At 46.4% G+C, this 72089-nt stretch overlaps 1 protein-coding gene and 1 long non-coding RNA gene across 2 annotated transcripts in view; one reads left to right on the forward strand and one right to left on the reverse strand.

Annotated features, from left to right (window-relative positions):
- Positions 1 to 11105, forward strand: part of aplf (aprataxin and PNKP like factor) — a 143697-nt gene extending 132592 nt beyond the window's left edge. The window contains exons 8-11 of the mRNA XM_033026343.1: positions 686 to 811; positions 1902 to 1948; positions 6119 to 6160; positions 9087 to 11105. Coding sequence (XP_032882234.1) covers positions 686 to 811; positions 1902 to 1948; positions 6119 to 6160; positions 9087 to 9283 — 412 coding nt within the window. The 3' untranslated portion in view covers positions 9284 to 11105. The remainder of the gene's footprint in view (positions 1 to 685; positions 812 to 1901; positions 1949 to 6118; positions 6161 to 9086) is intronic.
- A 24854-nt stretch (positions 11106 to 35959) lies between these two features.
- LOC116975795 lies at positions 35960 to 56563 on the reverse strand. The gene is made up of 3 exons (XR_004412781.1): positions 55808 to 56563; positions 49383 to 49388; positions 35960 to 35971 (listed from the first exon to the last, which is right to left on the reverse strand). It is a non-coding gene; the product is annotated as an uncharacterized LOC116975795 (long non-coding RNA).
- Positions 56564 to 72089: the final 15526 nt, after the last annotated feature.

Here is a 72089-nt window from a genome sequence, read left to right on the forward strand (position 1 = left end):
TACGGAGAGTCGGTTTGTCAAGGAAGACTCTCTCTAACTTCTACAGGTGCACAGTCGAGAGCATACTGACCGGTTGCATCGTGGCTTGGTTCGGCAATTTGAGCGCCCTGGAGAGGAAAAGACTACAAAAAGTAGTAAACACTGCCCAGTCCATCATCGGCTCTGACCTTCCTTCCATCGAGGGGATTTATCACAGTCGCTGCCTCAAAAAGGCTGGCAGTATCATCAAAGACCCACACCATCCTGGCCACACACTCATCTCCCCGCTACCTTCAGGTAGAAGGTACAGGAGCCTGAAGACTGCAACAACCAGGTTCAGGAATAGCTACTTCCCCACAGCCATCAGGCTATTAAACCTGGCTCGGACAAAACTCTGATTATTAATAACCACTTTCTGTTATTTGCACTTTACCAGTTTATTTATTCATGTGTGTATATATTTATATCATGGTATATGGACACATTTATCTGTTTTGTAGTAAATGCCTACTATTTTCTGTGTGCTTAAGCAAAGCAAGAATTTCATTGTCCTATACAGGGACACATGACAATAAACTCACTTGAACTTGAACGGGTGATCGATGGTGTGGATTTGGTGAAATGAAGGGTCTGTTTCCATGCTGTATCTCTAAAACGCAAATGCAACATTAGAAAAATAAAATATATTTTTTGTGATCCTGCACAGGAAAAATCCGGTCCATTTTCAAGAGTTTAGTCATCCTGGAGATGTAGATTATGAAGACGCATCAGGTGGGGAAGAGGACGAGGACGATGACAAACCAGAGTGCCCCTTCGGCACTGCCTGTTACAGGTAGGTCATTTCTAGATCCATGTCTCACTGCTCATTTACCTGCTCCAGTTTAAAGCTTGTGTCATTTTAATTCATCAGGCTTGCCTGATTTTGTCTTGGGAATGTTTGATTTTGATTGGGATGACTCCGTAGTGCAGTGGTTGGTATAGCTGCCACTTCACAGTGCCAGACATCTGGGTTCGATCCTGACCTCGGGTGCTGTCTGTAGGGAGTTTGCACGTTCTCCCGGTGAACCCACCCTCTACGTCGGTTTCCTACCGGGTGCTCCAGTTTCCTCCCACATCACAAAGACGTGCGGGTTTGTAGGTTAATTAGTCCCCTGTAAATTGCTCCTAGTGAGGGGAGTGGATGAGAAAGTGGGATAACACAGAACTTGTGATCGATGGTCGGCATAGACTTGATGGGCCAAAGGACCGGTTTCCACGCTGTACTACTAATCGCTTACCTCTGGAAGACTACTCCGGACTGTCAAAGCTGCCACAGCCAGACATAAAAACAGCTTTTTTCCCACAAGTAGTAGCTCTACTCAATAATCAAAAATCTGTAGCTTTCTTTTGCTCTGGTATTATATTCACATGTTTAATCAATAATGTTTTATTATTAATGTTTAATGTTTTATGTGTCATTCCTAACTGTCACTGTATGTCATATCGTCACTTGTGGGCGGAACTGCAGATGTAGACAAAATCGAAGGTAGACAAAAATGCTGGAGAAACTCAGTAGGTGAGGCAGCATCTATGGAGCTAAGGAAGAGATGAAGGGTCTCGACCAGAAACGTCACCTATTCCTTCGCTCCATTGATGCTGCCTCACCCGCTGAGTTTCTCCAGCATTTTTGTCTACCACTGTATGTCATGTTGTCACTTGCGGGCGGAGCACCAAGGCAAATTCCTTGTATGTGAATACTTGGCCAATAAGCTTATTTATTCATTCATTCATTCATTCATTCTTAATAAAATATAAGCAGAGAAATGTCATTCATGAACTTTTTATTTAAACCATTGTTATTCTGAAAGATTAATTGGGTCGTTTTATAACATGTGTTACACAGTATTATTAATGGCATATTAAAATATGTTTTGTAACTGAAGGAAAAATCCACAGCACAAGAAAGAATACAAGCACACCCAGCCCCCAGGTAATGTTCTTCTGTATCCTACAACCTTGCAGTGTACAAATTGACTCTCATATTTGTCTCAAACAGTGACTACACCTAACAAATTATCTGATAAGTATCTTGATTTAGATATGATTTTCCTTTTACCGTGTCCAATGCCCTTCAGATACTGACAGATTGCAAAAATGTTTTTCTTTGAAATCTTTTTCGCACAATCATAATTGCGCCCATTGTTCAAAAGAAAAAAACTCTGATAACCCACGATCCAACTATCTGGAAATCTCCATGGTTGAACATTTGACTCACCGGTCATAGAGTGATACAGCGTGGAAACAGGCCCTTCAGCCCCACCGTCCAACATGTCCCAACTACACAAGTCCCACCAGCCTGCGTTTGGTCCATATCCCTCCAAACCTGTCCTATCCATGTACCTGTCCAACTGTTTCTGAAAAGTTGGGATGGTTCCTGCCTCAACTACTTCCTCTGGCAGCTGGTTTCATACTCCCACCACCTTTTGTGTGAAAACATTACCCCTCAGATTCCTATTAAATGTTTTCCCCTTTACCTAAAACCTACAGTATGTCCTCTGGTCCTCGAATCACCTACTGTGGGCAAGAGATTCTGTGCAAGAGCCATGCTTCTGTTCGACTCACCGGGACTCTGGTTCCCACCCTCCCAGTTGCACCCACCCTCCCCGTTCAGTGGAAATATAGTCAGATAGTGTAACAAAGAAGGGAAGAGATTGAACTCTTTTCACCTTCCATCACAGTGAGGAATGTGGAGGAGTCACTGTGGTGGATGTTTATGTTAAAATGTATTTTGTATTTATTGCTTTTTATTGGTATGAATGTACAACAAATCAAATTCCTCGTATGTTGCAAAACATACTTGGCTAATAAAGTATGATTGTGATGATTATGATGATGATATATAAAAATTGTGAATTAAGAGTAGTCAGAGAGTCAAGATACTTTATCTTGCACTAAACATTATGCCCTTATCCTTTATCTGTCAACTGTGGACGGCTTGATTTGCTGACTGGAGAGCAGACAACATAAAAGCTTTTCACTGTACCTCGGTACACGTGACAACAATAAACTAAACTAATAAACTAAACTAACCTAAAAGTCTTTAATTGTTATATATGCCGGAACAGAACAATGAAATTCTTACAATAGGTATCTAAACACAGCCTGTATTGACAAATTCCAATAGGAGTAGCGTTCAAACGTTTCAAACATCTACTGAGTGTGCGGGATTCTGAGAGTTTCACTGCCCCAATCACATTGATCAATCGTGTTCGATACCGGAACTTCATCTTTTTCTCATTTTACGAGTGACAAACTCGTATGTGTTGGAGAATACATATTTTTGAACAGAAGCACAACATAGTATGCATGTGGACATGTGGACAAACTTGTGGAGAACCATAGTATGCATGTGGACATGTGGACAAACTTACTCCACTCAAAACAAAGTCATTCATCTATTGTCATTGCTACAAAACACTGTGCAGGAAACCCATAAATGTTGCATAAAAATCAACCTTAATGACGTTTTATAACAATGCCGACATGCAGGTTTGATAGGAGCTGAAAAAATGTGAATTAAGTTTAAACACATAACTTTTCAGACTTTTAAAAATCATTTTACCAATTAATTTATATGCAAAAGTCTTTGAAATTTTAAGTTAGTTACTATCCCATAAAATAAAAATTGCACATCTACAAATCAGGAAAGATGCTGATTTATATAAACTGATACGATAAATGAACTAAATTAAATGAACTAAAAACTCAAATGTCATTAGTTAGAATATTTTACATCTTGCATTCAGTTTAATTTTTATAATTTAGTGCATTATGCTGTAACAGTTTATGAGACTCAGCATATTTTAGAAAAAATTGTAGATGAGCAATTTTTAATTTAAGGGAACAGAAACGAATTAAATGTTTCAGAGTTTTTTTGCAGGTAAATTAAAGTTAATGAGACCAAAAGGTGAAATGCGATGGAGAACAGCTGAGAGCTACTGCTAGGCATACTTGTGATCAGGATGTTAAAGGTTTATTGGATAATGGTGAACAGAGAAAGGAATGCAAGAGTGGGAGTTTTTTACTTAATCTCGGAATCATGCACTCCCCGGCCAAGTATATTACAGCCAGATGTAGAGTGTTTCTCCAACAAGGTAATTTAACCCATCCTCAGACAAGCAGTCTCTGCTGCATCAGTCAGAATATTTTTTCCATTTCTTGATGTTTTCCATCTTTACAACTCCAGAAGCTCCAGTAACTTCTAAATTAGGGCCAGTTTTGCTCCTTGTGCCCAAGGCCAACAGGAATTGAGCTAAGACTGTCTAAGCCTATTTCTTAGAGATGCCTAAAACCAGCAGAGAAAAGATTGTTAGCATCGGTGATTGATTCCAACGTGGCCACTTGAAAAGATGAGCAGCATTGGTCTGAACCCATTGCCCATTGCGTTGACAGGGTTTGTCAGTGACAGAAGTTAGACACAAAAAGCTGGAGTAACTCAGCGGGTCAGGCAGCATCTGTGGAGAACATGGATAGGTAACGTTTCGGGTCAGGACCCTCCTTCAGCACTTTGTCCTTTGCTGAAGATTCCAGCTTCCGCAGTTTCTTGTGAAGAAGGGTCCCGACCCAAAACGTCACCTCTCCATGTTCTCCGGAGATGCTGCCTGACCCGCTGAGTTACTCCAGCACTCTGTGAAACGTCACCTATCCTTGTTCTCCGGAGATGCTGCCTGACCCGCTGAGTTACTCCAGCACTCTGTGAAACGTCACCTCTCCATGTTCTCCGGAGATGCTGCCTGACCCGCTGAGCTACTCCAGCACTCTGTGAAACGTCACCTCTCCATGTTCTCCGGAGATGCTGCCTGACCCGCTGAGTTACTCCAGCACTCTGTGAAACGTCACCTATCCATGTTCTCCACAGATGCTGCCTGACCCGCTGAGTTACTCCAGCACTTTGTTTCCATGCTGCATCTTCCAATCAATCAAATATTCAAACAATCAAATTTACACTGGGACTTAGCTAGATTAAATTTGTGAGTAAATATGTAATATGGAGCTCATTGTGGGGAGATAGACACAAAAAGCTGGAGTAACTCAGCGTGACTGGCAGCATCTCTGGAGAAAAGGAATAGGTGATGTTTGTGAAGAAAGCGAATGGTATGTTAGCATTCATAGCAAAAGGATTTGAGTATAGGAGCAGGGAGGTTCTACTGCAGTTGTACAGGGTCTTGGTGAGACCACACCTGGAGTATTGCGTACAGTTTTGGTCTCCTAATCTGAGGAAAGACATTCTTGCCATAGAGGGAGCACAGAGAAGGTTCACCAGACTGATTCCTGGGATGTCAGGACTTTCATATGAAGAAAGACTGGATAGACTCGGCTTGTACTCGCTAGAATTTAGAAGATTGAGGGGGGATCTTATAGAAACTTACAAAATTCTTAAGGGGTTGGACAGGCTAGATGCAGGAAGATTGTTCCCGATGTTGGGGAAGTCCAGAACAAGGGGTCACAGTTTAAGGATAAGGGGGAAATCTTTTAGGACCAAGATGAGGAAAACCTTTTTCACACAGAGAGTGGTGAATCTCTGGAATTCTCTGCCGCAGAAGGTAGTTGAGGCCAGTTCATTGGCTATATTTAAGAGGGAGTTAGATGTGGCCCTTGTGGCTAAAGGGATCAGGGGGTATGGAGAGAAGGCAGGTACAGGATACTGTTGGATGATCAGCCATGATCATATTGAATGGCGGTGCAGGCTCGAAGGGCCGAATGGCCTCCTCCTGCACCTATTTTCTATGTTTGAGGTTGAGTGATAGAGAGATATAAAACAAATGAATGAATGCTATGGAAAAACCAACAATGATCATGGAATGGTGGAGCCCACAATGGATAGAGTTGTCCATGGTGGCCATTAATAAATGGAAGGACTTTCTGCATTAATTGATGATATAATTAATCAGCCATAAAATAATTAGCCATTTTGTAGTCCATACAGTACCAATGTGATTCATGGTATTTTGTGCTGAGATTCAGATGACTGCGTTTTAGGTCTTAATAAATTTGTTGAGGCTTATCTGGTAATATTTAAATTATAGATTTATTTAAGCCTATGTGGTAACATTTTAATGATAGATTTATTTGAGCTTATGTGGTAACACTTTAATTTTAGGAAGCCAATTAAGACGACAAAGGAGAAAAGTTGCCCAGAAAGGTATGGAATTTTTATTTCAATATTCCAAGATGAATATTACGTTAATTATTTAGCATCATCAAGAAATTGGGTTCTCATATCTCTTATTTGCATAATTTATTTACATCCCTGTATAATGTTCTGTTTCCACTGACTGACAAAACGAAGTGCGTGATTGTTGAATCGTGCCGTGCACAAATTGGCTGTTATATTTGTCTATGACAGTGGTTTGCTTTAACAAGTAAGCCATTGGCTTTGGTACATTGGCTGTGATAAATACAGCTAATTATTTTGTCATTTACACCTCTGTAAGCAGTATATATTGTCCAGATATGCTACCGAACTTAACTTTCCTCACAGCATGCAGAGTATCAGATTTACAAAGGAGCTATCATGTCTGATTTACAAATAAAAGCTCTACAGGTTTTAATTATTTTAAAAAAAACACTCTGAAGAAGGGTCTCGACCCGAAACGTCACCCTTCGCCCCAGAGATGCTGGCTGTCCCACTGAGTTACTTCAGCATTTTGTGTCTATCTTCGGTTTAAACCAGCATCTGCAGTTCCTTCCTGCACACAAAGTGTTTAGTTTAGTTTAGAGATACAGAGTGGAAACGGGCCCTTCGGCCCACCGAGTCCCCACCGACCAGCGATCCCCGCAGATTAACACTATCCTACACACACTAGTAATTTACACAAATTACACCTGTACGTCTTTGGAGTGTGGGAGGAAACCAAAGATCTCAGAGAAAACCCACATGGTCACAGGGAGAACATACAAACTCCATACAGACAGCATCCATAGTGGGGATGGAACCCGGGACTCTGGCGCTGCAAGCGCTGTAAGGCAGCAACTCTACCGCATTGGAGTAAGTCAGCGGGTCAGGCAGCATCTCTGGAGAACATGGAAAAGTGATGTTTCGGGTCAGGACCCTTCTTCACACTGAGAGTCAGGGGAAAGGGAAACGAGTGATTTAGACGGTGAACAAACAATTGAAAGATATGCAAAATGTAATGAGGATAAAGGAAACAGGCCATTATTAGCTGTTTATTAGGTGAAAACCAGTACAGACAATGTGGGGAGTGTTGGATCATTTTTTTGGGATCACAAAGAAAAATCAAAATATTTTCCATGGTGTTGAGACTAAGAAGCGTGGGAACACTGAGGCCTTTTGGACATTGCTTTGCTCATCAATAAAAGCTGATGTGCAAAAAAAGTAATCAAAAAGTTCAAAAGAAGGCTGCCTTTACTATCCAGGGGCTTGGCATGACGGCAATGTAACGTGTGTGTGGGGGGGGGGGGGGGGGTGCTTGGGTCAGCATCTCTCGTTGCACCTTTATATACAGCTGTAATATTGAATCATTGGAGTGATGTGTTGTTCTTGGATTGCGGCGTAGATTCACAAATGTTATGCCATGTTGTATTATTGCCACATTTGCGTTATAAAATTCTGTCTCTGAGCGTTGATTTAATTGGAACCTGTAAAATAATAAATGATTCGTCAACCTTTTGGGCGCCAAGAGATTTCTAAGAGAAGGGAGACAAATCTCAACGTTTTAGCGAAGTAATTTAGGATTGAATTCACAAAAAGACCTTGCCTTTCCCATAAAACTCTGAATGTTGGACTACAAGTGTAAAACTAATAGTTTTTTTGGATACCTTTATTGAGACAGGAGTCAAGTCTGATTCATCAGAAGTGGTCATGATGGAATATTGGAAAACCTCTGAGAGTCTGACTGAAAATATGTGATAATAATAATAAATTTTATTTATGGGCGCCTTTCAAGAGTCTCAAGGACACCTTACAAAAATTTAGCAGGTAGAGGAAAAACATGTAAGGGGAATGAAATAAATAGTAGAGACATGACTAGTACACAAAGTAAAGACAGAATTCAATTCAAAGGGAGTAGCACCTTTACATTAGAAACATATAACATTCTTAAGGGATTGGACAAGGCTAGATGCAGGATAAATGTTCCTGATGTTGGGGGAGTCCAAAACCAGGGGTCACAGCTTAAGAATAAGGGGTCAGCCATTTAGGACTGAGATGAGGAAAAACGTTTTCACCCAAAGAGTTGTGGATCTGTGGAATTCTCTGCCACAGAAGGCAGTGGAGGCCAATTCACTGGATGATTTTAAGAGAGAGTTAGATTTAACACTTAGGGCCAGCTGAATCAGGGGATATGGGGAGAAAGCAGGAACGGGGTACTGATTTTAGATGATCAGCCATGATCACATTGAATTGCAGTGCTGGCTCGAAGGGCTGAATGGCCTACTCCTGCACGTATTGTCTATTGTCTCACGACCATGCTCGATGTGCAAAGTATCGAAAAATATTGAAGTGGGGTCCTGACCCAAAACGCCACCTATCGACATTCTCCACAGATGCTGCCTCACCCGCTGAGTTACCCCAGCACTTTATGTCTACATTTGGTATAAACCAGCATCTGCAGTTCTTTGTTTCTCATTCAACATTCAGTTGTCTTAGCAGACAGTTTGTTTGCAAAATGTTTAAGAAGGAACTGCAGATGCTGGAAAAATCAAAGGTAGACAAAAATGCTGGAGAAACTCAGCGGGTGAGGCAGCATCTATGGAGCGAAGGAATAGGTAACGTTTTGGGTCGAGAACAAGGTGGACAAAATGCTGAAGAAACTCATCGGGTGAGGCAGCATCTATGGAGCGAAGGAATAGGTAACGTTCCGGGTCGAGACCCTTGGTATTGTTTGCAAAACCGCTCTTCACACCTCAAGCTGTTCACTGCTTCCAATGTACATTGGAACAGATATTCTGAAAACTGGCTCTTGTTGTGAAATAATAGCTGCTAGTTGCACATTATTTCACATCCCCCGAATAACAGGTTTACCCGAGATAAGACAAATATTCTGGGGGAAAAAAAAAAATGTAAATATGCCGTCAATAATGTGAATGCTTTCCATTGGTTTGCTTAGGTAAAGGTGCCCTGGCCAACAAGAGCGATGATGATGGTGAGCATAACCAGTATGACCTGGATGATAGTTTTATTGATGATGAAGAAGATGATCTGGATCCTACTGACGAAGATTCTGATTGGGAGCCGAGTTCAGACATCAACGAGGACATTGACACGTTAAGAAAAGAAGCTAACAGATTTGTAAACAAACACTAAAGTGAGACTTGTCTTTCCACTTTTGACCTTGAGCACCTATTTTTAGGTCTGTCCTGTTGCACTGAAAACAACACTTGCTGGCTGGATATTCTGTTACATCTACCTGCTTGCTTCGCCTTACTGTTGAGTTCAATTATCTTCAATAAGCAATGATTGTTAGTTCACTCATCCAATGAACCTGGGAGTGGAATTTGAGCAAGTGTGTGGACTGCTGTGGAGAATGACTAGGGGAAAGTTGACAATATTGTTGTACTGTAAATAAGCAGGTGAGACGTTCGGGTGTTTACAGCAGGCTGCCTCTGTATTGGAATAAATGAAGCATCAAGTTTTGTCACCGCATTACTCCTAGTTTAGTTTATTGTCACGTGTACCGTGGTGCAGTGAAAAGCGTTATCATTGTGTGTTATAGCACGTCAAAGGCACGCAACACAAAGGCTGTTCACTGTACCTCGGTACGTGTACTCGATAATAAACTAAACTAAACAAACCTAGCATGCAAGGAGCTGACATAACGCACTGTCCATAGTCTTTGGAAATGGATTAAATAAGATCAGCGCAAAGAAAACTCTTAACTGGCATGAAAAGAGAGGGGCGGAAATGGCTAAGAATTTTACTTTGTGGCCAGTGTTCAAACTTCTGACTGCTTGCGCATGCCCATTAGAAAACACCCTTGCTCTTTTACAAAGCAGTGCAATTTCAGAGTGGACGAATTTAACTATTTATTCCAAAGTGCGACTCCGAATTGTGGTTGGATGGGATTTGTGAATTTTGGCAGTGGGACTATTGCCCAAAAGGAGAGAGGGAAATGCAATGAAGCTTGCACAACAAGGAATGGCAGTCCATTGCTAATGGCTGATGCATGACTGAACAAGCTAACAGTACGAACTGCTTACTGAGGTTTCTACTCACCTACACCTGGGGACCACAAGGGTCTTTCTATCTATCACCAGCAGTCCTTGCTTTCATCTCATTAACATGCTATTATTGATGTTAGGGCTGTGGCTGGTGAACTGTTGTGTATCAATGGGATTACAAAATTGATACGGTAAACAGAATTTCTAATGCTCAGTTGAATTTGATTTCACAGTTGTGATTGGGCGATTTCTCACTGCAGTTAATGAAGTTAACTGGAAATTGAAGCTGGTTCCTGATTTTAAGGTCGTTTAGAGGGGTAATGTGGATTCAACTGAAATAATCCTTGTGGGTAGGAAGGAACTGCAGATGCTAGCTTACACCAAAGACAGACACAAAATGCTGGAGCAACTCGGCGGGACAGGCAGCATCTCTGGAGAGAATGAATGGGTGACGTTTCGGGTCGAGACCCTTCTTCAGACCCGAAGAATGGACTCGACCTGAAAAGTCACCCATTCCTTCTCTCCAGAGACACTGCATGTCCTGCCGAGTTGCTCCAGCATTTTGTGTCTTACCTTTTTGAAATAATCCTTTTGGCCCCCAAGCAAAATGCCCCCTTCCTGCCTTGGTAGCAGTCACAGCAACTTGATGTAAACTCTAAATAGCAACTTGTTATGTTGCACCAAACCCAGAGTGGATCAATTACTGATCAATTACCGATGCTCAGTTATTCAGGTGTAATGTGCAGCCTCATTTCCCTGTAGTGAATGATTTTTAAAGAGGTTTCCCTAAGCAATGCACCGTGAGGGGGCAATCCCAAAATGAACCTGCTTTCATTTTAACCCGACAACCTTGTCTTGTACACTGTATATCAGATATAATTCTTTACCTTTTATAATGTTTATATGACATGGGCTTGGAAAATAATGGGTGTGCAAATCTAACCATATAAACACTTTGTTCATGATGATTTTGATTGCTTTATTTATTTAATTGGATACATAGATACATAGAAAATAGGTGCAGGAGTAGGCCATTCGGCCCTTCGAGCCTGCACCGCCATTCAATATGATCATGGCTGATCTGTGGTGTTTGGTGTTTTTTGGAAAGCCACATGTATTGTTTAAGTCTGTGGGGGACCATTTATTAGTGCCAGTGATGACACATTAGACAACCACAGGGTTCCTAAAACGGACAAAAACCCTTGAATTTCTATAGCACCTTAATGTAGCCAGACACCCTAAAGAGCTTCACAGTGACGGACCCTCATAGGATAACTTGACTGAGGTACAGTGCTCACAACTGGACTGCATACCCTTGATGTGGACACAAGCAACTGTAGATGCTGGTTTACCAAATAAGACCCAAAGAGCTGGAGTAACTTTCTTCAGACTGAGAGTCAGGGGAGAGGGAAACAAGAGGAACCTGTTGCCAGGACTAGAGGGTCTGAGCTGTAGGGCAAGGTTAAGTCGGCTGGGACTCTGTTCCTTGAGCGCAGGAGGATGAGGGGTGATCTTATAGAGGTGTATAAAATCATGAGACAAATAGATTGGGTAGATGCACACAGTCTCTTGCTCAGAGTAGGTGAATCGAGGACCAGAGGACATAGGTTCAAGGTGAAGGGGCAAAGATTTAATAGGTTCAAGAAGGAACTGCAGATGCCGGAAAATCGAAGGTAGACAAAAATGCTGGAGAAACTCAGCGGGTGCGGCAGCATCTATACCCGTAGGAAATAGGCGACGTTTCGGGCCAAAACTCTTCTTCAGAATAGGAATCATAATAGGAATCACAATGGGAATCTGAGGGGTAACATTTTCACACAAAGGGTGGTGGGTGTATGGAACAAGCTGCCAGAGGAGGTAGTTGAGGCAGGGACTATCCCAACGTTTATGAAACATTTATACAGGTACAGGTTTGGAGGGATATGGGCCAAACGTGGGTGGGCAGGTGGCACTAGTGTAGCTGGCACATGGCAAGTTGGGTCGAAAGTTTCCACTCTATGATATGGAGATATGGAAGGGTACAAAGAGCAGGTAAGAAGTGAAAAGGACAGATCAGAGCAGACAAGGCTCAAGGAAATGTAGAATGGTTTTTCGTTGGCTGAGGGGAAGGTGACAACGAGTCTTACACACAGTAATTCACTGAACTCAAGTCAAGTCAAGTCAAGTTTATTCGTCACATACACATACGAGATGTGCAGTGAAATGAAAAGTGGCAATGCTCGCGGACTTTGTGCAAAAAGACAAACAAACAAACAAACTATAAACACAATCATAAACACACACATATTCTTTTACATATTAAATATTGGAAGGAATAACGTTCAGTAAAGTTAGTTCCTGGTGAGATAGGAGTTTACAGTCCGAATGGCCTCTGGGAAGAAACTCCTTCTCAATCTCTCCGTTCTCACTGCATGGCAACGGAGGCGTTTGCCTGACCGTAGCAGCTGGAACAGTCCGTTGAATGGGTGGAAGGGGTGGAAGGGGTCTCCCATGATTTTATCTGAAGCAGACATTGTCACTCGATTGACCAATACATGTCGATTAACAGTCACTGGATTCACTGGATTAGAGGATATTGGCTCTAAAAACAGGTTGGACAAGTTTCCTCCAGTTTCCTCCCACATCCCAAAGATGTGCAGGTTTGTAGGTTGATTGGCTTCTGTAAATTGCTCCCAGTGTGTAGGGACTGGATGTGAAACTGGGATAACATAGAACTAGTGTACGGGTTAGTGTTGGTTGTCGCGGGCTTGGTGTTTCCCACAGTATCACAAAACTAAACATGGAGGCACAGTGGTAGAGCTGCTGCCTTACATGTCAGAGACAAGGGTTCAATAGACAATGTGTGCAGGAGTAGGCCTTGGATTTCCCAGATGCTTCTGTTCTGTCAGCACGGTGGACTGTGAAGGACTCGGTTGGGCAGATTTCCTGATCCGGAATCAGCGAGGTCAGGCAGAGGATGTTGCAGTCCCTTATGTCCCGCTGGAATCTGACCCTCGCCCTGAGGTCATCCAGCTTGTTTTCCAGGGACTGGACATTCGCCAGAAGAATGCTGGGCAGAGGAGGACGAAAGGCTTGGGCTCTCAGCCTATTCAGAATCCCCCCACCCCCATGTGACAAATAATGTTGACTTGACTAATCCAAACATTGTCAGCCGGCTAACTACATACAAAAAACTGGAGTAATGAATGAATGAATAAGTTTATTGGCCAAGTATAATTATAAATAATAATACATTTTATTTATGTGCGCCTTTCAAGAGTCTCAAGGACACCTTACAAAATTTAGCAAATAGAGTAAAAACATGTAAGCGGAATAAAATAAATAGTAAAGACATCACCAGTACACAAATTAAAGACAGAATTCAATCCAAAGACAAAAATCACAAACACAATATACACATACAAGGAATTTGCCTTGGTGCTCCGCCCACAAGTAACAACACGACATACAGTAACAATTAAGAATGACACATAAAACATTAATAATAAGTCACCGGGCGGTCATGGTGGCGCAGCGGTAGAGTTGCTGCCTTACAGCAAAATGCAGCACCGGAGACCCGGGTTCTATCCCAACTACGGGCTCTGTCTGTACGGAGTTTGTATGTTCTCCCCGCGACCTGCATGGGTTTTCTCCGAGATCTTCGGTTCCTCCCACACTCCAAAGACGTACAGGTTTGTAGGTTAATTGGCTTGGTTAACTGACTTGATAAATAAAAATTATCCAGTATAAAATAGTCCAACTTCCAGTATGGAAGTTTACAATCCCTGGTGGACACTTCGGAAGGCACAAGGTACAATAATAAAACATTATAGTTTAAACATGTGAATGAAATAAAATACCAGAGCTGAAAAGACTGGACTCTTTCCCATCCACCCCTCTCCAATCACCACTTAACACCCAATTACCCACCCCCTCCCTGCTGCACAACATCACTTCTCCATCATCAACAATAAAAATAGAGGAGGTGGACAGGCTGTTCAGGAGACAGAAAAGCCAGAAATCTCCAGGACCGGACTATGTTTCCCCCTCTACTCTCAAGCTCTGTGCTGAACAACTGCCACCGATCTATACAGACATTTTCAATCGGTCCCTGCAAAACTGTCCCTGCCTGCTTCAAAGTCTCCACTATTGACCCTGTACCCAAAAAGGCAAGGATTACTGGTCTTAATGACTACAGGCTTGTTGCACAGACCTCTGTAGTCATGAAGACCCTTGAAAGGCTTGTGCTGGCCAAGCTGAAAAATATCACAAACCCCCTGCAGAATTCTCTGCAGTTTGCATATCGGGCCAATAGATCTGTGGGTGACGCAGTCAACCTGGGCCTGCACTTCATCCTACAGCACCTAGACCACCGGGGACCTATGCGAGGATTTTGTTTGTTGATTTTAGCTCTGCATTCAACACCATTGTGCCAGAGTTACTACACTCCAAACTTTCCGAGTTGACTGTGCCTGAACCCCTCTGTCAGTGGATCACCAACTTCCTGACAGACAGGAAGCAGCATGTGAGGCTGGGAAAGCACATCTCGGACCCGCAGACCCTTAGCATAGGAGCACCGGAAGGCTGCGTACTCTCCTCTACTCTCTCTACTCCAACGACTGCACCTCCACTGACTCCTCTGTCAAGCTTCTCAAGTTTGTGGACGACACAACCCTGATTAGACTGATCCAGGATGGGGAGGAATCTGCCTACAGACAGGAAGTGACACATCTGGCGACCTGGTGCCATCACAACAACCTGGAGCTCAATGCTCTTAAGACAGTGGAATTGATTGTAGACTTTAGGAGAGCACCCCCTCCCCTCACCCCACTCACCATCACTCATTATCAACAACAGCAAGGCTCGGTGGTGGGACCACAGTTATTTACAATATACATCAATGATTTAGATGAAGGGATTCAAAGTAACATTAGCAAATTTGCAGATGACACAAAGCTGGGTGGCAGTATGAACTGTGAGGAGGATGCTATGAGAATGCAGGGTGACTTGGACAGGTTGGGTGAGTGGGCAGATGCATGGCACATTAAGTTTAATGTGGATAAATGTGAGGTTATCCACTTTGGTAGCAAAAACAGGAAGGCAGATAACTATCTAAATGGTGTCAAGTTGGAATAAGGGGAAGTACAATGGGATCTGGGGGTCCTTGTTCATCATTTAATGAAAGTAAGCATGCAGGTTCAGCAGGCAGTGAAGAAAGCGAATGGCATGTTGGCCTTTATAACAAGAGGAGTTGAGTATATGAGCAAAGAGGTCCTGCAGTTGTATAGGGCCCTAGTGAGACCACACCTGGAGTCTTATAGAAACTTACAAAATCTTATAGAAACTTACAAAATTCTAAAGGGGTTGGACAGGCTAGATGCGGGCAGATTGTTCCTGATGTTGGGGAAGTCCAGAACAAGGGGTCACAGTTTAAGGATAAGGGGGAAATCTTTTAGGACCGAGATGAGGAAAACATTTTTCACACAGAGAGTGGTGAATCTCTGGAATTTTACTTCGGAGTCACGTGAGTGACTACGTGAAGACCCCGCCAGTACGCATGCGTGTCATATCGTCTATCGCATTGCGTTACGACTGGCAGGGTGGACGTGATTCTCCTGCCAGCAACAGACCTGAGGTAAGTTTTTAAAAAACTTTTCAGGCTTAAATCTTCTTGCAGGAACCTCTACTTAGAGGTCCTGCTAAAAGTCCGGGGCGAAGTCGGGACGGAGGGGAGATCCCAGTCACGAACTTCAGGGAACCTCGGTCACGTGGAATCCCGCCCACGGACCTAGGCGCTCGGAATGCGGGTAGCGAGCGACGGTGAATTCACCTTTGAGCCGCTGGCGGTAGAACCAGCGGCTTCATATTGGTGGAGACCCGCTCGGGAAACCGTGGAATACGGGGAGCGGATGGCGGTGGATTCGCCTTCGAGCCGCTGGCAGTAAAACCAGCGGCTTCATATACACCCCCCCCCCCCCCCCCGACTTTGTAAATCGCGGCTATCCCTTTTATAGGGACCGCGGGGATATCCCGGCTGCAGTTACTGCGGGGATACCCAGATCGGGGGGGGGGGGGGGGGAGGGGGGGGGGGGGGGGGAAGCCCTGACTGGAGAACATCACGGAGAAGCCCTGCTATAAGGGACCGCGGAGAAAAAGCTCGGGGGAGAAATAACCCGGAATGGAAGCCTTTCTACAAGGACCACAGAGGAACCCCAGCTGTAACAAACTACGACCACGAGACCAGGCTCGGGAGGAGCGTTGCCCCGCAGCAGAAGGTTTTAAAAAGGACATGCAGGTAAATTCCTTACTCGAAGGTCGTTTTGTGCTATTTTGTGAGAATATGTTACAGGAATGGACCGCATCCAGACTGACTGCGGAGGACCGCGGAATTGCGGGCAGTCAGGGCAGTCAGCAGCGGTAGACTGCACCTGGATCGCTATTGATCAGCAGTCTCCGACCTGGCACCTGTACAGTCGGAATCGACAACACAGACTGGTGGGAAGGCCAAGCAGAAGTCAGACAAGCCGAAGACTCGGGCGAGTCGGGCTGTGAAGACTCACCGCCGGCGGGAGCAACTGTGATCGCAGATCCCGTATGGAGCGGTTGATGGAGCAGAAGCTTCAATGAGGCATGCTCCGGTATATGGAGTCTAGTCACCATGGGGTCCCAGGACGCCCATGGCAGCACCTTATTGAGGGCTGCATAATGCATCTCCCTCGACAGAGAGGAGCATTAGGAGTCACTTCTGGGTTGACTCTGAAGACAGGGGTTTGGCTGAAGATACAACAAGTGTGCAGGGGGTGCAGGAACAACACTACCAGCAGCAGGAGCTCGACGAGTGGCCGTCGGGTTCAGGAAGGCCACTTCATCACGCAAGACCTCACATCTTCGACGGCAGCACCCCTACGCACGCACCAACAAACCACGATGAACTGAAGCTGGTGAAAGCTTGAAGGCCGTACAACCAGGACAAAGGTCTTTTCAGGCCATAGCCCAGAACGGCCTTCCTGGAAGATGCGCCAACCCTCTACCTCCCAGGAGCAGGTGCAAAATCATGCACACATGTTTGAGGCAGCTCCTGGGTCGGGTTGCATAAGTCCTCTCATTCGGATAAAGGTATGGAACCACATCGATGATGTCTCCTGTCACGGATACAAGTTGGTAATATTAAACTGGTTTGAATATTTACACTGGTTTGGGATAACATAAGATTAGTTTATACTGCACACAGGTATGGTTGGAGTTGCCTTTCAAGGCAGGCTCACAAGAATGGGATGGGGACTGATCATTGTCAACAGCCTCAACCCGCATGTGCAGTATAGACTTTTCTGAATAACTTCCATGTGATCATTTCCGCTCACAGGGTTGAAGATATTTGAAATTTAACTGGATGAGGCAACGATACACTCAGTAGCGTTACAATGGGCTAACTCCAGTTTCCAGATTATTTACCAAATCACTACTATGTGCTTCAACTGCACAGAGCTAACAAATAAGTAGCATGGCCAATCTGGATGATATTGAACATACTGTATTTTACTAAATTAGCCTTCTCAGCCACATAGCTATATTTGAGAAATTGGTTCTCACCCGTCCAGTTAAATTTAAATTAAGTTGATACCAACTGAAACTATTGATTGTTGGGACACAATCATCCATTTATTGGTCTGGGATCAGCTCTAAGACAAAAAATTAGACCTCTGCTATTTTTAGCTGAAACAATCAAAATCACAATGATGGACAGCTTTGCTCCACTAAACCTCTTATCCGTAAATCTTCAGTCATTTCCAAACTGATGCTATTGCCCAAAGATGGGTAATTTACTAATACCATCTCTAGTTACGGAGGCAGATGGGATTAGCATGAATTATCAAGTGTTCAGTCATGGTATCAACTGCCAATGGACACCAGGTGCATTCTGTGCATTAAAGGGTGTGTGGATATGCATATACGGCATGCACAAGTCCAAGGTGATACACTTTGGTGGTGGTATATGTTAATCACAAAGGTACAATCAAATCAAAGTATCCGGTGATAGTTTTACCAAACCGCATTTAGCACTGGTGTATTATCATGCAAAATTAATGACAACACAGAATGAATGTGTGATCACAAAGTATTTAATGACATTGTGGATCGATGGAACACGGACTATTGAGATGCTTGCATCCAGGCTCAATCAACAGTGAACGAGGCATATAGTGGCGAAGGGTGCATTCTCGCTACACTAGGGAGGAATGTTCTTTTATGTCTTCCTCCATTTGGCCTCAATAGACGGGTCTTGCAAAATTCAGCAAGATTCCCGCTTCCGGGTTTCATAGTGCCTGCCTGGATTATATACCCATGGTTCCCGCTGAGGCAAAGAATGAGCATAAAACCTTACATAGTTATTTCCGGATAAAAAATATGCTGGTTCAGTTGTGATGTTTAAACCATCCTCTGCATGATATAATCAATTCATAGACTTACAGACTCTGAGAGATCGTTCCTGTGGCTCGGGTTGTAAAACCATAAGCATTAGGAGTGCTCACTACAGATTGCAGGGATAGCACCAAATAGCAGCTATCTGCATAGGAGATGGGAAGTATTGTTGATGACTGACACATTAAAATTCAGTTTAATGGGATTATAACATTAAGTTACTATTCCATTACTGTGCTTGAAGTACCTCCTCATCATTTGGCTGATGAGAACATAAACCACTCTGTCCGGTCTCACCCTCTGACATCTAGAACATGAAGGTATCGCCAACTTAAAACTTCCCAGGCTTAGGGACGCAGAGATATGGGTTGTTAACATTGTACTACGTCACTTCACCGATGGGCACCAGCAACATCCCTGTCCATGGTCATACTCACATACTAGTGATTATGCCATGGCGCTGAGTACAGCGCAACGGGTCTAGGCATTGCAACACTGGATAGGATGACCATATCTGCGGGCTATAATAACATGTTTTGTTTATGATTAATCAAGCAGATTAGACAGGGACACAAGACCAAACTAGATGTTGCATATCCCATGGACCTTGGGTTGCGTGTGATCATGCATCTACACCAGTATGTCAAGGTTCCCAAGAGCCTTATAGACTCTGACAGCAATATTGTTAGTTACATAAAATCTTGTTAGAAGGAATCACTATGAACCTTCTCCAGATGGTTATATGGGTCTGGCATATACAGGAGTGTACATTGACATTGAGTCTCATTCCACCAGGACCGCTATACCTCAGCAGCAGGGATGGATCACATCCTAGCGGTTGCAGGATGGTCAAACTAGTGATCTGTCCAAATATTCAGAATAAACCTATTGCCAGATCAGGGGTATTGCCAACTCTATGTTAGGTATGGTTCATGCTTCCTCCAGGTTGAGGGAGGTTAATAGTGCCACTATTATTCATTAATAGCATCAACATGTCTATATCTATATCATGTCTGAATGCATTCTTAATGTTCACTCATCATTGGCCTACTGATGCAGTGTATGACGCCTGGACTCGTTTCCACGGCATGAAATCACAGAGCTTTAAAATCTTCACGTAGTCACTCACGTGACTCCGAAGTAAAATAGTAAGATTAAACGAGAACTTACCAGTTTGAAGTTTGATCTTTATTTTATGAGTAACGTTGAGGGATTACGTGCCCTCCACGCCCACCCTCGATCATAAAGTTCAACTGGTATCCTATTTCTCTCAAGATGGCGGCGCTGGCTTAACAGCTGCGGCCCACCTGCAGTCCGTCTGTTTTTTTTCTTTCGTTTTGTTCCTTGTCATGTTTTAGTTAATTTTGTTTTATTAAGTTGTGTGGGTGGAGTGGGAGAAACATGCTTTGGTCTCTTCCTTCGGGGGATGCGACTTTTTCTTTGGTCGTATTCCCCGTCTCCGTCTGCGCCGAGGCCTAATGGCGGAGCTGGCAGCATCGGAGCTGTAGCAGCGGCAGCAACGGCGGAGACCCGACTCGGCACCGAAGCTGTGGCGGCAGCAGCAGCGGCAGCGGAGACCCGACTCGGCCCCGAAGCTATGGCAGCAGCGGCAGCGGAGACCCGACTCGGCCCCGAAGCTGTAGCGGCGGCAGCAGCAGCGGAGACCCGACTCAGTCCTGGAGCTGTGGCGGCGGCAGCAGCAGCGGCAGCGGAGACCCGACTCGGCCCCGAAGCTGTAGCGGCGGCAGCAGCAGCGGAGACCCGACTCGGCCCTGGAGCTGTGGCGGCGGCAGTGGCTGCAGCAGCGGTAGCGGAGACCCGACTCGGCCCCGAAGCTGTGGCGGAGGTAGCGGCAGCGGCAGCGACCACCCGCGGAGTTTGAACCGTCACCTCGGCGCAGAGGGAGAACAAAGAGGGAAGAGACAGAGACTTTAAGATTTTGCCTTCCACCACAGTGAGGAGGTGTTTGGTGAACTCACTGTGGTGGATGTTAAATTTGTGTTGATTGTGTGTTTTTGTCATTTTTTAAATTATATGTATGACTGCAGGGAAACAAAATTTCGTTCAGACCGAAAGGTCTGAATGACAATAAACAAATCTAATCTAATCTAATCTAATCTTACTATGTTCAGTTCATTTACTGTTGTCTGTGATTTCACACCGCTGCTTTGAAGATTGACACGCATGCGTCCTGGCGGGTTCTTCACGTAATCCCTCAACGTTACTCCTCATAAAATAAAGATCAAACTTCAAACTGGTAAGTTCTCGTTTAATCTTACTATTCTCTGCCACAGAAGGTAGTTGAGGCCAGTTCAGTGGCTATATTTAAGAGGGAGTTAGATGTGGCCCTTGTGGCTAAAGGGATCAGGGGGTATGGAGAGAAGGCAGGTACAGGATACTGAGTTGGATGATCATATTGAATGGCGGTGCAGGCTCGAAGGGCCGAAAGGTCTACTCCTGCAACTATTTTCTATGTTTCTATTGTGTGCAGTTTTGGTCCCCTAATTTGAGGAAGGACATTCTTGCTATTAAGGGAATGCAGCGTAGGTTTACAAGGTTAATTCCCGGGATGGCGGGACTGTCACATGCTGAGAGAATGGAGCAGCTGGGCTTGTACACTCTGGGGTTTAGAAGGATGAGAGGATATCTTATTGAAACATGTAAGATTATTAAGGGTTTGGACACGCTAGAGGCTGGAAACACGTTCCCGATGTTGGGTGAGTCCAGACCCAGGGGCCACAGTTTAAGAATAAGGGGTAAGCCATTTAGAACGGAGACGAGGAAAAACCTTTTCACACAGAGAATTGTGAGTCTGTGGAATTCTCTGCCTTAGAGGGCGGTGGAGGCCGGTTCTCTGGATGCTTTCAAGGGAGAGCTGGATAGGGCTCTTAAAGATAGCGGAGTCAGGGGATATGGGGAGAAGGCAGGAACGGGGTACTGACCCGCTGAGTTCCTCCAGCACTTTGTTCCTATCTTTGGTATTAAGCGGCACCTGCAGTTCCATCTTATTATATTTGTAAGTTAATTGTTTAGTTTATCATTGTCACCCGTACCAGGGTACAGAGAAGTTTTTGTTTGCCTGCTATCCAGTCAAAGACAATACTGTACAAGATGATTGCAATGGGTGATAGCAGATCCTCTGCTGGGAACCAGCAGGCCAAGAACCGCCACACTCTGGCACCGTCAAATATTGCAGACCTGAACTGAAGGTGCCGCACCTCTCTGGCCTTTTTGTTTGTAAGAAAGACCCCGAGGACCTCAACATTAAAGGACATTCCTTGAGGAAGGAGATGAGGAGGAATTTCTTTAGTCAGAGGGTGGTGAATCTGTGGGATTCATTGCCACAGAAGACTGTGGAGACCAAGTCAGTGGTTATTTTTAAGGCGGGGATGAATAGATTCTTGATTAGTGCGGGTGTCAGAGGTTATGGGGAGAAGGCAGGAGAATGGGGTTAGGAGGGAGAGATAGATCAGCCATGATTGAATGGCGGAGTAGACTTGATGGGCCGAATGGCCTAATTCTGCTCCTGTCACTTATGAAACTATGAAGATCCTTTACAAGTAGTGAGTAAGCATCGGTCCGACCAGACAGAGAAAGGGGAATGTCCACCTAATGGAATGGAAGATCTTAAGATGTCTTTAGATAGGCCCATTCTGCTGCCTTCTCCCCTTAACCCTTGACTCCCGTTCAAATCAAGAATTTGTCTATCTCTGCCTTAGAACACTATCCTACACACACTAGGGACAATTTACAATTTCACAAGTTATAGTAGTAGAATTAAACCATTCAGCCCATCGAGTCCACTCCGCCAGTCATGCCTGATCTCTGCCTCCTAATCCCATTCTCCTGCCTTCTTATCCTGCCTTGTCTAATTGTAGTCCTGTAGGTCTGTGTCCAAGATGGCTGCTGTGAAGGGAGAGTGGACGCTGGCACGCTTTGGCTGCCGCTGCTCTCTCTTCACACTGTGTTTTTGATTTTCTGTTTTTGGATTGAATTCTGTTTTTAATTTGTGTCTCTGTGATGTCTTTTTTACCTGTTCTATTCCAATTATATGTTTTTATTCCGATTACTATGTAAGGTGTCCTTGAGATGTCTGAAAGGCGCCCATTAAATAAAATTTATTATTATTATTATTATTCTTCCCGTAACCCTTACCACCCGTTCTAATCAAGAATCTGCCTATCTCTGCCTTAAAAATATCCACTGACTTGGCCTCCACAGCCCTCTGTGGCAATGAGTTCCACAGACTAACCACCCTCTGACTAAATAAGTTCCTCCTCACCTCCTTTCTAAAAGAGCGCTCTTTAATTCTGAGTCTATGACCTCTGGTCATCTCTCTCTCTGTCTCTTTTTTTTCTCTCTTTCTCTCTTTCTTTCTCTCTCTCTCCCTGAAGATGAGGCTCATGCTCTCATGTTTAAGAAGGAACTGCAGATGCTGGAAAATCGAAGGTAGACAAAAGTGCTGGAGAAACTCAGCGGGTGCAGCAGCATCTATGGAGCGAAGGAAATAGGCAACGTTTTGGCCCGAAACCCTTCTACAGACCCATGCTCTCATGATATAAGCATGTAGTTATATAATAATGTCTATGTCAGGTGGATCTGTGTCAAACCAGCGATCCGCCTTGATCCCATAACATGTGTCTGATCAGACCCTGAGCTAGACTCGGATATCTCTGGGAAAGCAGAGCTTATCTTGGAGACCTCGCAAGTGTCCACATAATCTACTGGTCCCTTGGAATTAGCCCAAGCATTCTTCGAAAACATCTCCTTGTGTTTCTAAGCATGGGTTGAAATGTGGTGCTGCTAACTGAGCTGACTACTGCATTTTTGCCGACATGTAGTCTGTTTAACCCTTACATTACACCCTGTCTATACTCTCCAGAATATGGGCGGCACGGTGGTGCAGCGGTAGGGTTGCTGCCTCACAGCGCTGGAGACCCGGGTTCGATCCCGACTACGGATGCTGTCTGTACGGAGTTCGCACGTTCTCCCCCTGACCTGCATTGGTTTTCTCCGAGATCTTCGGTTTCCTTCCACACTCCAAAGACGTACGGGTGTGCAGGATTAATTGGCTTGGTATGAGTGTACAGTTGCCCCTAGTGTATGTGTATAGGATATCGTTAAGGGCCTGTCCCACCTGGGCGTAATTTGCGCATCATTTACGCGACATCAATAATGCGTCACGACGCGCGGATCATGACGCGCTCATGATGGGGGCATGGTGCGCATTACGCACGCATGGTGCCGTGGTGACGTAGGCAGGGACCCGCGGTCACACACGGCGCCCCAGGATTTTGGGATTCACAAAATCTTCGCGCGCCACCTGCGTGACGCGCAAATGACACCCACGTGGGACAGACCCTTTAAGGTGCGGGGATCGCTGGTCGGCGCGGATTCGGTGGGCCAACGGGTTTAATTGCGCGCTGTATCACTAAACTAAACGAAACATATTCTCAAGGTATATTTAAGGAGATCAGGAAATAAAGTTTGATCACATCCTTCAATGCTAATTAGATGCAGACCTGCAGGTTAACAATATTACGTTAACGAATGTAAACCCAGATGCCTGTGACAGCCTAGTTGCAAACCAGACAGGATGTACAGAGAAATAATGACCACATCCTATCCTAATAGTAGGACAATGAATCGACTGCTCTGTGTAAAATTGAGCAGTTCCGCTTTTCACAATTAAAAAGGGGTTAACATAATGAGCGTTTGTTTTTCTGGATTATTTACTGTTTGAACTTCAGGGGGAAAAAAGGCTTGACTTAACGAACACCATTTAGAAGCCTACCGATCTTTCTGTTTCCAACTCACACTGACGTCCTTTCAAACTAGTTGAAGCAATTAAATGGAAGCGATGGAACTGAATGTACAATCCAGCCTCCAATTCGTGTTGATCTCAGCAAAAAAATAAAACATTTGAAGAACTGGTTGAAGAAATGAAAGATTCCCTCCAAGAACACCTTGTCCTGGGTAGAATGGAAAATATTTCCTTTCTGATAGGGATCAGTTATCATTTCAGCAGCTCGGTGATGGCTTTATGGACCTTGTGATATTCATTTTCCTAAACTACGCGGACCCCAGGCAGAAAATTACTTTAAAAGTAGAGAAAACGGTCTCAACACGAAACGTCACCTATCCATGTTAAGGTAGACAAAAATGCTGGAGAAACTCGGCGGGTGAGGCAGCAATTTTTCCAGCATCTGCAGTTCTTTCTTAAACAACCTATCCATGTTTAGTTTAGTTTAGAGGTACAGTGTGGAAACAGGCACCTCGGTCCACCGAGTCTGTGTCAACCAGCGATCCCCGCACATTAAAACCCCTGTCCCACGGTACGAGTTCATTCCAAGAGTTCTCCCGAGTTTGCTCTGATTCGAACTCGGAGATTTACGGTAATGGCCACTCGGGGCTCTCGTGGACATTTCTCAAGATGTTGAAAAATCTTCACGTGTCTTCCCGAGCTTACCTGCCGTTAGCGAGTCTTCCCGAGTACCTGCCGTTAGCGTTACGAGCCGCTAAGAGACGTCCCCGAGCTCCGACGTACCCGCTACGTTCATTCTCCGTGCTTACCACGAGTTTGATTTTATTTTAACTAGGGAGAGCTCTTGGAATGAACTTGTACAGTGGGACAGGGCTTTAACACTATCCTACACACACTAGGGACAATTTAGATTTATACCAAGCCAATTAACCTACAAACCTGTACGTCTTTGGCGTGTAGGAGGAAGCCGGAGAAAACCCACGCAGGTCACGGGGAGAACGTACAATCTCCGTACAGACAACACCCGTAGTCAGGATGGAACCCGGGTCCCTGGTGCTGTGAGGCAGCAACTCTACCGCTGCACCACTGTGCCACCATAGATGGTGGCGTTCCTGCAACTGATCGACCCGCTGAAACTGGATCAGCCGTTCCAGGGCTACCATTGCCAAAGATCAGGCTTTGAAAACAAAAATTCAGATTGCTCGCTTATGTCTATGATATTAAGTTCTCAGGTTTCAAACTTGCGTCTTAAGATTAACGATGTAGAATTCTTCCAGTCCATTAACTCAACATCTGCTTTCCTCTATCGCTCATAGAACAGTCCAGCACAGGAACAGGCCCTTCGGCCCACGATGTCCCTGCCCAACATGATGCCTTTAAACTGTCTCCTCTGCCTGCATGATCCATATCCCTCCATATCTACGTACCCTATTTAGAAGCCTCTTAAATGCATCTGCCTCCTCTATCCCTGGCCTCAGATTCCTGGCAACCACCACCCGCTTCTCCCGTCTCCCGTTACGCAGGAGGTACAGATTGTGTGAGAGTGCACCCCTTCTGGCGATGTGAGGCAGCAACTCTACCGCTGCGCCACTGTGCCACATGGTTATTTGGAACTTGGCAAAAGTCCCCGGTATCACCGTTCCCAGTACGTGTGGTGCTGAAACATGACACGATGCCAGCGTCTTGGCTAAAGAAACAAATCACGTGGAAAGCTGCAGAAGGAACTTAGTTTGCGATTGATCATAGACTCTGTGATGCTTCTGCCTTGTTACCTGATGGGGCGAGCGGAGCCAAGCTCAGATCTACACCTCACGCTGCCTCGACAAGGCCAGCAGCATCATCAAGGACCAGTCTCACCCCGGCCACTCCCTCTTCTCCCCTCTCTCATCGGGCAAAATGAAAACGCACACCTCCAGATTCAGGGACAGTTTCTTCCCGGCTGCTTTCAGGCCTCCCCGTGGGATTGCAACCTTGTCGTGGTCGGGGAGCTTGTGTGTCTCAGTGACCCCTAGAGCTACATCCAGCGGGAGATTTGTCTCATGTTAGGGTCTCCCCGTGCTGGACAGGTGAGACGAAGAGCGATCGATCCACTGGTCCTCCAGGTAGGTGGTTGAGCACAGGGGCTAACAACCCTGTCTGGTAAAGCACATGTGTTACACAAACAGCAACTGAAGGCATCAACACTACTGGGTGTGATGGACTCCCAGGGCTATCGACAGATGCTAGGATGAATGTCAATGATGAAAGAGAAGCAGACAGCATCCCAAGAATAGCCCGGCACTGGACACCGGAAGGGAAAAGGAAAAGAGGAAGAACCAAAACCACCTGGCGTGGAACTGTAGAGGAGGAAATGACAAGAATGGAGCTGACCTGGGGTAGTGTCCAGAGGCTGGCCCAGAACACACAGGGGTGGAGGACCTTCCTTGCTGCCCTACATGCCAGGAGGCTGAATAGGCAGGAAGTAGGTTAGTGTTATCAGGCAACTGAACCATCCGACCACCAACTACAGAGTGGTCCTGACCTCCCATCCACCTCAGACTATCTTTAACCGGTCTTTATCTTGCACTGAAGGTTATTCGCTTTATCCTGTATCTGTACACTGTGGACGGCATTATTGTAATGTGTGAGAAGGAACTGCAGATACATTCTTGATTAGTACGGGTATCAGGGGTTATGGGGAGAAAGCAGGAGAATGGGGTTGAGAAGGAGAGATAGATCAGCCATGATTGAATGGCGGAGTAGACTTGATGGGCCGAATGGCCTCATTCTGCTCCTAGAACTTATGAACATGAGCGAGCATCTCGTACCCTAAGCAATGGGGCAGTCCTGCAGGGCCAATCTAATGGGTGATCGAGTATCTCACCCATTCCAAGTTCCATTGGGCCTTTTAGAACGGGAGTTGCAAGTACATGTTTTTTTCTGGGCTTCTTTGAAGACTAAAGTTTCAAATATTAGGATAATATTTAAGCATCTGATGGTTGTAGCCTGTCCAGTGAAGCCTGTCCTTGAATTATATTGAGCTAGGAGACATGCATCTAATCTTTATGGGATAATTTTAAGGACATTTTGAAGGTCAGAAAACATTTGTGTTATTCTTGGAAAAGATAATTAGAGAGAACGCCAAGCCAAAGACCAAACTGATGAAGGGATCAAGGATAGATACGAATTAAATGTCTTTTTATGTATTTAAAGAAGATGTGAAATGGAAACACAAAGAATTGCAAATGTTGGAATCTTGCACAGAACACAGAGTGCTGGAGTAACTCAGCGGGTCAGGCAGCATCTGTGGAGAACATGGATAGGTGACGTTTCACAGAGTGCTGGAGTAACTCAGCGGGTCAGGCAGCATCTGTGGAGAACATGGATAGGTGACGTTTCACAGAGTGCTGGAGTAACTCAGCGGGTCAGGCAGCATCTGTGGAGAACATGGATAGGTGACGTTTCACAGAGTGCTGGAGTAACTCAGCGGGTGCAGCAGCATCTATGGAGCTAAGGAAATAGGCAACGTTTCGGGCCGAACCCCTTCCGGGTTTCGGCCCGAAACGTTGCCTATTTCCAGAAGGGTTTCGGCCCGAAACGTTGCCTATTTCCTTAGCTCCACAGATGCTGCTGCACCATAACTCAGCGGGTCAGGCAGCATCTGTGGAGAACATGGATAGGTGACATTTCACAGAGTGCTGGAGTAACTCAGCGGGTCAGGCAGCATCTGTGGAGAACATGGATAGGTGACGTTTCAGGTCGGGACCCTTCTTCAGGCATAATTAAATGTAACATTATTGGTGAAACTGGATTATTCTTTCATTACGATGGAATCCATCGTTCATTCACCCAGAAGCCATATTGTTTCTGCATTTAATGTCGGTATAACCGTTGTATTTATCTTTTTGTTACATTACCTACAATAAACTTATTGGATTTGGTACTGGACTTCTCCTAATCCAAATGTTATAGCGTGCCTCTAAAATAAAATAGTTGCAAGGATGAATCTAGAGCAAGTATAGTTGAATTTTGCAGTAACTCAGTGGGTCAGGCAGCATCCCTGGAGAACATGGGTGGGTGATGTTTGTATCAGTTTGAAGAAGATTCAAGATTCAATTGAATTGTCACATGCATCAATTAAGGTACAGTGATATTTGAGTTACCATACAGCCAAAAGCAAAACCACACACAGCCACATGAAATAAAATGTAACATAAGCATCCACCGCAGTGGAATCCACATTCCTCACTGTGATGGAAGGCAATAAAGTTCAGACATCTTCCTCGTTTGTTCACCCGTGGCCGGGGCTGAACCCGCCGCAGTCGCCGGTCCGATGTCCGAGGCCCTCGTGTTGGGATGATGGAAACTCCGGCGTCTGGACGGATCGGAACATGGAGCTCCCGAGCCGGCCTCTTCTTACCGGAGACCGCGGGCTTCACGGTGTTAGAGTCCACAGGCCCCGCGGTCGTAGCTCCTTCACTGGCGATCCTCAGCAAAGGATCGCAGGCTCCGCGATGTTAAAGTCGGCACCGTGCCCGTGGCTTGAAGCTCCGGGCCGGTCTCCAGGAAAGGGCGCACCACTCCACGTTGTTAGACCGCAGGGAGGGAGAACGATACGGAGAAAAATCGCATCCCCATCGAGGTAGCGACTGGAACAAGTTTCCCCTGATCCCCCCCCCCCCCCCCCAACCCCCACATAAAACATACCAAGAAACTTTTAAAACAAACTTTCAAGACATACTTAAAAATAATAAAAACAGCAAAGGGACAAGACAGACTGCTGACGAGGCAGCCATTACGGGGGGCCACCCAGTGGTCCCGACCTGTAATGGTACCTATCCCTATTCAGAGATGCTGCCTGACCCACTGAGTTACTCCAGCATGTTGTGTCTTTCCTTGGTAAACTAGCATCTGCAGCTGCTTGTAGCCACATGGTTGACTATTTCATGCATAGACAGCCTCCAATATGACATCATCATCGATCTCTAAAATAACCTCTGCACGGTGGCGCAGCGGTAGATTTGCTGCCTCACAGCGCTGGAGACCCGGGTTCTATCCTGACCACGGGTGCTGTCTGTACGGAGTTTGCACGTTCTCCCCGTGACCTGTGTGGGTTTTCTCCGGGTGCTCCGGTTTCCTCCCACGTTTGTAGGTTATTTGGCTTGGTATAAATGTAAACATTGTCCCTAGTCTGTGTAGGATAGTGTTAGTGTGCGGGGATCACTGGTCAGCGTGGACTCGGTGGACTGAAGGGCCTGTTTCTGCGCTGTATCTCTAAACTAAATTTCACTGGGAGCGACAGATATTCCAACAGAACTCCTTGGGTAGACAGTAATGACATGGAAGCCTGACTCTGGCCATCACATGGTCAATCATCACTTGTCTTGCAACCAACTGTCCACTGGAAGTTTTCTATCTTGGTCAATACAAGTTTACAAGCTTAATTCCCGGGATGGCGGGACTGTCATATGCTGAGAGAATGCGGAGCCGCTGGGCCTCTGGAGGTTAGAAGGATGAGAGGGCATCTTATTGAAACATATAAGATTATTAAGGGTTTGGACACGCTAGAGGCAGGAAACATGTTCCCGATGTTGGGGGAGTCCAGAACCAGGGGCCACAGTTTAAGAATAAGGAGTAAGCCATTTAGAACGCAGATGAGTAAACACTTTTTCACACAGAGAGTTGTGAGTCTGTGAAATTCTCTGCCTCAGAGGCCGGTTCTCTGGATGCTTTCAAGAGAGAGCTAGATAGGGCTCTTAAAGATAACGGAGTCAGGGGATATGGGGAGAAGGCAGGAACAGGGTACTGATTGTGGATGATCAGCCATGATCACATTGAATGGCGGTGCTGGCTCGAAGGGCTGAATGGCCTACTCCTGCACCTATTGTCCATTGTCTATTGTGATTCCCTCCACAGATGCTGCCCGACCCGTTGAGTTCCTCCAGCACTTTGTGTGTTGCTCAAGATTCCATCATTTGTAATTCTTTGGTTTAGTTTAGTTTCGAAATACAGCATGGAAACAGACCCTTCAGCCCACCGCGTCCATGCCGACCATCAATCATCTGTTCACACTAGTTCACAAGTTATAGGAGTAGAATCAGGCCATTCGGCCCATCGAGTCCACTCCGCCATTCAGTCATGGCTGATCTCTGCCTCCTAATTTTCCTGCCTTCTCCCCATAACCCTTCATACCCGTTCTAATCAAGAATTTGTCTATCTCTGCCTTAAAAACATCCACTGACTTGGCCTCCACAGCCTCTGTGGCAATGAGTTCCACAGATTAACTACCCTCTGACTAAAGGAGTTCCTCCTTATCTCCTTTCTAAAGGAGCGTCCCTTAATTCTAAGGCGATGACCTCTGGTCCTAGACTCTCCCACTAGTGGAAACATCCTCTCCACATCCACTCTATCCAGGCCTTTCATTATTCTGTAAGTGTCAATGAGGTCCTCCCTCAACCTTCTAAACTCCAGCGAGTACAGGCCCAGTGCTGTCAAACGCTCATCATATGTTAACCCACTCACTCCTGGGATCATTCTTGTAAACCTCCTCTGGACCCTCTCCAGAGCCAGCACATCCTTCCTCAGATATGGGGCCTAAATTTGCTCACAATATTCCAAATGCGGCCTGACCAGCGCCTTATAGAGCCTCAGCATTACATCCCTGTTTTTGTATTCCAGTCCTCTTGATATAAATGCTAGCATTGAATTTGCTGCCCTTACTACCGATTCCACTTGCAGATTAACATTTTGGGAATCCTGCACCATCATTCCCAAGTCCCTTTGCACCTCTGATTTCTGGATTCTCTCTCCATTTAGAACATAATCTACGCCTTTATTCCTATTACCAAAATGCACGACTCCACACATTGCTACACTGAATCTGCCACTTCTCTGTCCACTCTCCTAACCTGTCCAAGTCCTTCTGGAGAGTCCCTGCTTCCCATACACTGCCTGCCCCTCCACCTATTTTAGCATCATCTGTAAACTTGGCCACAAAGCCTTCAATCCCCTCGTCCAAATCATTAATATACAATGTGAAGAGTAACGGCCCCAGCACCGACCCCTGCGGAACTCCACTAGTCACTGGCAGCCAACCCGCCATCCATGCTAGTATCTGTCCTTTAATACATTGGGCTCTTATCTTCCCTAGCAGCCTGACGTGCGGCACCTTATCAAAGGCCTTCTGAAAATTTGAAAAGATTTCTGTTATCCCCATTTCTCATCCACTCCTTACACACCAGGGACAATTTACAGAGGACCAATACCAACTGAGGCAACATGTCTGGAGAAAAGGAATAGGTGACGTTTCGGGTCGAGACCCTTCTTCAGACCGAGAGTCAGGGGAAAGGGAAACGAGAGATATAGATGGTGATGTAGAGTGATATAGAACAAACATGGATACATGGTGCATGAATACGACAGGTTTGGAGGGATATGGACCAAACGCGGACATGTGGGACTAGTGTAGCTGGGGCATGTTGGCCGGTGTGGGCAGGTTGGGTGGAAGGGCCTGTTTCCACACTGTATCACTGTGACTAAATGAATGAAATAAATGCAAAAAAGTAACGATGATAAATGAAACTGGCCATTGTTAGCTGTAGGTCTTTGGTTTAAACCAGCATCTGCAGTTCCTCCCTACACAATATGCAGAAAGGCTGGCTGACAGATAATCTTTAGATCAACAGGACAAGACAAAGCACATGAGACACTTGGACTTATCGAGATGGGGATCAAAGTCGAACGCAAGGACGGCGCGTCGGACTTTCGCCAAGATAGCGTTTCTGTTCAGCTCCAAGAACCACACCAGGAAGGACGTCAAAGCCTTAAGAAGGGCTTAACACAAGAGCTCGGCGCTTGAGTTATGTGGCGAGAACTGAGAAGCCACGATTGTTCGTGGCAGCCAAGCCTCAGAGGAGGCCTGCCGCAAAACACTGAACATTTTGGCAGATTTTGATAGACTGAAAAAGGAGAAACTGTTTCCAGATGGAAGTGGGGGAGACAGTGATTTAAGGTAATTGCCAAAAGAACCAGAGGCAATTGGAGGGAACTTTTCCCTTTCAACGGCCCGAGTTGTTCTGGTCCGGAATGTGGAGCCCAAAAGGCTCAGGGAAGCACATTCAATGGGTGACATTTAAAACGCAATTGGATGAATATTTGAAAGGAAAATAATAATTGAGGGAGTGCTTCAGAAAGAACTTAGGGGGGGGGGGGGGGGAGTGGATGGGTGGGGGTGAAAGTTCTATATAGATTGACGAGGCTCGAATTAAAGGAACAAAGTTACAGTGTAGCTGAGTAAATATTTGAAAAGAAAGATGTATTGCTGGGTTGTGGACAAAGAGCTGGAGCGAGGTTTACAGAATACATCCAAAGAACCAGAGCAACAGGAAGGGCCATTTGTGTACAAAGATCGTGCGCGGAATAAATCGGGTACTAGAAATGACTTATCAGGAGAGGAATAGATCGGGCAGGCGCACAGAGTATGGGAATCGAGGACCAGAGGACATGGGTTTAAGGTGAGGGGGGGGGGGGGGGACGATTTAATAGGCACCCGAAAGGGCGCTGGGAGTCTGGAACAAACTGCCGGAGGATGTACAGTAGTTGAGGCAGGTGCGATCCCAACTTTTAAGAGACATTTAGACAGGTATACGGATAGCATCTATAGAGCGAAGGAATAGGTGACATTTTGGGCCGAAACTCTTCTACAGTCTGATGTAGGGGGGGGGGGGGGGGAAGAAGAATGGAAGAGGAGGAGCCCGAGGGCTGAGGGAGAGCTGAGAAGGGGAGGAGACAGCAAAGGCTACCCGGAAATTGGAGAAGTCAATGTTCAGGCCACCGGGATGCAGACCGTCCAAGCGGAATATGAGAGATAGATAGATTCTTGATTAGTACGGGTGTCAGAGGTTATGGGGAGAAGGCAGGAGAATGGGGTGAGGAGGGAGGGATAGATCAGCCATGATTGAATGGCGGAGTAAACTTATGACCTTATCTCATGCTGTTGCTAGTTTACTCCAGAGATAGATACAGAATGCTGGAGTAATTCCGCGGGACAGGCAGCATTTCTGGAGAGAAGGAATGGGTGAGGTTTCAGGTCGAGGCTCTTCTTCAGACCTCCTTTCGGCTCCTTTCTATGCTCTATGCCTCTAAGTGTTCGGCTGGCAACCGGAAGGTAGCCAGTTCGAATCCCGCTTGGAATGCATTCTGTCGTTGTGTCCTTGGGCAAGACACTTCACCCACCTTTGCCTGTGTGTGAATGTGTGTGAGTGATTGGCGGTGGTCGGAGGGGCCGTAGGCGCAGATTGGCAGCCACGCTTCCGTCAGTCTGCCCCAGGGCAGCTGTGGCTACAGAAGTAGCTTACCACCACCGAGTGTGACTGAGGAGTGAATGAATAATGCGATGTAAAGCGCCTTGAGTATTAGAAAGGCGCTATATAAATCCCATCCATTATTATTATTATTAATATTGTGAATGTTGCCCAAAGTGAAGCCAACTCTTGGTTTACAAAATAAAGACACAAAATGTTGGAGTCCCTTTGGAACGCCCGTCAGGTGAAGGGTCCCAACCCAAAACATCCCCCATCACTTTTATCCAGAGATGCTGCCTGAGCCGCTGAGTTATCGCAGCACTTTGTGTCTGTCTTTGGTATAAACCAGCATCTGCAGTTCTTGTTTCTAAAATTTGTATCCACTTGGGTAAGAGAAAAACCCATTTGGGTCTTGACCCAAAGCATCGCCCGTTCATTCTCTCCAGAGATGCTGCCTGTCCCGCTGAGTTACTCCAGCTTTTTGTGTCTACCTTCCATTTTCAGATTGACCTGTTTTCAACACATGTACGAGGGAACTGCAGATGCTGGTTTAAACCGAAGGTAGACACAAAATGCTGGAGTCACTCAGTGGGACAGGCAGCATCTCTGGAGAGAAGGGATCACGATGGATTGACTGAACTTTAGTTACATTTAACATACATTCACCGCATTAATTTATTGGAACAGAGTTTAGGTGAGTCATCAAAATATTAGGTTATATTGCTAGTGATACAAGTCAATAAAATTCAACATCTGGTTAAGTGGAGATAATCTGAGCAGAGTTTTTTACCATTACTGTTGATTCAGACTAAAAAATGTCACAACATATTGTACAAATCGGCACGGTGGCGCAGCGGTATAATCGCTGCCTCACAGCGCCGGAGACCCGGGTTTGATCCCGACTACGGGTGCTGTCTGTACGGAGTTTGCACGTTCTCCCTGTGACCTGCGTGGGTTTTCTCCCAGATCTTCGGTTTCCTCCCACACTCCAAAGACGTACAGGTTTGTAGGTTAATTGGCTTTGTATGAATGTAAAACTGTCCCCTAGTGTGTGTAGGGTAATGTTAGTGCGCGGGGATCGCTGGTCGGTGCGGACTCGGTGGTCCATAGGGCCTGTTTCCGTGCTGTATCTCTAAACTAAACTAAACTAAAAACAGTTAAAAACAACGTGAAATAAAGTGAAATCGAGCTGGCAAGCACTTACTTCAGTGGGAAACAAGAGTTAGCCTTTCAGCTAGGTGGGGGTAAAAAACAAGATGTGGAGTAACTCAGCGGGTCAGGCAGCATCTGTGGAGAACATGGATAGGTGACGTTTCACAGAGTGCTGGAGTAACTCAGTGGGCCAGGCAGCATCTGTGGAGAACATGGATAGGTGACGTTTCACAGAGTGCTGGAGTAACTCAGCGGGTCAGGCAGCATCTGTGAAGAGAGGGCGAGTGTCGATGTATCGAGTTGAGACATTGTCTCAGGATTGAGAGCGTAGAAGGAAGATACCTACTTGCCACCAGAGAAAGAGTGATAGTCATACAATGTAGAAACAGGCCCTTCGGCCCAACTTGCCCATGCCGACCAACGTGCCCCATCTACGCTAGTCCCAGCTGCCTGCATTTGGCCGATATCCTTCCAAACCTGTCCAATCCATGTACCTGTCAAAATGTTTCTTAAACATTAGGATAGTCTTTTGCCAAAACCCCTGCAGAGGTTGAATGAGGAGCAACTGAAGATTAGTCCTGGACATTCCCCTCAAGGAAGGACGCACTCTATAAGATGTTTAAACATGCATTTTGTTTCCTTTGGCCGCCTGTGAGAATTTGTCACTCATTTTCTACTCGGCTGATCTACAGACATCACTATGGATGAACGGCCAGGATTCCCTTCAATTACCAACCAACGTCACAATGGCGCAGCGGTAGAGCCCCTGCCTCACAGCTTCTGAGACCCTGGTTCGATCCTGACCTCGGGTGCTGTGTGTGTGGAGTTTGCACGTTCTCCCCATAACCGCATAGGTTTCCTCTGGTTTCCCTGGGAAACGTTGGGATAGTCCCAGCCTCAACTACCTCCTCTGGCAGCTCGTTCCATACACCCACTACCCTTTATGTGAAACAGATACCCCTCAGATTCCTATTAAATCTTTTCCCCTTCACCTTGAACCTCTGTCATCTGCTTCTCGATTCCCCTACTACCGGCAAGAGACTCTGTGGGGTTACCGATCTATTATCTGGAGCTCCGGAGCAAGCAAGTGTTAGAAGGCACTTCCTGGCACATTCCCAGTTGGGTAGCTGGGAGAATCTCTGGAAATTCCTGGCCTCAGTTTCCCATTACCCAGCCTGACTAAACTTTCCCTGCTACCCATCTCCAATCTCCAACCCCCTCCCATTCCCAATCTGACCTTTCTGTCCTGGGCCTCCTCCATGGCCAGAGTGAGTCCCACCGCAAATCGGAGGAGCAGCACCTCATGTTTTGCTTGGGTAGTTTACACCCCAACGGTATGAACATTGACTTCGCCAATTTCAGGTAGTCCCTGCTTCCTCCCTCCTTCCCCTCCCCTTCCCAGCTCTACCGCAGCCCAATGTCTCCGCCTCTTCCTTACATCTTCCCGCCCCCTCACCCCCACATCAGTCTGAAGAAGGGTCTCGACCCGAAACGTCACCTATTCCTTCTCTCCATAGATGCTGCCTCACCCACTGAGTTCCTCCAGCATTTTTGTTTACCCATCACCAAATCTTGTTTCAGTTGGTTTCCAACCAATTTAAAATTTCAATTGTCGGTTTGAGCCAAGCGACTGGACTCAATTTCCAGGGCTTAACTGTGAACTGAAAAATACAGCTTCAAAGCCATTTGTGTCACATACTTCATTTTTTAAAATATTGTAGCCATTGGTTCTGAACCAGTAGCAGAGATGGACAGATCCTTGATTAGTACGGGTGTCAAGGGTTACGGGGAGAATTGAATTGAATTGAATTGAATTGAATCCCTTTATTGTCATTCAGACCTTACGGTCTGAACGAAATTTCGTGCCTGCAGTCATACATACATCATACAATAATAAACAACAGTAAACACAAATTAACATCCACCACAGTGTATCCACCAAGCACCTCCTCACTGTGGTGGAGGCAAAAATCTTAGGGTTACTGTCTCTTCCCTCCTCTTCTCCCTCTGCGCTGAGGCGATTCCCCACCGGACGATGGCACAACAGTCCCGCGGCTCACCGAACCCCACAAACGGGCCGGCTCAAACACCGCGGCCCGGGGTGGTCGAAGCTGCCGTCCTCCAGTCCAGCACACGCAGCCGCTGGCCCGCGGCTGAACCCAGGACTCAGGTCACCGCCGCCAGAACGCTGTCCCAGCCACCGGAGCACCGTTCCAGCCCCGAGCCGGATCGCCCTCACGTGAGTGCCGTTCCTCCCTCGGGCTGGGCCACTCTGACGGGAGTGCCGTTCCACCCTCGGGCTGGGCCACTCCGACGGGAGTGCTGTTCCACCCTCGGGCTGGGCCACTCCGACGGGAGTGCCGTTCCACCCTCGGGCTGGGCCACTCCGACGGGAGTGCCACAGCCCCTCGCGGGAGAGTCTCGGCCCCTCGACAGGCCGTCCTCACGGGAACGCAGTTCCAGCCCCGAGCTGGGCCGCCCTCACGGGAGCGAGCCCAGGGCAAGTCCTGACAGGCTGCCTCCGGAGTCCCGAGGTCGCCAGCTCCGCCATTAGGCCTCAGCGCAGACGGAGGCAGAGAAGGGGGATACGATAAAAAAGTCGTATTCCCCCCAAGGGAGAGACAGCAAACCCCGTTTCAACCCCCCCCCCCCCCCCCCCACATAAACACAACCTAAAAACCAAAAACGCAACTACACAAAACGAAAAAAAACAACACAAAAAAGTAAAGACAAACGGATTGCAGGCGAGCCGCAGCCGTTCCCAGCGCCGCCACTTCCGGAGGTAGGAGAATGGGGTTGAGAGGGAAAGATAGGTCAGCCATGATTTAATGGCAGAGTGGACTTGATGGGCCAAATGGCCTAATTCTGCTCCAAATACTTATGAACATGAACTATTCCTCTCATGATTTTGTACACCCCTATTAGATCAGCCCTCATCCTCCTGCACTCCAAGGTATAGAGTCCCAGCCTGCTCAACCTCTCTCCCTTTTGCTCAGACCATTCTTCTTTCCGTGGTCATCTTGTTACAAATGTTGGCCTCCCTGTCATCGTCCGTCCTGAAAAGGACGCAAGCTTCCGGCGACAATCAGTGGGAGCCATCACTTGTCGCAATAGATGATTTAAGAGAGAGTTCGATAGAGTTCTAGGTGCTGGTGGAATCAAGGGATATGGGGAGAAGGCAGGCACGGGTTATTGATTGGGACGATCAGCCATGATCACAATGAATGGCGGTGCTGGATCGAAGGGCCGAATGGCCTCCTCATGCACCTATTTTCTATGTATCTATGTTTCTATGATGGTGGTAGCAGAATTAGCTCAGGATACTTCCAGTTCCCAGCCCTGCAACCTGGCCGCTTCAGCTATGGGGCCGCTCAAGACCATTAAGTCCTGGCAACATCTTCATATATGTTGTCTGTACCCTTTCCAGCTTGACAACTTCTTTCCTGTAACACGGTGCCCAGAAATGAACACAATACTTTAAATGTGGCCTCACCAACATCTTATATAACTGCAATATGCCTCCCAGCTTGTAGACTCAATACTCTGACTGACAATAGACAATAGACAATAGGTGCAGGAGTAGGCCATTCGTCCCTTCGAGCCAGCACCACCATTCAATGTGATCATGGCTGATCATCCCGAATCAGTACCCCGTTCCTGCCTTCTCCCCATATCCCCTGACTCCGCTATCTTTAAGAGCCCTATCTAGCTCTCTCTTGAAAGTATCCAGAGAATCGGCCTCCACCGCCCTCTGAGGCAGAGAATTCCACAGACTCACAACTCTCTGTGTGGAAAAAGTGTTTCATCGTCTCCGTTCTAAATGGCTTACCCCTTATTCTTAAACTGTGGCCCCTGGTTCTGGACTCCCCCAACATCGGGAACATGTTTCTTGCCTCTAGCGTGTCCAAGCCCTTAACAATCTTATATGTTTCAATGAGATATCCTCTCATCCTTCTAAACTCCAGAGTGTACAAGCCCAACCGCTCCATTCCCTCAGCGTATGACAGCCCCGCCATCCCGGGAATTAACCTTGTAAACCTATGCTGCACTCCCTCAATAGCAAGAATGTCCTTCCTCAGATTAGGGGATCGAACATTGGGAAAAAATAATAATAACACTTGATTCATTTAGGGTTTAATCTTTACTGATGAGGATTATGTGAAAGCTTTACATCGTCTAGATGTGCTGGGACACAGCCTCAGTGATGTGATCTGTGGTCATCGGGTGTTTCAGGTCTCACAACATCAGACATCCTCGCCCAGGCGACCCAGCCGGGGTTGATCAGGCCCCGACTTGTGTCCCAGCAGCAACCGCCCACAGATCAGCCATCTTAGTAACCACTCTGCAGGGGTTGGGAGACTCGAGTGCGTGGAGGGACTGGACTCTGTGGGGTGAGTCCAGGACGGGCTCCTCGTGCGTCTCACCAGGTTCAAGGCCTGTGCCTGCACTGCACCTCTTTCTCCTTCTCCGAGCATTGCAATCTCAAAAGACCCAGACTGGGAACGGCTCATTTGAGATGATAAGGCGTCTGGGAACGACCATTTTAAAATTAAAGTTGATCTAAGTCTGTCTTGCGCTCTTGCCTAACTTCATATTAGTCTGGTTTAATTTAGAGATGCAGCACGGAAACAGGCCCTTCGGCCCACCGAGTCCATGCCGACCAGCAATCACCCGTTCACACTAGATCTCTGTCATCCTGCTTTCTCATCCGCTCCCTACACACTAGGGGACAATTTACAGAGGGGCCGATTAACCGACACACCCGCACGTCTTTGGGATGTGGGAGGAATCCGGAGCACCCGGAGGAAATGTATGTGGTCACAGGGAGATCGTGCAAACTCCACGCAGACAGCACTCGAGGTCGGGGTCGAACCCACTACCAGCTGCGCCACTATGCAAACTCTGACCTCCTTTCCAATAGTTCCCAATTCACAGCCGATAAAAGGTAGTGGAGCCAAATATGATTACATGCTATAGGCCAGTGAGTTTAATGTCTATAGTCGGAAAGTTACTGGAGAGAATTCTGAGGGATAGGATACAGGCATTTAGACAGACATGGGCTGATCTGGGATAGTCAGCATGGGTTTGTACGCTGGAGGTCGTGTCTCAAAAATCTGATTGAGTTTTTGGAAGATGTGACCAAAAAGGTCAACGAGGGCAGAGCTGTAGATGTTGGATACATGGACTTCAGTAAAGCATTCGACAAGGTTCCACATGACAGGCTGCTCTGGAAGGTTAGATCGCATGGGATCCAAGGAGAGATAGCTGAATGGATAGAAAATTGGCTTCATGGAAGGAAGCAGAGGGTGATGATGGAAGGTTGCTTCTCAGACTGGAGGCCTGTGACTAGTGGTGTGCCTCAGTGTTCAATGCTGGGCCCGTTACTGTTTGTCATCTACATCAATGATTTGGATGAGAACATACAGGGCAAGATTAGCACGTTTGCTGATGATACAAAAGTGAGTGGTTTTGCAGATAGTGAAGATGGTTGTGAACAATTGCAGCAGGATCGGGATCGATTGGCCAGGTGGGCGGAGGAATGGTTGATGGAATTTAATACAGAGAAGTGTGAGGTGTTGCATTAAGTGACGTCGAACAAGGGCAGGACCTACACAGTGAATGGTCGGCTTCTGGGTAGTGTTGTAGAGCAGAGGGATCTAGGAGTACAGGTGCATGGTTCCATGAAGGTCGAGTCGCAGGTAGATAAGGTGATCAAAAAGGCTTTTGGCACTTTGGCCTTCATCAGTCAGAGTATTGAGTATAGAAGTTGGGAGGTCATGTTGCAGTTGTATAAGACGTTGGTGAGACCGCATTTAGAATATTGTGTTCAGTTCTGTTAGAGAAAAGATGTTGTCAAGCTGGAAAGGGTACAGAGAAGATTTACGAGGATGTTGCCAGGATTTGAGGGTGTGAGCTATAGGGAGAGGTTGTGTAGGCTGGGTCTCTATTCCATGGAGCACAGGAAGATAAGGGGTGATCTTATAGAGGTGTATAAAATCATGAGAGGAATAGATCGGGTAGATCCAGACTCTTGCCCAGAGTAGGTGAATCGAGGACCGGAGGATATAGGTTCAAGGTGAAGGGGAAAAGATTTAACAGGAATCTGAGGGGTATCTGTTTCACACAAAGGGTGGTGAGTGTATGGAACGAGCTGCCAGAGGAGGTAGTTGAGGCTGGGACTATCCCAACGTTTCCCAGGGAAACCAGAGGAAACCCATGCGGTTATGGGGAGAACGTGCAAACTCCACACACACAGCACCCGAGGTCAGGATCGAACCAGGGTCTCAGAAGCTGTGAGGCAGGGGCTCTACCGCTGCGCCACTGTAACATTGGTTGGTAATTGAAGGGAATCCTGGCTGTTCATCCATAGTGATGTATGTAGATCAGCTGAGTAGAAAATGAGTGACAAATTCTCACCGGCGGCCCAAGGAAACAAAATGCATGTTTAAACATCTTGAGGGGAATGTCCAGGACTAATCTTCAGTTGCTCCTCATTCAACCTCTGCAGGGGTTTTGGCAACCTGACTGGTTGATAAATTTAGTATGGTTTAGTTTAGAGATACAGCGCGCAAACAGGCCCTTCGGCCCACCGAGTCCGTCCGCACCGACCAGCGATCCCCGCACACTAACACTACCCTACACACACTGGGGATAATTCACATTTATACCAAGCCAATTAGTCTACAAACCTGCACGTATTTGGAGTGTGGGAGGAAACCGAAGATCTCGGAGAAAACCCACGCAGGTCACGGGGAGAACGTGCAAACTCCGTACAGACAGCACCCGTGGTCACGATTTTTTAGGTGACTAAGCTGTCACCACATGGTTGCCGGGGTGTCGCCTGTATGGTCATGAGTCGTCTCCTCAGTCGCGCAAAGAGTTGTAGCGTCATTCTGGTCGCCGCTGGATTGTCAACATGTTGAAACATTTTGGGCGACAGTTGGCTTGACGCCAATGAGCGTATCTGACCTCTCCTGACGTAGGTGCTATGGTAGGTTGTTGCTGGTGCTGACTTCGGTGAATTCCATTGGCGACTACCTACGTCAACCTACGTCAACCTACGTCAACCGGCGACTGTATTGTCGTACCTTGTCGTAGCTTGTTGCAGGTGGACGTAGGTTGTCGTAGGTGTGGTCGTAGGTGGACATCCTAATAGGTCGCCGGTTGTCGGTAGCTTGACGTAGCTTGACGTCGGATAGGTGGTAGGTTGTTGTGGACATTGTCGTAGGGGGGGAGTCCAGTCGCCGAATAAATTGCCTAAGTGGGACAGGCCCTTTACTCTCTCTTGAAAACATCCAGTGAATTGGCCTCCACTGCCATCTGTGGCAGAGAATTCCACAGATTCACAACTCTCTGGGTGAAAAAGTTTTTCCTCATCTCAGTCCTAAAGACAATTTATTCTTATGCCCCTGTCCCACTTAGGAAACCTGAACGGAAACCTCTGGAGACTTCGCGCCCCACCCAAGGTTTCCGTGCGGTTCCCGGAGGTTTTTGTCAGTCTCCCTAATGGTCGAAAGTGGTTTCCGCTTCTTCTATGTTCCGGCGATTATTTCAAAAAATTCAAAACCGACCGCGACTAAAAATAGGTTGCCGTTTAAAAAATCGGTCATTTTTTAGTCGGTTGCGATGCTAGTTGAAGGTGGTTGCCGGAGGTTGCAGGTAATACCTTCCACCACCTGCAACCTCCGGCAACCACCTTCAACTAGCATTGCAACCAGCTTCGACTAAAAAAATAGCCATATTCAAAACGGCAACCTATTTTTAGTCCATTTCTCCCAAGATGCTGCCTGTCCCGCTGAGTTTTATTGTGTGTATCTTCGGTGTAAACCAGCATCTGCAGTTCCTCCTACACATTTTAACCACAGAACAATTTTAATATACATTTGGACTGTTAAGTATTTTGTTGGTAGGCTCATAAGTATTTTGAAAATATTCCATAGAAATATTATAAATTTACATTAGGTTAGAAGGCCCCGCTCCTTAAGTAAGATGCTGCAGATGTTCCATCAATCGGTGGTAGCCAGTGCCATCATCTGTGTTGCCGTGTGCCGGGGCAGCAGGGCGAAGGTAGCGGACGCCAACAGGATTAGCGAGCTCATCAGGAACGCTGGCTCCGCCCTGGGTCCGGAGTTGGAGTTGGATTCACGGGAGGTTGGTCTTGGAGGGGAGGATGTTCCTCAAACTGTGGAGCATCCTGGACAACACAGCTCACCCCCTCCACGATACACTGGTCAACCGGAGGAGCACCTTCAGCAACAGACTGGTTCCACCAAGATGCAGCACAGAACGCCACAGGAGATCCTTCTTCCCTGTGGCTATCAAACTGTACAACTCCTCCCCCTTCTGTCGTGGGGTAGACTGAGACTGAGACTGAGACTGACTTCCCCCTCCCCCCAGTCTCTGCACATAGATAGATAGATAGATATAATTTAATTGCCACACAACCAAGGTCGGTGGTATTTGGGTTGCCAGCAGCGGTACAATAATAAAGAACACAACCACAATAAAAATTTTACACAAACATCCACCACAGCATTCATCACTGTGGTGGAAGGCACAGAGCTTGGCCAGTCCTCCTCCATTTTCCCCCGTGGTCGGGACCACCACCCTCCACAGCCATTGCTGCGGGCGTCCAGATGGTAAGGGACAAAGTCAAAGTCAAGGTGAGTCCAGGATCGGTTCTTCCCAACCAGAGACCGCGGCTTCAGGCTGGTGAAGGCCGCAGGCCGGCGGTCAAAGTTTTAAAGTACCTGCCGTGCCGCAGCCGGAAGCACCGCAGTCTGCAGGGCCGGCGGTCGAAGCTCCCCTCCAGGGGAGATGATGTCCATACCGCACCCGCGGTAGAAGACGGCGGTGCCGGCGGTGGAAGCTTCTTCTTCCCCCCGGGTCCTCCACAAGGGATCCCGGGCTGTAGACGCCGCACCAGCTGGAGTTCTGCAGACCGCGGCTTCAGGCTGCGGCTTCAGGCTGCCGGCTGCCGCGGGCCAACGTTGGTGACCCTCGGACTATCCTTGATCGGCATTTGCTACCTTTACCTTGAACCAAACGTTATTCCCTTATCATGTATCTACACTGTAAATGGCTCGATTGTAATCATGTATTGTCTTTCCACTGACTGGTTAGCACGCAACAAAAGCTTTTCACTGTACCTCGGTACAAATGACAATAATCTAAAACTGAAACTGAGGTAAGGCTTTGATTTAATGTTTCAGCTAAAAACAAGGCACGTGTGTCACAGCAGTTAGTTCCTCAGCCTACATTTTATTGTTGGGTCTCTATATGTGAAATCCCATATTTTACGTTCGGTTTTACTTTAGTTCAGTTTAGAGTTGCAGCGCTGAAACAGGCCCTTCGGCCCACCGAGTCCGTGCCGACCAGCGATCCCCGCACACTAACACTATCCTACACACACTAGGGACAATTTACAATTTTATCAAGTCAATTAAATATAGAAAATAGGTGCAGGAGGAGGCCAGTCGGCCCTTCGAATTAACCTACAACCTTGAACGTCTTTGTAGTGTGGATGGAACCGGAGCACCCGGAGAAATCCCATGCAGGTCACGGGGAGTTAGTCACAAAATGCTGGAGAATCTCAGCGGGTGGGGCAGCATCTATGGAGAGAAGAAATTGGCAACATTTGGCGTCGAGACCCTTCTTCAGACCCGAAACGTCGCCAATTCTTTCTCTCCATAGGTGCTGCCCCACCCGCTGAGTTTCTCCAGCATTTTGTGTCTACCTTCGATTTTACCAGCATCTGCAGTTCTTTCTTAAACAGGTCACAGAGTGAACATACAGACTCCGTACAGACAGCAGCCGTAGTCAGGATGGAACCCGGGTCCCTGGCGCTGTGAGGCAGCAACTCTACCCTCTGCGCCACCGTGCCACCTTTGGTTATAGTGGACTATGGGCACTAATGGACACCATTCCCCTCCGCCCATTATGGGCACTAATGGACACCGTTCCCATGGTCTGTTATAATGAGGGATTACTGTACTACTTTTTGCTACCAGCAGGGGGCGACCAATGCCAGTGCAGTATATAGACCACAACTAATTAATACATTTGTGAATTTAAATCTCTTTAATTTAGTTCAAACTCTTGGCAGATCAGTTAGACTTTCCACCGAAGAACATTAAGACCCTATTAAAATTCTCTATTTTAAATATGTTTCTGTTTGCAAAGGTGTGTTTAATATTGAATCTGAAGCCTGAAGAAGGTTCTTGACCCGAAACATCACCTGGCCCTTTTCTCCAGAGATGCTGCCTGACCCGCTGAGTTACTCCAGCATTTTGTGTCTGTCTTCGGGGTAAACCAGCATCTGCAGTTCCTTCCTACACCTTTAATAGTTATTAATTGATTGAAAGATACAGCACGTAAACAGGCCCTTCGGCCCACCGAGTCCACGCCGACCATCGATCGCCCATTCATACTAGCTCTATATTATCCCACTTTCTCATCCACTCCCTACACACCAGGGGCAATTTACAGATGGCCGATTAACCCGCAAACTCGCACATCTTTGGGGGGGAAGCGATGGCACAGCGGTAGAGTTACAGTTGCAGGGAACCGCGGTCGATCCTGGCCACGGGCGCTAAAGTCATAGCCCCACATTCTACTCATTTTTTTAAACCCAACTCTGCAATTTAGACTCGACGGCGGGTTTAAATTCCTGATATTCAGACTAAAGTCTACGTTGTCTTTCTACTAATCGCCAAAGCTTAGACTGACCTTAGACTAGAGTCTAACTTGCTGCATAATTTAGACTCAGCAGGGGGCAGGTTTAAGGAAGGTTTAAGGTCGCTGCGGAGAGAACAAATGGCCGTCAAGCTGGAAGCATTGCGGAGACCACTCTACCTTCACTTGCAACCTCATTCTCTTCCATCGCTCACGAAGGTCAGGAAGATCTCTGCGACTGCCAAACCGCGACTGGAATTGCGAATAAATCGCATCCCATGCCTTGTTTGTTTCAATAGGTGCCTGGAAATTGCACCTTTTTTTCTCAATAATTGTAATTTTATCAGCTAGTAACGTCAGGAGAAATTCTTTCTCGCTGGTGTCCAAGTTTCTTTTTGTCAGCCATGTTGAAGTTGTCGTCTGCTCGTGTTCCTGCTATTGCATTGCACATGTGCAGTACAAGCAGACATCATTACCATGTAACTAACTTTAGACTCAGCTTAAACCAAAGTCTAATGTTAAACTCGCCGTAGACTTTAGTCTAACTAAACCTCACTACCACAATACCACATTTTTCTTAAACCGAGCGTCGGGTTTAGTTAGACCGAGCGGCAGGTTGAATGTGAGTTTAAGGAAAGTCTAACTTTGCAATTAGTAGAATACGGGCCTTAGAGTCATAGTGATACAGTGTAGAAACAGGCCCTTCGGCCCAACTCGCCCACACTGCCCAACATGTCCCAGCTACACTAGTCCCACTTGCCTGCTCTTGGTCCATATCACTCCAAACCTGTCCTACTGATTGGGGATGATCAGCCAATGATCACATTGAATGGCAGTGCAGGCTCAAAGGGCCGAATGGCCTACTCCTGCACCTATTGTCTATTGTCTATTGTCTATGCATGTACCTGTCCAACTGTTTCTTAAATGATGGGATAGTCCCAGCCTCAACTGCCTCCTCTGGAAGCTTGTTCCATACACCCACCACACACTGTGTGAAAAAGTTACCCCTCGGATTCCTATTAAATCTTCACCTTGAACATATGCTCTCTGGTCCTCGATTCCCCTACTCTCGGTAAAAGACTCTGTGCATCTACCTGATCTATTCCTCTCATGATTTTATACACCTCTATAAGATCACCCCTCATCCTCCTGCGCTCCATGGAATAGAGGCCCAGCCTACTCAACCTCTCCCTATAGCTCACACCCTCCAGTCCTGGCAACTTCCTTGTAAATCTTTTCTGAACCCTTTCAAGCTTGACAATATATTTCCTATAACACGGTTCCCAGAACTGAACACAATATTCTAAATGCGGTCTCAAAAGACAGCGGGTGCTGCCTGTACAGAGTTTGTACGTTCTCCCCGTGACCTGCGTGGGTTTTCTCTGAGATCTCCGGTTTCATCCCACACTCCAAAGACGTGCAGGTTTGTAAGCTAATTGGCTTAGGTAACATTGTAAATTGTCCCTGGTGTGTGTAGGATAGTGTGGGGATCGCTGGTCAGCTTGGCCTCAGTCAGTGGCGGACTGGGTCTAAAAATATTGGTTGCCAGGAGACAAAGGGGGCCCACCCACAACTACAATGCTAACATTTAACAGGGGCCCACTTGCCATCGGGCAAGCTGACACCCTGGCCAGTCCGCCACTGGCCTCGGTGGGCCGATGGGCCTGTTTCCATGCTGTATCCAGTAAAGAAACTGGAACGCCCTGAGGAATTCATGCGGTCGCAGGGAGAACGTGCAAACTCCATACAGACTGCGCCCGAGGCCATCTTTGCTGTAAGGCAGCAACTTTATCACGTTGACAGGATACCATTGGATTTGTGGGAGAGACAGAACCAATGAGAATAAAGGACGTTCCTTTAGGAAGATGAGGAGGAATGTCTTCAGCCAGAGGGTGTCTATCTAATGTTGGAAGCAAGATTCTGCCATTTAATGAAGTGGCCAAGTCACCGTAGAAATCTCTCTTCCAAACCTTTTAGTTTGTGCAGTTTAACGGATGAGCTGATACATTGCTCCCACGGCATTGCCAGGACTGGCCCCTAATGCGATTATCCAAATCTTGTTCTAAATGTTCCTCTCTACACGTCTAAGATATTAGTGATGGGACTTGCAGGAACCTTGCTCCTGGAAGCAGTTCAGTTTAGTTTAGTTTTGAGATACAGCGCGGGAACAGGCCCTTCACACACACACTAGTTCCATCCTACACACAACGGACAAGAATAAGGATAAGGATAAGGGCTTAAGAATAGACAATAGACAATAGACAATAAGAGCCATTCGGCCCTTCGAGCCAGCACCGCCATTCAGTGTGATCATGGCTGATCATCCACAACCAGTACCCTGTTCCTGCCTTCTCCCCATATCCCTTAACTCCGCTATCTTTAAGCGCTATCTATAAGGGGTCGGCCATTTAGGGCTGAGATGAGGAAAAACATTTTCACCCAGAGAGTTGTGAATCTGTGGAATTCTCTGCCCCAGAAGGCAGTGGAGGCCAATTCTCTGGATGCTTTCAAGAGAGAGTTAGATAGAGCTCTTAAAGATAGCGGAGTCAGGGGATATGGGGAGAAGGCAGGAACGGGGTACTGATTGTGGATGATCAGCCATGATCACATTGAATGACAGTGCTGGCTCGAAGGGCCGAATGGCCTACTCCTGCACCTGACAATTTACAGAAGCCCATAAACCTACAAACCTGTACGTCTTCGGAAAGTGGGAGGAAACCGAAGCACCCGGAGAAAACCCACGCGGTCACGGGAGAACGTGTCACAGCGATCACCAACCATTCACCAACACAATCCTAGACACACTGGGGACAATTAACATGTTTTACCTGAGCCAAATTAACCTACAAACCTGCACGTCTTTGGAGTGTGGGAGGAAACCGAAGATCTCGGAGAAAACCCACGCAGGTCACGGGGAGAACGTGCAAACTCCGTACAGACAGCACCCGTAGTCAGGTTCAAGCCCGGGTAACTGGCGCTGTAAGGCAGCAGCTCTACCCGCTGCACCACCGCTCCACCCCAGTCTAGGCTCAGGGCAGACTTGAGGCAATCTGCGATACGCCAGGGGAAACTTGGCCTGGCCTACACCAATAGTTCTGGCCACAGTTTTATGGACCACATTTGTCCAGCTTCAAGTTTCCATTTTTGACTTTGTATCTCCATTTCCCGAGTTCCCAGTGGGCAGCCCGCACGTGGAATTCTCATCACCAGACCCTCAGTCAGTTAATCCCTCATGCCTTACAGACACTCTACTTCAGACTAGTAATTGGAAATACATCTCCTCTTCTGTCCTGTGCCTGGAATGAGAAGTTCTAGGCTTCAAGCCCAACTTTGTCATTACTGATCTTTTCCAGTTTAAATATCAATAATAAAGCCAAATTGACTAGAAATTCAGCTCCACAGAAAATAACCCCTCACCTCAAAACGGTGACTTGCATTTTGTCTGTATTGTGTGTTTATTTGGCGAACGTACAAATATCTGTTGGATCAGATATCTCTGACCTCCCTTCCATCGAGGGGATTTATCGCAGTCGCTGCCTCAAAAAGGCTGGCAGTATCATCAAAGACCCACACCATCCTGGCCACACACTCATCTCCCCGCTACCTTCAGGTAGAACGTACAGGAGCCTGAAGACTGCAACGACCAGGTTCAGGAATAGCTACTTCCCCACCGCCATCAGGCTATTAAACCTGGCTCGGACAAAACTCTGAACATTAATAGCCCATTATCTGTTTATTTGAACTTTACCAGTTTATTTATTCATGGACACCATATGGACACCATATAACCATATAACAATTACAGCACGGAAACAGGCCATCTCGGTCCTACAAGTCCGTGCCGAAGACTTATTTTCCCCTAGTCCCATCTACCTGCACTCAGACCATAACCCTCCATTCCTTTCCCATCCATATACCTATCCAATTTATTTTTAAATGATAAAATCGAACCTTCCTGCCTCCACCACTTCCACTGGAAGCTCATTCCACACAGCTACCACTCTCTGAGTAAAGAAGTTCCCCCTCATGTTACCCTTAAACTTCTGTCCCTTAATTCTCAAGTCATGTCCTCTTGTTTGAATCTTCCCTACTCTCAATGGTAAAAGCTTATCCACGTCAACTCTGTCTATCCCTCTCATCATTTTAAAGACCTCTATCAAGTCCCCCCTTAACCTTTTGCGCTCCAAAGAATAAAGACCTAACTTATTCAACCTTTCTCTGTAACTTAGTTGCTGAAACCCCGGCAACATTCTAGTAAATCTCCTCTGTACTCTCTCTATTTTGTTGACATCCTTCCTATAATTGGGTGATCAAAATTGTACACCATACTCCAGAATTGGCCTCACCAATGCCTTGTACAATTTTAACATTACATCCCAACTTCTATACTCAATGCTCTGATTTATAAAGGCCAGCATACCAAAAGACACACTGATCTGTTCTGTAGTAAATGCCTACTATGTTCTGTTGTGTTGTCATTGTCCTATCAGGGACACATGACAATAAACTCTCTTGAATCTTGAGCTGTGTAGGACGGAACTGCAGATGCTGGTTTGCACCGAAGATAGGCACCAAGTGCTGGAGTAATTCAGCGGGACAGGTAACACCTCTGGAGAGAAGGAATGGGTGATGTTTCGGGTTGAGTCCCTCGTTCAGACCCCCTTGTAGATAGCTTGTTGGCTGCAGCAGCTATCTCTCTCCAAATATCAGTTGAATGCATCAATATATCTTGCCTCCTCAAAGTACAATTGTAATTAATGTTCTTGTCTCGACACACGGACGTACATATTCTCCTCCGTCCAAGACAATAGACAATAGGCGCAGGAGTAGGCCATTCGGCCCTTCGAGCCCATCACACTGGAGATTGGAGATCGGAAGGAGTGCAGTAGAGGAAGGTCTTGGACTCCATTGGCATGAGTCTTAGAGTCTTAGAGACTTGTACATTGAGGGGGGACCTCATTGAAACTTACCGAATAGTGAAAGGCCTGGATAGAGTGGATGTGGAGAGGATGTTCCCACTAGTGGGAGAGTCTAGGGCTAGAGGTCATAACCTCAGAATTAAAGGAAGGATGTTCCTTTAAGAAGGAGATGAGGAGGAATTTCTTTAGTCAGAGGGTGGTGAATCTGTGGAACTCATTGCCACAGAAGGATGTGGAGACCAAGTCAATGTTTTTTTTAAAGCAGAGATAGATATAGTGCCCTCCATAATGTTTGGGACAAAGATCCATCATTTATTTATTTGCCTCTGTACTCCACAATTTGAGATTTGTAATAGAAAAAAATCACATGTGGTTAAAGTGCACATTGTCAAAAAAAATTAAAAGCCATTTTTATACATTTTGATATCACCATGTCGAAATTACACCTGTGTTTATACATAGTCCCCCAGTTCAGGGCACCATAATGTTTGGGACACATGGCTTCACAGGTGTTTGTAATTGCTCAGGTGTGTTTAATTGCCTCCTTAATGCAGGTATAAGAGAGCTCTCAGCACCTAGTCTTTCCATCACCTTTGGAAACTTTTGTTCCTGTTTATCAACATGAGGATCAAAGTTGTGCCAATGAAAGTCAAAGAAACCATTATGAGACTGAGAAACAAGAATAAAATTGTTAGAGACATCAGCCAAACATTAGGCTTACCAAAATCAACTGTTTGGAACATCATTAAGAGGAAAGAGAGCATTAGTGAGCTCCAAAGCATACCACCTCATCTGTGAAACACGGTGGTGGGAGTGTTATGGCCTGGGCATGTATGGCTGCTGAAGGTACTGGCTTACTTATCTTCATTGATGTTACAACTGCTGATGGTAGTAGCATGATGAATTCTGAAGTGTATAGACACATCCTATCTACTCAAGTTCAAACAAATGCCTCAAAAGTCATCGGCCGGTGGTTCATTCTACAGCAAGACAATGACCCTAAACATACTGCTAAAGCAACAAAGGAGTTTTTCAAAGTTAAAAAATGGTCAATTCTTGAGTGGCCAAGTCAATCACCCGATCTGAACCCAATTGAGAATGCCTTTTATTTGCTGAAGAGAAAACTGAAGGGGACTAGCCCCCAAAACAAGCATAAGCTGAAGATGGCTGCAATACAGGCCTGGCAGAGCATCACCAGAGAAGACACCCAGCAACTGGTGATGTCCATGAATCACAGACTTCAAGCAGTCATTGCACGCAAAGGAGATGCAACAAAATACTAAACATGACTACTTTCATTTACATGACATTGCTGTGTCCCAAACATTATGGTGCCCTGAAATGGGGGGACTATGTATAAACACTGCTGTCTACGTTACTAAAAGTCTGATCTTGACCGCTTTTGGCCCACTGTGGTGCGATTTCCGAGAGAACGCCGCCACCTATGGCCGTCATTTTTGGCCACCTCACTCAGAGCCCCCCTCCGCCTTCCGGGACCGGAGGATTTTTTCCATTGATGAAAAATCAGAGATATTAATGTTTTCAAAACATTTGCCATTCTCTCTGCTGCCCCCGCTGGCGGCAGGGGGGGGGAGGAACTATAGTGTAGTCCCTCACTCAGTCTCTGCCAGATCCAGGGAACATAGAAACATAGAAAATAGGTGCAGGAGTAGACCATTCGGCCCTTTGAGCCTGCAGCGCCATTCAATATGATCATGGCTGATCATCCAAATCAGTATCCTGTACCTACCTTCTCTCCATACCCCCTGATCCCTTTAGCCACAAGGGCCACATCTAACTCCCTCTTAAATATAGTCAATGAACTGGCCTCAACTACCTTCTGTGGCAGAGAATTCCAGAGATTCACCACTCTCTGTGTGAAAAATGTTTTTCTCATCTCGGTCCTAAAAGATTTCCCTCGTATCCTTAAACTGTGACCCCTTGTTCTGGACTTCCCCAACATCGGGAATAATTTTCCTGCATAGTGCCTGTCCAACCCCTTAAGAATTGTGTTAGTTTCTATAAGATTCCCCCCTCAATCTTCTAAATTCTAGCGAGTACAAGCCGAGTCTATCCAGTCTTTCTTCATATGAAAGTCCTGACATCCCAGGAATCAGTCTGGTGAACCTTCTCTGTACTCCCTCTATAGCAAGAATGTCTTTCCTCAGATTAGGAGACCAAAACTGTATGCAATACTCCAGGTGTGGTCTCACCAAGACCCTGTACAACTGCAATAGAACCTCCCTGCGCCTATACTCAAATCCTTTTGCTATGAATGCTAACATACCATTCGCTTTCTTCACTGCCTGCTGCACCTACATGCTTACTTTCAATGACTGGTGTACCATGACACCCAGGTCTCGTTGCATCTCCCCTTTTCCTAATCGGCCACCATTCAGATAATGGGAATCGAGAGGGTCACGGCTCTCTGAGCTGCGAATAACACTGAACGCACGTCGACTCCACGGTGAATCCCCTCGATGTGGCTGTAAAGTGGCTGCCACCCAATTGTTTGCCTTGGCTTGGCTTTTAAAATTCGGCCCACAATGTCTATACTAGCCCTCTGGAAACCAGTACCTTTGGCCCGCAACACCCATACTAGCGCAACAGAAAGCTCCCTCCCCCCCACTGGCGAGCAATATTGAAATTGGTGGAGAGGTGGAATATTGCGTTGGTGACCAGCTCTCCCGTGTGATGCTGGGACCCAACAGGTCCCACTTAGTCTAGTAATTTCTTCGTGGTGAAACCAAAATGTATAAAAATGGCCTTTATTAAAATCTGACAATCTGAACTTAACTGCATGTGATTATTTTTTTGTTATTACAAATCTCAAATTGTGGAGTACAGAGTCAAATACATAAATGGTGGGTCTTTGTCCCAAACATTATGGAGGGCACTGTAGATTCTCAATTAATACGGGTGTCAGAGGTTATGGGGAGAAGGCAGGAGAATGGGGTTAGGAGATACAGATCAGCCATGATTGAATGGTGGCGTAGACTTGATGGGCTAAACACACACACTCACACACATCATAATCCTAATCATACTTTATTAGCCAAGTATGTTTTGCAACATACGAGGAATTTGATTTGCCGTACAGTCATACCATTAAAAAGCAACAGAACACACAAAATACATTTTAACACAAACATCCACCACAGTGACTCCTCCACATTCCTCACTGTGATGGAAGGCGAAATAAAGTTCAATCTCTTCCCTTCTTTGTTCTCCCGCGGTCGGGCGCCTCGAGCTTCCGTTGACGGGACGATCTTGACTCCCGTAGCCGGCTGCGAGCCCTCCGCATCGGGGGGATCACAGTTCCCCGCGCCGGGCGATCTGACCCCGGGTCAGGGCTAGTCGAACCTTCTGCGGTTTCGGAGCTTCCCGACATCGGTCTCTGCGAGCTCCTCGATGGTAACGTCTGCAGGCCGCGGTTGGAGCGTCGAACCCAGACAAGGGAGGGATCAGCTCCGATGTTAAGTCTACGTCCCAGCGATGGGGCTCAAAGTCAGTCCCGAGCAAGGCCTCCAGCTCCATGATGTTAGGCCGCAGAGTGACTGGAGATACGATCCGGAAAACAGTCACATCTCCGGCAAGGTAAGAGACTGAAACAAAGTTTCTCCCCACCCCCCACATAAAACAACCCAGAGAACATTAACACAATCTTTTAAAACCCAATAAAAATAATTTTAGGAGGACGAAAAGACAGACAGACTGTTGGCGAGGCTGCCATCGAGGAGCCATTGGGTGGTGGCACATACGCACACACATGTAGGTTACCTGTTTGATCGAGGTTACCCCTCAATTACCTTTTTCCCCACCTCACCTCAAACCAAGAATCCTCCATTTTCACGAATCCCACCTTTTCCTCCAAACTTTTCCTATCCATTTTTATATCGCAAATCAGCCATGATCATATTGAATGGCGGTGCAGGCTCGAAGGGCCATTAGATATTACAGAACTACTCGCAATCATTTAAAATAAAAATAAATGCATTGTTGAAACCTCAATGCCTGGTAGAATGCGCACAATAGCTCTCCAGAACTGTGCTCACACTATATGGATAAGCTCTTTAGCTTTGTGCTTTCATGCAGTTTTTGGCAGTCACCCAATAATGCGGATCTAATGGGTTTTGAAAGGCACAGTGATTAGATTATAAATGTGAAACAGAAATGTGAGCCAATCTGTCCATTGCATTTCTTCATTAGAATGCTGTAAAGAAAACTCTAGATGGATGGAGTATTCAGCTCACTATTCCCACAGCTCCCATAGTAAAGCATAGTCAATGATGTTGGCTCATCATCATCGGCAGTCACTCAAAACGAGTATGACTGCCCTCTCCTCTCCATAGGGTCGTCTACTTGTGGGTCTGCAGATGTGTGTAGAGGGCGATCTGCGATCCACACACCTTGGTGCGAGGTGGGCAGTGGAGACTGGCGGTGGTTGGTAGTCGTCGAGCTCCCCTTCTCTCTCTCCCTAAGGTGCGGTCTCTTTTTCTCTGCGTGGTTCCGTTTCGTGACGTGCAGCTCCTTCCTGCACGGATTTCCTCCAGGAGCGCCCGTCCAGTGCAATGTGCTCCCAGTTGCTCCATGTGATGTGGAATTTCTTCAGACTGTTCTTGATGTTGATGTTGTCTACTGCTCTACTGATAAAGAGTCATAGAGCAGGAGAGGGCATTATAGAGTGCCTTATGGGCCTGTCCCACTTAGGCGATGTTTTAGGCAACTACAGGCGACTAGTTTGTCACATGTTCGTCGGGAGTCGTCTCCTCAGTCGTGCAAAATGTCGTAGGTATCTGGCCCTGGGGATTTATCGGCCTTTAATCCATTCAATTTACATAACACCACTTCCCGGCTAACCTGGCTTTCGTTCAGTTCTGTTCTGTACTGTTCTACAGTACTGTTCTATGATATTTAAATTAAGATCAACATGAATATTTTTATTTTTTGCAAATGTAAAATTGTTCCATGGTCTTTCTTCAAATGTAGAATATTGTCCCAACATTCACCCACAACTTCCAACTAAGCACTCCAGCACAACAATCTCCTCAAATAAATGTGTCACGAAAACCATCGTGTGCCGCCAACAATGGCTGCCTCGCCAACAGTCTGTCTGTCCTTTCCTTCTTTGTGTCTGTTTTGTGGTTCAACTGCCCCGACCGCGGAAGAATAAAGAGGAAGAAGACTGGACCTTATTGCCTTCCATCACAGTGAGGAACGTGGGGAATCCGGTGTGGTGGATGTTTATGTTAACTTTTATGTAGTTGTGTGTCTTGTTGCTTTTGTTTTAGTATGGCTGTATGGTAATTCGAATTTCACTGTACCTTAATCGTGACAATAAACTGACCTTGAAACTTTGAAGGGCAGACCCACAAATGAGGAGGATTTATGGAAGACAATTACATTCACAAACATGCCGCCATGTTTAAGGTCTGCAAACACTTGCATTTTTGAATGTTGAAGTGGATATTAGAGATTACCTGAGCCCTCGCTCTGTTGTGATCCAAGCGGGTCAGGCAAAAGAAATTCTCTTTTGGAATCGACGGTGCAGACTTCAGCGCAATCAAACAATTGGTATTGGCTGGGTTGCCCACCACAAGGACCTGGGAAAAATACATTTAGCTTTTTTATTGTAACACAAATTGGGGCAATTAAAGAACTGGTCATCATAAACACAGGTCGTCACGTCAGGTCAAATGTACAACCATTATCTATTTAGGTTAAATATTTTCCAATCGCTGCATTTAATTAAAAAAAAAAAATAGGAACATACAATGTGTTTGAGATGACCCTTAAAACTTGCTTCTTGGATCAAGCTATAGATCATCTGACCCATTAACTGATTTTGTTCAATATCAGAGTTTGGTTGTGATCATTGCTGTATTGCAGTGATATCAATATTTTATTCTACCCGAGGCTATATATAAACCCAGACCCGCAATCTTTATCGCCAAGGGTCATGAAGTGACTTCACACTTTAAGACACTCGGCCAGAATCAGGGTGTGTTTTAAATGGAAGTCTTCACAACATCTCCTTCCGCGAACATCTCCCCACACAGTGTTTCTTTTCTAATTGGTCATCAGCTCGCCGACCACGATCACTCATTCACACCAGTTTTACATTATCATGTTTTTGCATCCACTCCCTACACACTAGAGGCAATTTACAGACGCCAACTTACAAGTTAACTACCAAATCCACATGTCTGGGATGGGGAAGGAAACCCATGCGGTCACAGGGAGAGTGTGCAAACGCCATACAGACCGCACCCGAGGTCAGCATGGAATCCGGCTCCGAGACAGCAGCACTACCAGCTGCGCCACTGTGCTGCCCTATTGCCAGCCGAACACTTAGCCCATTGTGCCATCTGTCGTCCCAAGTAACTATACCAAGTTATGGACCTTCAATGAGATCTGCACTTCCTCCAGCTGTTCACTTGCCTTAAACAAGCATGCCTTCAATCCCAATGAGTCCTTACTTTTCTAAATACGTTGTTTGAATATTTATTTTCAGTAAGGGACAGTTTCTTCCCAGCTGTTATCAGGCAACTGAACCATCCTACCACAACCAGAGAGCAGTGCTGGACTACTATCTACCTCATTGGTGACCCTCAGACTATCCTTGATCGGACTTTGCTGGCTTTACCTTGCACTAAACGATATCATGTATCTATACACTGTATAGACAATAGGTGCAGGAGTAGGCCATTCGGCCCTTCAAGCCAGCACCGCCATTCACTGTGATCATGGCTGATCATCCCCAATCAGTACCCCGTTCCTGCCTTCTCCCCATATCCCCTGACGCCGCTATCTTTATGAGCCCTATCTAGCTCTCTCTTGAAAGTATCCAGAGAACCGGCCTCCACCGCCCTCTGAGACAGAGAATTCCACAGACTCACAACTCTCTGTGTGAAAAATCTGGCTCGCTTGTAATCACGTATTGTCTTTCCGCTGACTGGTTAGCCCGCAACAAAGGCTTCTCACTGTACCTCGATACATGTGATAATAAACCAAACTGAAACTGAAACAGTGTCTCACAGCTTATTAATCCCCTCTGCACCTTCCCCAGCACACCTATATCCTCCCTGGAGATTAGTATACAAACTTAAAGCACACGGTATTGGGGGTTCAGTATTGATGTGGATAGAGAACTGGCTGGCAGACAGGAAGCAAAGAGTAGGAGTAAACGGGTCCTTTTCACAATGGCAGGCAGTGACTAGTGGGGTACCGCAAGGCTCAGTGCTGGGACCCCAGCTATTTACAATATATATTAATGATTTGGACAAGGGAATTGAATGCAACATCTCCAAGTTTACACACAGAGAGTGGTGAATCTCTGGAATTCTCTGCCACAGAATGTAGTTGAGGCCAGTTCATTGGCTATATTTAAGAGGGAGTTAGATGTGGCCCTTGTGGCTAAAGGGATCAGGGGGTATGGAGAGAAGGCAGGTACAGGATACTGAGTTGGATGATCAGCCATGATCATATTGAATGGCGAATGGTGCTGGCTCGAAGGGCCGAATGGCCTACTCCTGCACCTATTGTCTATGTTTCTATCTTTCTATGTTCCTGCAGTCGGGCGACTAGAACTACACACTAGTCTTGAGCCGCTAAGGCTCAAATAAAAACTAATAGCCTTGAGTTTCAGATGTTGGATGGACTTATTTTAATAATTTATTTTAATTCACGCAAGCATATTATTTTGGCACAGAGAGGAACTGATTTGGAGGCAAACAAACAGAGATTTTGAGTCCCGATCTCCCAATCTTCATAAATGGTGGCAAATTCTGAACTGGAAGAATATATTGAGGTTTGAAACTTTGCAAAGATTATGAATGCGTTTAATTGCATGGATTTTATGTGGATAACATGTTTGCAATAAGATGCTCTCATTATTTAATTTAGCACAAGTGATAATAATATAGTCCATTCTTAAAGGCTTACAAGACTTTAATTGGACACAGCTGGTGAAGTTAGCTGTAGGAGGAAGTGTCCCACACAATGGCACTCTGACATGCTGATTGCTCCATTCCCCAGGAGAGAACAGAAATCAACATCGGTTCCAGGAAATATCAGCATTACCATTAAACCACGTTAAAATGATGTAAATTGAGGCAAAAATATTAAAGAGCAAGATTCTAATGAGAACCACAGTGCTTATTTTTAATACCAATGGCACCACCAAATGCTACATTAAGCAATATTCACTCTGTCCCCACCAACACTCTACCACTTCTGTATGTTTCAACTTCGACACACACTGCAGTAACTCAAACCATTCCCATTAGAGGTGGCACAGCGGTAGAGTTGCTGCCTCACAGCGCCAGAGACCTGGGTTCCATCCTGACAATGGGTGCTGTCTGTATGGAGTTTGTACCTTCTCCCCGTGACCACCTGGGTTTTCTCCGGGTGCTCCAGTTTCCTCTAACTAAACGGCCTGTCACACTTGGGCGTCATTTGCGCGTCACGCAGATGGCGCGTGATGATTTCGTACGTCCCAAAATCCTGGGGTGCCGCGTGCAACCGGGCACCACTGCCTACGTCACCACGCACCATGCGCGCATAATGCGCACCATACGAGCGCAATGTACACCATGCGTGCACCATGCGCGCATCATGCGTCGTGACGTGTAAATGATGTCTCGTAAATTACGCCCAAGTGGAACAGGCCCTTAACTCCGGTTTCTGGTTCTTAAACATTGAGATAGTCCCAGCCTCAACTACCTCCTCTGGCAGCTCGTTCCATACACCCACCACCCTTTGTGTAAGAAAGTTACCCCTCAGATTCCTATTAAATCTTTTCCCCTTCACCTTAAACCTATGTCCATCACTGGAGCTGGAACGGATACACTACAACGCTGAGAACTATATTGTGCACTAAATGCTGGCGTAACCCAGTGACGATAGACACAAAATGCTGGAGTAACTCAATGGGTCAGGCAGCATCTCTGGTGTCTCATTGAGTTACTCCAGCATTTTGTGTCTATCTTCACTGTAAACCAGCATCTGCAGTTCCCTCCTACACTATGTATCTTTGCCTTTGCTCTACCTATTGTTTTGTTGCGTGCAAAAAAACTGTACATGATTACAATGAAGCCGTCCACAGTGTACAGAGTCAGGATTTAGGGTACAACGATTAGTGCAAGATAAAGTCCAGTAACGTCCAATTAACGACAGTTCGCAGGTCTCCAATGAAGTAGGACCACTGTCTAGTTGGTGAGAGGATGGTTCAGTTCAGTGATGGAAATGTGGGGGGGGGGGGGGGGGGGGGGTACGCAGGGTGACGGCGTTCCCGTACTTTTCAGTTTCCAGTTTATGTCCGATCTTTGTACAAGAAGGGAGTCAGACTTGTTAAATACGGATTTTTTAACAAAACGACCATGGATAATTGTTACAAGTCACCACTGCACCGGCCATGGGATGAAAACGATTTGTTAACTACCACTGTTAGCACTTGTTAACAGCCAGTAGTTCACATGTAGTTATACAATGTGTCATCAATACATCGATCCACATTCCTCAGTAAATGTAATTGTGTTTTGACCAAGTATCAATGACGCCGCATTCCTTTGAATAAAATTCACGGGAAAATTTCTTAACTCACTGTCATTGAGGGCTCCGGACCACGAGCACGGGCTTCTTCTGGTGTACAGGTAAAGTCATTCATCCACGTTATTTTATTATTCTCTCACTCTCTCTCTCTCCCCTCTCTCTCCCTCCATCCCTCGTTCTCTCTCCCCTCTCTCTCACTCCATACCTCCATCCCTCATTCTCTCTCCCTCTCTCGCTGTGTCTCTCTGTCTTTCGCTCTCTCTCTCCCTCCCTCTCTTTCTCTCGTGTGCTCTCTCTCCCGCTCCCCATCTCGTTTCTCTCTCGCTCTCTCACTCCCACACTCTCACCCTCTCACTTCGGCATTCCTGGAATCATTTGGCGTTTTGCGGGGACGGCTGCATCTGCGGTTCCTTCCTGTTGGGGGGGGGGGGGGGGTGGAAGCCCTGACCCGGGGCGCTTCCTGGTCCGTTCCCTCCGCGGGTGCTGCCTGGCCCGCTGAGTTCCTCCAGCTTCTGCAGGAAAAGACGAGTCCCGCAGACTCAAAATGGCCCTGAAATTTACCATATTACAAAACAATTCTCACGGGGGGGCTTATAGCGTCTACCCCCCCACCCCCTTCCTTCCCAATCTCAGCCTCAAGAACCTTAGCGTACGTACCCCTAGTTCCTAAAACCCATTTCCATCACTGGTTCAGTTGCCTGATAACATCCGGGAAGAAACTGTCCCTGAATCTGGAGGTGTGCGTTGGTTTTCACACTTCTGTCCCTTGCCTGATGGGAGAGGGGAGAAGAGGGAGTGACTAGATTGTATTCATGTATAATATTATCTTGCTAGCATGTTTGGATAACAAGCAAAGCAAAGCTTTACATTGTACATCGGTACACGTGACAATCATAAACCTAAACACAAACCTGAAACTAGTAAAACTAACCATAACACAAAGGAGTTTAGTGTATGAAATGTAGAAGGTTCGTTTTGTTGAGACAGATGCTGGAAAAATTGAAGGTAGACAAAAATGCTGGAGAAACTCAGCGGGTGAGGCAGCATCTATGGAGCGAAGGAATAGTTGACGTTTCAGGTTGAGACCCTTCTTCAGACTGATGTGGGGTTGGGGGGGGGGGGCGGGTAAAGAAAGGAAGAGGCGGAGACAGTGGGCTGTGGGAGAGCTGGGAAGGGGAGGGGAAGGAGGGAGAAAGCAAGGACTACCTGAAATTGGAGAAGTCAATGTTCATGCCCTTGATAAGGTCCCGCACGGGAGACTGGTGACTAAAATTAGAGCACATGGTATTGGGGGTAGGGTGTTGACATGGATAGAAAATTGGTTGGCAGACCGGAAGCAAAAAGTAGGAGTGAACGGGTCCTTTTCAGAATGGCAGGCAGTGGCGAGTGGAGTGCCGCAAGGCTCGGTGTTGGGGCCGCAACTGTTTACCATACATATTAATGATTCGGAAGAGGGAATTAGGAGCAACACTAGCAAGTTTGCGGATGACACAAAGCTGGGTGGCAGTGTGAACTGTGAAGAGGATGTTCGGAGGTTGCAGGGTGACCTGGACAGGTTGAGTGAGTGGGCAGATGCGTGGCAGATGCAGTATAATATAGATAAATGTGAGGTTATCCACTTTGGCGGCAAAAACAAGGGGGCAGATTATTATCTCAATGGGGTTAGGTTAGGTAAGGGGGAGGTACAGCGAGACCTGGGTGTCCTTGTACACCGGTCACTGAAAGTTGGCTCACAGGTACAGCAGGCAGTGAAGAAAGCTAATGGAATGTTGGCCTTCTTTTTCAAGAGGACTTCAGTATAGGAGTAAAGAGATTCTTCTGCAGTTGTATAGGGCTCTGGTAAGACCACATCTGGAGTATTGTGTACAGTTTTGGCCTCCTAATCTGAGGAAGGACATCCTTGTGATTGGGGCAGTGCAGCGTAGGTTCATGAGATTGATCCCTGGGATGGCGGGACTGTCATATGAGGAACAATTGAAAAGACTAGGCTTGTATTCACTGGAGGCTAGAAGGATGAGGGGGCATCTTATAGAAACATAAAATTATAAAAGGACTGGACAAGCTAAATGCAGGAAAAATGTTCCCAATGTTGGGCGAGTCCAGAACCAGGGACCACAGTCTTAGAATAAAGGGGAGATCATTTAAGACTGAGGTGAGAAAAAACTTTTTCACCCTGAGAATTGTGAATTTGTGGGCCACTGAGGGCAGTGGAGGCCAAATCACTGGATGGATTTAAGAGAGAGTTAGATAGAGCTCTAGGGGCTAGTGGAATCAAGGGATATGGGGAGAAGGCAGGCACGGGTTATTGATAGGGGACGATCAGCCATGATCACAATGAATGGTGGTGCTGGCTCGAAGGGCCGAATTGCCTCTTCCTGCACCTATTTTCTATGTTTCTATGTTTCTATGTTTCTATACCGCTGGGGTGTGAACTATCCAAGCGCAATATGAGGTGCTGTTCTTCCAATTTGTGGTGGGACTCACTCTGGCCATGGAGGAAGCCCAGGACAGAAATGTCGGATTCGGAATGGAAGGGGGATTTGAAGTGCTGAGCCACCGGGAGATCAGGTTGGTTAGTTCGAACTGTGCGGAGGTGTTGGGCGAAGCGATCGCCAAGCCTACGCTTGGTCTCACCGATGTAGAGCAGCTGACACCTGGAGCAGCGGATGCAATATATCGTATGTATCCAATAAAATTTCCAACAAAGTTAACAATGCTAAAAAATTTAATATTGGTATTATAAAAACAAATGTTACAATAAATAGCAACGGCACCAAACAACATTGAAATAAACAAGTAAAGTTGTGAACATAGAACAGTACAGCACCGGAACAGGCCCTTCAGCCCACGATGCCGATTCTGAATGTGATGCCATATGAAACCAATCTCTTCTGCCTGCCTGTGATTCATATTCCCCCACCTCCTGCGTATTTAGGTGTTTATCTAAACCCTTCTTAAACACCACTATCGTATCTGCCTCCACCACTACCGCTGACAGCGTGTTCCTGGCACCCACCGCACTCTGTGTTAATAAACCTGCCCCCGCTCACATCCCAAGTTATGGCAAAGTTATTACTATGAAGTGGCAAAGTTCATAGATTCCAGGAGTAGAATTGGGCCATTCGGCCCATCGAGTCTACTCCGCCATTCAATCATGGCTGATCTATCTCTCCCTCCTAATCCCATTCTCCTGCCTTCTTCCCATCACCTCTGACACCCGTTGTGTTGTGAATCTGTGGAATCCTCTGCCACAGAAGGCAGTGGAGGCCAATTCACTGTATGTTTTCAAGATGGAGTTAGATTTAGCTCTTAGGAATCAAGGGATATGGGGCGAAAGCAGGAACAGGGTATTGATTGGGAATGATCAGCCATGATCACATTGAATGGCGGTGCTGGCCCAAAGGGCCAAATGACATACTCCTGCACCTATTTTATATGTTTCTATGTAATCAAGATCTATCTATCTCTGCCTTAAAAATATCCACTGATTTGGCCTCCACAGCCGTCTGTGGCAATGAATTCCACAGATTCACCACCCTCTGACTAAAGAAATTCCTCCTCATCTCCTTCCTAAAGGAACGTCCTTTAATTCTGAGGTTATGACCTCTGGTCCTAGACTCTACCGCTAGTGGAAACATCCTCTCCACATCCACTATCCAAGCCTTTCACTATTTTAAGCTCTCACTAAAAAAGCATTTTCAAGACATGGATGAAAGAGATTTACATCTGGGATTATGGAATTCAAATATTAATATTATTTTGGATTTAGGTCTGACAAAACCTACAAATGCCTGCATTGTATTAGTCAACGTTATACAAAAGGAAATGGAAGCAGGGGAGAGATTATGGGGAGAAGGCAGGAACGGGTTACTGATTGGGGATGATCATCCATGATCATATTGAATGGCAGTGCTGGCTCGAAGGGCCGAATGGCCTACTCCTGCACCTATTGTCTATTGTCTAAAATGATGTACAGGGAATAAACCAGAATGTAGAGATTATGGTGAGGTTGAAAGGGAAAATGTTGAAGACATCTCACGTATCCAGAACTATTATCCACTTCGTTGGTGAACACTCGGACAATCCTTGATCGGACTGTGCTGGCTTTAAGGGCCTGTCCCACTTTTTTTCGGCGACTGCTGGTATCATTGACTGATGTATCAGGTCATCAAAAAAGTCACGGCGTGACGACGAATTGACGCCTGGCGTTTCCTCAAGTGTCGCAACATTTGTTTTTGTCCCCGGTGGAATTTTGAAATGTTTCAAAATGTTTTGGTGACACTGATATGTTGCCGGCAGTCGCAGAAAAAATCGCCGTGAGACAGGCCCTTTGCCTTGCACTAAACGTTATTCCCTTATCATGCATCTGTCCACTGTAAGTGGCTCGATCGTAATCATGTATTGCCTTTCTGCTGACTGGATAGCGCGCAACAAAAGCATGCTGACCGGTTGCATCGTGGCTTTGTTCGGCAACCTGAGCGCCCTGGAGAGGAAAAGACTACAAAATGTAGTAAATACTGCCCAGTCCATCATCGGCTCTGACCTTCCTTCCATCAAGGGGATCTATCACATTTATTTAATGGTATATGGACACACTGATCTGTTTTGTAGTAAATGCCTACTATGTTCTGTGTGCTGAGCAAAGCAAGAATTTCATTGTCCTATCAGGGACACATGACAATAAACTCACTTGAACTTGCGCTGTACCTCGGTACATGTGACAATAAACTCAACTGTAAATGTACAATTCACCGTGACGGAAAATGATTGATTTGTAAAATCTTTACCAGGAAAGTAGATGAACACATGAGAAAGTCAGACGGTTTTGCTGAAATGCTGAGAGGAGACGGGTGGAAGGGGAAGAGACAGGAATTTTAAAGCCAGCACTATCTAGTTATAAATCCTTGTGCAGACTAGGACTTTTCATTTCATATGGAAGCCGGCTATTGTATTTAGTGGCAGCTGTTTATCCATCCTTTTGTTGGAAATATCATTCGGCATCACCTGTGGAGAGGGTGTCCAGTAAATGAAGAAAGGCAGACAATATTTGATTGTAATCATGACCATTGCATCCGTCACTAATGTTCATTGTACACACTATCCCACAGATCCTGGTGACAAGCAGCAGGTGATGCCCGAAACCAGCTCGCAATGAACTAGCGAGTATCTTAGATGGAGTCAGAGTCAGATAGTGTGCATGGAGTCCAACTTGCCCACGCCAACCAACATGCCCCAGCCAACGCTTTCACCCAGAGAGTTGTGAATTTGTGGAATTCTCTGCCACAGAGGCCAATTCACTGGATGAATTTAAAAAGAGAGTTAGATAGAGCTCTAGGGGCTAGCGGAATCAACGGGTATGGGGAGAAGGCAGGCACGGGTTACTGATTGTGGATGATCAGCTATGATCACAATGAACGGCGGTGCAGGCTCGAAGGGCCAAATGGCCTCCTCCTGCACCTATTTTCTATGTTTCCATGTTTCTCTGTGTCCCATCTACACTAGTCCCACCTGCCTGCATTCGGTCCATTTTCATTTAAACCTGTCCTATCCATGTACCTGTCTAAATGCTTCTTAAATGTTGGGATAGTCCCAGCCTCAACTACCTTCTTCGGCAACGCGTTCCAGATACCCACAACTCTTTGTGTGAGAAAACTACCCCTCAGCTTCCCATTAAATCTTTCCCCCTCACCTTAAACCCATGTCCCCTGCTACTCGATCCCCCCAACTCTGGGCAAGAGACTCTGTGTGTCTATTTCTCTCATGATCATATATTTCCATATACTTCATACACCTCTATAAGATCACCCCTCAGCCTCTTGTGCTCCAAGGAATAAAGTCCAAGCCCACTCAACCTCTCCCTGTCGTGGGCGGAAACCAACCGGAGCACCCGGAGGAAATCCACGTGGTCACAGAGAGAACGTGCAAACTCCACACAGACAACAGCCGAGGAAATGGGCCTGTCCCACTTGCCGATTTTTTTTAGGCAACTGCCGGCGACTGTCATAGTTGTAGCTGGTCGCGGAAAGACCGGCCACAACCCACATCATCCTGGCGACAACCTACGACAGCGACTACGTCAGGAGAAGTCAAGCTACGCTCATTGGCGTCAAACCCACTGTCGCCGAAAAATGTTTCAACACGTCGAAAATTTAGCGCCGACCAGAAAGACGCTACGACTTTTTGCGCGACTGAGGAGACATCTCCCGGCGAACATGTGGTGACAAACTAGTCGCCTGTAGTTGCCTAAAACATCGGCAAAGTGGGACAGGCCCATTAGGATGGAACCCGGGTCTCTGGCGCTGTGAGGCAGCAGCTCTACCCGCTGCACCGCCCTGCCGCTTATTTACTTGTGGTCTGTCAACACCCTCATCTCAATTGCATTAAAACAAGATTCCACAATTGGGTACAAAATGTCCACCTTCCAACCCGCAGGTTAATTCCAGGTTGGTGTGAAGCCACTTCTAACATATACGCTGATAATTGCAGCAATCATCTGGAAGCTTTTATAATCTCCACTTTTGTCAACAAGAAATGTAACTCATTTCCTTATATTAAATCAAAATATAACCACCCAGAGCAGTGCCTCTGGTGTCCATTTAAGCGGCCCACTCTCTCTATCGTAGTTAGGTGGAGTGTGTTTTTAGTTTAGGAAGGAACTGCAGATGCTGGTTTAAACCAAAGATAGATACAAAAAGCTGGAGTGACTCAGCGGGACAGGCAGCATCTCCGGAGAGGAGGACGCAAAGGGTCTCAACCCCAAACGTCACCCAGTCCTTCTCTCCAGAGATGCTGCCTGTCCCGCTGAGTTACTCCGGCTTTTTGTGGTTTTAGTTTAGTTTAGTTTAGAGATACAGTGCGGAAACTGTCTCTTTGGCACACCCAGTCCGCGCCGACCAGCGATCCCCGCACACTAACACTATCCTACACACACCAGGGACAATTTACATTTACACCAAGCCAATTAACCTGCAAACCTGTACGTCTTTGGAGTGTGGGAGGAAACCGGAGATCTCTGAGAAAACCCACACAGGTCACGTGGAGAACGTGCAAACTCCGTACAGACAGCACCCGTAGACGGGATCAAACCCGGGTCTCTGGCGCTGTGAAGCAGCAGCTCTACCCGCTGTGCCACCGTGACACCGTACACTTTAACCGTTGACCATGATAAACCTCAGGCTTGCCAGATTAACAATGTTGGTCATCGTTAAAAAGTAAAGGGCCTGTCCCACTGTACGAGTTTATCCAAGAGCTCTCCCGAGTAAAAAAAAAATCAAACTCATGGTAAGTACGTAGAATGTACATAGCGAGTACGTCGGAGCTCGTGACGTCTCTTAGCGGCTCGCAACGCTAACGGCAGGTAATTGGGAAACGCAGTAAGCTCGTGAGGTTTTTTCAACACGTTGAAAAATGTCCACGAGAGCCCCGAGTACCTACGAGCGGCCATTACCGTAACTCTCCGAGTTCGAATCAGGGGAAACTCGGGAGAACTCTTGAATTAGCTCGTACAGTGGGACAGGCCCTTTTACGTTGGGGGTTGAGAAGAATAATTCCGTTTAAAATAAACAATAGTGGCAGCTTGTAACAATTTCATCCAGAATAAGACATCCTTTATAAATGGCACTCAACAAATGTTAATTTGGTTATTTTAACTAAAATAATTCCAATTGGGTAGAAGCCATCATTTGGTAATATCCCCACAAATTAACGATCTGCTTTCCTTGTATTCCTAGCTCTCTACATCCTGATAGAAATAGCTCATATCCAAGACCACAATGGGCCAAACCTGTCTCACATGACATTGAAGAGCAACTAATGTTCCGCAAGGGTCGGTGCTGGGACCCCAGTTGTTCACAATTTATATAAATGATTTGGAGGAGGGAACCAAGTGTAATATATCAAAATTTGCGGACGATACAAAAATGGGAGGAAAAGTAGGGGATGAGGAGGATAGGAAGAGTCTGCAAAAGGATATAGATAAGCTAGGTGAGTGGGCAACAACTTGGCAGATGAAGTTTAATACTAATAAATGTGAAGTCATTCACTTTGGGAAAAAAAATGATAGGGCAAGTTATTTTCTAAATGAGGAGGAGCTGCGTTGTAATGCAACGCAAAGGGATCTAGGGGTATTAGTACATGAATCACTAAAAGTTAGTATGCAGGTGCAGCAAGCAATCAGGAAGGCCAATGGAGTTTTGGCCTTTATTGCTAGGGGGATTGAGTATAAAAACACGGAGGTCTTGCTGCAGCTGTACACAGTATTAGTGAGACCACATTTGGAATACTGCGTACAGTTCTGGGGTCCATACTTAAGAAAGGATGTACTAGCCCTGGAGGCAGTGCAGCGAAGGTTTACAAGATTAATTCCTGCAATGAGGGGATTGACATATGAGGAAAGGTTAAGTAGGCTGGAACTCTACTCTTTGGAGTTTAGAAGAATGAGAGGCGATCTCATTGAAACATATAAGATCGTGAGGGGCCTTGATCGGGTGGATGCACCGAGGATGTTCCCAATGATCGGGGAGACTAGAACTAGGGGACATAGTTGCAGAATAAGGGGGGGCTCTTTTAAAACTGAGATGAGGAAGAACTTCTTCACCCAGAGGGTGGTTAATTTGTGGAATTCGCTGCCCCAGGGAGCAGTGGAAGCAGAAACTTTAAATATATTTAAGACTAAAATAGATGGTTTTTTAGCTGCCAAGGGGATAAGGGGCTACGGGGAGAGGGCAGGGATATGGACCTAGGTATGGTTAGTATAGTAAGACCTGAGTGATCTCCTGGACAAGTGTCGATCGCCTGGATTGGGGTCGGAGAGGAATTTCCCGGATTTTTTTCCCGAATTGGACCTGGGTTTTTATCCGTTTTTTTGCCTCCCCCAGGAGATCACGAGGTTTTTGGGGTGGAGAGGGGTGATAGCGGTATAAAGGGGAGGGTAGTGTCTTGTGTTCTGTGTCTTGTGTCTACTGTTTGTGGGTAAGTGTGTCTGTTTAGTGTTCAGCCATGAGCGAATGGCGGTGCGGGCTCGACGGACCTGGTGGTCTACTCTCGCACCTACTTTCTATGTTTCTATGTTTTTAATGTTAAGGGCCTGTCCCACTTGCCGATTTTTTCCGGCAACTGCCGGCATAATTGACTGACTTATCAGGTCACCGAAACATTTGCGACGTGAAGCGATGGTGATGCGGCGTGATGATGTATCGACGCGCGGCGTTTATTCAAGTGTCACGACACTTCTTTTGTCGTCACTGGATTTTGAAATGTTCAAAATCTTTTGACGACCCTGATATGACTGAAAAAATCACCAAGTGGGACAGGCCCTTTAGTTAAACTTGTTGCTGCATCTAGCAGTTCAGAAATCAAGGACCAGTCGCACCCCGGCCACTCTCCCCTCTCCCATCAGGCAAAAGGCACAGAAGTGTGAAAACGCACACCTCCAGATTCAGGGAAAGTTTCTTCCCAGCTGTTATCAGGAAACTGAACCATCCTACCACAACCAGAGAGCAGTGCTGAACTACTATCTACCTCATTGGTGACCCACGGACTATCCTTGATCTAAATTTACTGGGAACATGTTTCCTGCCTCTAGCGTGTCCAAGCCCTTAACAATCTTATACGTCCATCAGATCTCTTCCCTAAGCCTGCGAGACTCCAGAGAAACCAATCCAAGTGTGTCCAGCCTCTCCCTGTCGCTCTCCCACCCTCTAATCCAGCCATCGTTCCCTGCACCCTCTCCAAATGTCCCCGCATCCTGTAACGGGATGGGACCAGAACTGCACGCAATTCTCCTCGTGCAGCCTGGCCCATACAGTCACGTCCCGCTGAGCTGCAACTGTTGTGCACGGCTGAGAAACAGCTCATAAATCTCCATTACTCCAGCGAAACACAGCACCGGCGAAGATAAATGGACATTAGTTTCTTTAAGAATAAGTAAGCAGGTGTGAAAATGTTAGGGAAATGATTTTGGAGTCTCCATTTTTCAAAATGTAATTTCATTTAAACGTTCCCTTTATGGCTGGGGCACGGTTTTCTCTATGAACGCACTGAGTAATGATCCAGGCCAGTGGGCAGAGACCGACTTAGTTTAGCCCAAGAAGGAACTGCAGATGCTGGAAAAATGGAAGGTTGACAAAAATGCTGGAGGAACTCAGCGGGTGAGGCAGCATCTGTGGAGAACATGGATAGGTGGCATTTTGGCCGGGACTCTTTTTCGGACTCTTCAAAGTTTGCAAACCTTTAGGAGATTTCACAGTGGAGCAGTCAAAATGTAGAAGCAAAGAACTGCAGATGCAGTTAATACACTAAAGGACTCAAAGTTTTGGAGTAACTGAAGAAGGTGTCCCGACCTGAAACATCACCTATCCATAATATAGACACAAAATGCTGGAGTCACTCAGCGGGTCAGGCTGCACCTCTGGAGAGAAGGAATGGGTGATGTTTTTGGTCAAGACCCTTCTTCTGACCCTTGTCCCAGTTCTCCAGATGTACTGTTCTATGTTCTATGGCAGAGGAGTAGGAGAAGGCCAGCAGTCTTCTTGTGTTATGTTTTAATAAAAGTCCCATAATGAGAGCAGCTATTAGTGGAAGCAATTGGGTACAGAGGAAAATAGAAAAATGACTATGTTCTTCCTGCCATGCATTAAAATGTGAAATTTGCAGAAATTGGGTCATTCATGTAAAACAAACACCATCTGTTTCAGAGAATGGAGCGGTTGTAGTTATTAATGCAATAGATGTGGTGTTGTAAGATTGTAATCCAAAGGTTAGACAGTAATGTTGACTCTCGAATGAGAGGAATTATAGAGCAAAATGCCCCGCTTATTTTCATAGCTTGACCCCTTGTCTGGCATTCCGTGTTTAATTTTGGGGTGTAAATGTATTTCCTATGGTGCAGCAGTAGGGACGCAAGGAGCAGGCCTGGGCTTCACAGTCGCTGTCATTTTCACCTGTTGAATTGTGTTGGCCGTACAGCCTTGTTCAACAGCTCATCTAAACCTCTTCACGCTCTCCTCTCTTTACAAGAATGATCCCTGGGTTGAGTGGGTTAGCATATGATGAGCACTTGGCAGCACTGGGCCTGTCCTCGCTGAAGTTTAGAAAGTTGAGGGGGGGGAACCTCATTGAAACTTACAGAATAATGACTTTAAGAATAAGGAGTAAGCCATTTAGAATGGAGACGAGGAAACACTTTTTCTCACAGAGAATTGTGAGTGTGGAATTATCTGCCGGTTCTCTGGAGGGCGGTTCTCTGGATGCTTTCAAGAGAGAGCTAGATAGGGCTCTTAAAGATAGCGGAGTCAGGGGATATGGGGAGAAGGCAGGAACGGGGTACTGATTGGGGATGATCAGCCATGATCACATTGAATGGCGGTGATGGCTCGAAGGGCTGAATGGCCTACTCCTACACCTATTGTCTATTTTCTATTGTCTATAATGAAAGGCATAGATGGATAGAATGGATGTGGAAAGGATGTTTCCACTGGTGGGAGAGTCTAGGACCAGAGGCCAAAGCCTCAGAATTAAATCATCGTCATAATAATACTTTATTCGCCAAGTATGTTTTGCAACATACGAGGAATTCGATTTGCCGTACAGTCATACCAATAAAAAGCAACAGAACACACAAAATACATTTTAACATAAACATCCACCACAGTGACTCCTCCACATTCCTCACTGTGATGGAAGGTGAACAAACGTTCAATCTCTTCCCTTCTTTGTCCTCCCGTGGTCGGGGGCCTCGAGCTTCCGTTGACAGGACGATCTTGGCTCCTGTAGCTGGCGGTCAAGCCCTCCAGATCGGGGCGATCAAGCTCCTACATCGGGGGGGACGTCAGCTCCCCCGCGCCGGGCGATCTGACCCCGGGTCATGGCTGGTCGAAACGTTCTGCGGTTTTGGAGCTTCCCATCATCGGTCTCTACCCGTGACTGCGAGCTCATGATGGTGAAATCTGCAGGCCGCGGTTGGAGCGTCGATCCCAGGCAAGGGATCACAGGATCTGATGGTAAGTCCACGTCCCCGCGGTGGGGCTCATAATCAGTCCCGAGCGAGGCCGCCAGCTCCACGATGTTAGGCCGCAGAGCGACCGGACATACGATCCGGAAAACAGTCGCATCTCTGGCAAGGTAAGAGATTGAAGAAAGTTTCCCCCACACCCTCCCCCACCCCCCACATAAAACAAACCAGAGAACATTAACACAAACTTTTAAAACACA

Source organism: Amblyraja radiata, chromosome 8 (genome assembly GCF_010909765.2).
Source record: "Amblyraja radiata isolate CabotCenter1 chromosome 8, sAmbRad1.1.pri, whole genome shotgun sequence".
Lineage (NCBI taxonomy): Eukaryota > Metazoa > Chordata > Chondrichthyes > Rajiformes > Rajidae > Amblyraja > Amblyraja radiata.